General features: G+C 38.4%; 1 protein-coding gene and 1 long non-coding RNA gene across 6 annotated transcripts in view; both read left to right on the plus strand.

Moving 5' to 3' along the window:
• LOC138696396 (calcium uptake protein 3, mitochondrial-like) overlaps positions 1–4942 on the plus strand; it is a 1041982-nt gene extending 1037040 nt beyond the window's left edge. For all 5 annotated transcript variants that reach the window (XM_069821301.1, XM_069821303.1, XM_069821305.1 and 2 more), the window contains one exon: positions 1742–4942. In XM_069821301.1, coding sequence (XP_069677402.1) covers positions 1742–1813 — 72 coding nt within the window. In that variant the 3' untranslated portion in view covers positions 1814–4942. The remainder of the gene's footprint in view (positions 1–1741) is intronic.
• Positions 4943–29998: 25056 nt separating this feature from the next.
• LOC138696400 (uncharacterized) lies at positions 29999–45869 on the plus strand. The gene is made up of 3 exons (XR_011331372.1): positions 29999–30099; positions 45408–45513; positions 45622–45869. It is a non-coding gene; the product is annotated as an uncharacterized lncRNA (long non-coding RNA).
• Positions 45870–72089: the final 26220 nt, after the last annotated feature.

Genomic DNA, 72089 nt, shown 5'->3' on the forward strand with positions numbered 1-72089 from the left:
TATACTCTTTATGAATAAAGAATATAACCAGTATTGCTCATGCTGCTACTGCTGCTGTTGCCATCACCACCGCCACTGCTTTCTAATGACAATACTTGAGACCAATCCATTAGTCTTCTGGGATCCCATTATTGAAACGAACAAGAAATTTAAAGCATGAGATTAATGGCAGTTTAAGAAGTTTTGGCTTTTCTCCTGATGAGCAACCTAACTTACAGAGTACGGTATTTGAAGAAAGTTGCAGAACCAGCAGTTTGAGATATGGGAAAACTTACCAAATCGCTATAGAGAGATATCACAATTTTCCGAATGGTTAAAATCAAGCTCCTGGATTTTCACCGAAAAAGGCCTTTCACGGACGAATGCCATAAAAATGAATTGTAATGTTATCCCTGTCCGCAGCATCCCAGGTAGTAGCCAAGATCTCAATCGCCACCACTGCAACGAAAATGAAACTCTCCCTACTGCTCTTAGTTTCTGTCCCAAAGGGGAGCTATTAAGATATAATAGACGTCACATGATCAGGAGCAACATTTCCAAATACCTTAGGAAATCCGAAAATTTTGAAATCTATGAAGAAATACCATGTATCTGGGCCGAAGGTTCCAATAAACATACTGACATATTCGCAATCGACAGGAAGAAGAACATTGGCTTTGTTATTGACTCAACAGTACTTTTTTAAATAAGTGATACGCAAAGCAAAGAAATAGATCGTGAAAAAATGAAACATTATGAACCTTGCTTCAAATACTTGGAACAAAAATACCATACACCTGAAATCGCTGGAAGCTGATTGGATTATTGTTTGGAGCACGTGGAACTATTTCAAAATTTTTTGTAAACGATTTCAGTAGATTATTATTGATACATCATATTTCCAGGATATATCTACATAAATTTCAATTTCTTCTTTGTTAATTGTAAATCACCATTTGTACAATTATCCCTTGTTATAGGGCAGCTACTCCTTTCCAGATTATCTCTCTCTTTGGAAGTTTTTCAATTTCTGGGATCTGGAAGTTGTGGTCCAGTTTTCGGCAAACAACATCCCAGAGACATAATCAAGTATTTTTAAAAAAGGAAGTCTGATTAAATTGTTGGAGCAATTTTGGCGTATTGGACCCAACAGAATAGGCTATTGCTTTCTCCTCAATGCCTACAAACGATTATAATACATGTGATATACGTACTTCCGTTACTTTAGTACCTAAAGATACTTACTTACAAATGGATTTTAAGGAACCCGGCTGGAGGTTCATTGCTGTCCTCACATAAGCCCACCTGAGCAAGATTAATCCAGTCTCTACCATCATATTCCAACTCCCTCGAATCCATTTTAATATTATCCTTCCATGTACCTAAAGATGGAGCTCGTAAATATTTCTTAATTGTCAGAAACTTTCATTTCATCATGCAAGTGAATTGCTCTTTCAGAGTCTTAAATCTTCATTCTTCTATACCATATACTCTTTTAACACTTATATAATCACTGATTAACTGTTAAGTTATTTAAATTAATAAATAACGACTTTACTGTGTTAACATTTTAAATAATGTAGTAGTGGTAGTATCTATTGCCCAGGCACTTGAAAGTTCTCCATTTGCCTTTTTTAAATAATGTTATTGTAGCTGATTGATTAGTTTCGTTGTGTTTTACATTATCTGCTGAATTCTATTAACTTAACAGTTGATCAGTCTTAAATCCTTCTCCAATATGTTATGTTCTGTCTCTTTTCAGTCGTATGCCAAGAATGAAGGCTGGGATGCTTTCAAGTCATGCGTGAAACAAGAGATGAAGACACCTGTTTAAGCAACAAATTAGAACTCCTTCTTGTGTCGATTAAGGATCTCGGATATAAAATCTGTCCAGTGTCAGCTAAACATTTTCTGTAAGATCTTTTATAATTTTGGTATTTATTTATACATTGTTGTGTTTGATTTTCGACTCTCTATGCAAATAACTTAGAAAATATGGTACTTTGTTGTAGCACAATTCTTACAGTAAAAAAATTCAAAATACTGGTACCAGTATGTAAAATCTAAGCCATAATTGTGGTGATGTTTAAATGGATTCAGTTCGCTGCAGTTATTATTTTGGTACCTAATCTAATTGAGCATATACGGTGTCCTACATAGGACTGCTCATAGTGGGGATGATACCACTTGAGTGAGGGAACCCAGCCTGGTTTTTAGATATTTTTTAGGGAGAAGAAGGCACAAAATACCACAAAACGTTCTTTATATGAAAGAAGAATGCTGTTAAATCACTTGAAATAATAATTATGTTTTCGACAAGTTTTAAGAAATAGGCTACGTACTATTGAAAGGTTATTTCATTTTTTATGGAAACATTGCTATGAAATTTCGTTAGCTTGTTGTTATAGTACTGTGTTTAAATTATAGAATATCTGGAGAGGGGGAAGGGCCTCTGACAATTATTTGTGAGGGGAGGGTGATCATAACTCCTATGGGCTGCCCTGATCCTACACAATTAATAAAATGAACTGCCGTGAAACATATGTATACCCTTTGACACGAAAAATGGTTGCTTTTCTATAGCATGAATTTATTTTGTCACTCAGCTTAATGTGCAATTCACACAGGGAAATATTAAGCATCGAGGTCCAAGGATAAAGTCAAGTCATAGCAGCGACATATCTGTACCGTATGTCATTACTACATATTCCCTACGAAGCCTTTATGGCTTAGTAATGCAGCTCTTTCTTCTCGTTTCAAAGACCAGGCTTCGAATCTATCTATGTAAAATGCACATTTGTAAATATGTGCACAATGATTCCCGAACTATTTCGAGGTCCAATTTACGAGTCAAAAGGTATATAAACAAGGTCTATACATTCGGCAGGGGTAAGTGTTTTATTTTCCTTTTTGATTTTTAATTAATTTGAAAGAGAAAACCTACAATCTTTCAATGTTTTAAATTTTATTATCTAATAAATATATAGTATACTAAATAAGATTTAAGTGTAAACATATTAGGCAGTGCTATGGCCTATTGTTATTATTATTATTATTATTATTATTATTATTATTATTATTATTATTATTATTATTACCCTACTACTACTACTACTACTACTACTACTACTACTACTACTACTACTACTACTACTACTACTACTGGTGCTACTACTACTACATTATCACTGTTATTATTATTATTATTATTATTATTATTATTATTATTATTATTATTACCCTACTACTACTACTACTACTACTACTACTACTACTACTACTACTACTACCGGTACTACTACTACTACATTATCACTGTTATTATTATTATTATTATTATTATTATTATTATTATTATTATGCGCGACCACAGAATAAAAAGGTTTTATCTACATTGAAATCAGTTTCACAGGACAGGTTATAAATTTGGTCTTCCATATAGTACTACCGATATAAATATTTTATATGTCATATAGTTCTAGAACGAATCTCTAGTAAATCGTAAAACTTAGGCCTACAGTGTAAGTGGATTTATTGTCAACTAGTGTAGACAGAACCATTTTAATCTAAGGTCATGAATTTATGGTCCGTAGTTCTGAATTGTGACTTGAAAAAGTAAATATTTTTGTGTTTCGCAAAGAGATCTCGTTATTGTTATTGTCATCACTGAATATAAGACACAAGAAAATTTAATATCCACAGAGAATTATTGTTACACATATTCGATTGAAAATTAAGTAATACAGTCTAAGAATAAACTTGTAAAAGAGAATGTGTTAATGAAGACCGTTCTTAAGGTGTATCTATTTAATGTACTCAATAACTTTTTCTCCCCCTCTTAGTATTTTCCGTTTATTATTTATGTAGTGTCCAACCATTAAACACAAGACGTTACCAAGTTCTGTAAAGAGGAAATAGATTTATTTTTTTTATCTCCCAACATAATATTGTTAGTTTTTCTTCTGCACAAGTTTGTTAACACGTATCTAACAAAAGTAAGTACGTAAAAAAGATAACACTGTTAATTTTTCCATTACATTTCTTCCTCATTTCTGCTGCATCTTTTATTTCTTTCTCTATTTATTCTATTTCCTTTTTGTTTACCCCCATTCTACATTTGCATTATTGCTTTTTCTCATTCTCCTTCTTCTCCTCTTCCTTATCATCTTCATCATCGTCATCTTCTTCTTCTTCTTACTCTTTCTCTTCCTCCACTTATCTCCTTTTACAAGAAAAATATTTCCATAACCAATTGTTTATTTGTTTTTACTGCTTGCACAACAGAGAAGCTTTGTACAGGTATAAATACCAGTATAAATTAGAACTTGGGTGGATAGCATTGCCAGTGCAGCTGTCTTCAACAGTATCAGAATGTATTATGTCCCAAGTTGGCTGTATCTGACCGATTTAACATTACCAATATAAAATTATCCGAAGTATACGTTATTAGCCAATGATTTGAAAATGTGGAAGGGATGTTGTAAATTTGGGAGTCGAAAATGATTCTAAAATATGGCTTATTCTGCAGCAATTAGTATACGTGACATTTCATCCTAGTCCAAAGGTCATTGTAAGTTTCTGTTCATAAATTAGCATATGTGTTGACGATAGATGTACTGGCATCCTGATGCGTAAAGATCCTATTTATCACTAAGATTAATGTCATAAGTGATCAGTGCTACCACGCAATGTATGTACTTCAAATTTTACTTATGATATGATTGTAAAACATGAACATTCAGTAAACTAAAAAAATTTGAAGAGAAAATACTTACTTTGATCAGTGCTTCAGGATTATCACGTAATGTTTTATAATTATTTCAGTTCCATCTTATGTTTCAAGTTTTTGATCTCTCTCTAAAATTATTTTATTACATATAAGTTAATTTCATTGTATATATTAAGATTTTTGTTTTCCTTGTGTGTTTACAGTGTAAATAAATTCTTATCATTGGCCGATTTATTACAGTTGATTATTTAAAATGGCTTCTTGTTTCTGTTTTTTATTTCAGCTTAAAATAAATCGCATCCATTGAGTATTTTCATATTATCACAAAATCACAAGTGTGCCATTTAAAGGTACCATAGTCTTGTTAGTGTTTTCAATGTTACCTTGTACAGTAATTAAAAAATTTCGTAACAATTCATACACTAATCTTCACATGTTTTAAGGTAAATGAAGTATTTTATAATTGCCTAAAGTTAATAGTCTACAGAAACTTTCCTTTTTTGACAGGTTCTTTATACTATTATCATTGACCAAAGAGTCTCCTAGGTAGCTATAATACGTCAAAGCTGTAGATCTTATTACCATTTTAAATGTTACCAGCACCCATTTTATTCCATGTGAAGGTTTATCCATGTTGCAGCAAGAATTATGAAGTTTGTTATTCATGGAAAATTGGTAGAATTGCGATAAGGAAAACGGAAGGACTCCCAAAAAAATAACCTACCCCAACACTGTCTATTCATCATAAATGCTACTTTGACTTATCAGGATTTGATCCTTGATTCTTGGCGTCAAAGATTAACATTCAAAATTTTCGGCTAATGTGCGACCCTACTGAAACTCTTATGTTACAAAATTAAATTATCCGAAGGTATGACACTTCCTCTCGTACTCTGATGGAACAGAAGAATTTGTAGGTATGAATTACATTTAATCAAATTGATCAAAGGAAGCTTAAAATACTATCTTTGAACACGTTAAATAGGTATACATTCATAGTAGGCTATTCACGTCGTAGATTTAGTTTTCAGCACTTTACAATCTGTAGGCATATTTTGCTAGAAGACTTTTGCATTGATACTTTCTATTATTTACATTTGTTAGACATGTAAGCCTACATAATTGTGATTCTTCTGTACTTAAACGTATGTCTACTTGGTTCATCTCCTGTGCAACGTTTTTTAAACTATATAACTGTAAAGAAGATGATGTGTTATATGAATGCCCTATAACTGACAGAGTATTTCTGATCCTGCTCGAAACCGTGAATCCTTTACAGAACATAAGTTGGCTGATATTTCAAGACATAATTTGAGAATTATTAACTGAGAAACACAATGAGGCTAATGCAAGAAACATATCAAAACAAGCACAATAACAAGGTTTTGATTGGAAATTTCTTGCACATTCATAATAGTTCGTCATTGTATTTACAGAAATACTGTACTGTACTGTTTCGTTAGCCTACCAGTACCTAGTTTGTTTTCAAGCTACAAATACTGGCATCAATACATACCTTACCGATACTTTATATTCTTATTGCTTACATGTACTGGTACGGTACAGTATACAATTTTCATGTCTTTACATCATTACCCAATTTTTTCTCCTAATGTGGAATAATTTATGACCCATGCTGGACAAGCGCGTAATGTAAATAGAATTTTTATTTTAATTACAAATAGTGTACCGTAATGTAATAGTTAGTCAAATTATTATTCATCCAGACAGCGGATTTTCAGTCCCTACACAGCGACAAGACGTCACATCCCACGGCATATTGAGGGAGCCTAGCAGTGAGTTCAATGACCTCCCTAAAACTGACATACACCTAAATGTTCGGGACCGAAAATCTACTGTCTGTTTATGATTGAAATAAGCTCTTTGCCTTTGTTAGCATTTATTGATCTGTGTTTAAATTTGAAATAAGTATCAACTTTTAAATAGTTTTATTTTTATTGTAAGATTTCATAACAGCTTCTTCTCATCATCAGAATGTACCAGAAATTATCTGTATTAATATGTCAGAGTTTGAAATATAACAAAAACTTGCTTCTCTGTTTTATGTTTTGTTTTTAGGGGAGTTAACAAGACGAGTGTGAGTGATTTGTTCTCAGATTTATGTAAATAGAATGATAGTCTCAATCACCACTTTCAAATTTCAGATTTTTATAGACAGATCTTATATAATCATAGTGTATGATAGAAATTAAGATACGGTACAATCTACATGTCAAAATTTGAACTTTGCATTTTTATAAAGTGTATTTGAAAATGTATCATATTATAGAATCTCAAAGAATTAAATACTAGTTCTGTAGCGTTCTTAACAACATAGTTTCTTTGATAAACTTGCTGCAAAAGTACTTATTGAACTTGTTGTAAAGTTACTTCTACATGATAGATATGTCCAATAAGAGGAAGTTACTTTTCTGTTTCTTATTTCTATGAATCATAATATTCTCAATGATATACAGTGTATTTGAATGTCATTTAGGTCGTTCTTATGATCGTATTTCAATGTGTTTGAAAGAAATCTATATATTGTTACGGTATTAAATCAACTATAGAAAAAATATGACAGTAGTTCGGAGTTGTGAGAAACTAAATAGATACACGTTCTTTTTGTTTATCTTTGGTTCGTAAAAGTTAAGATTTTATTTCCTCGTCCTTAACCAACCACGGTTTGCAAACGAAGGCCCTGAGGTAGAGTTAGAAAATATTTTTCTTCATTATCATGGATCTCAGAATTTGTATTTAACAATAAAAATTTCTAAATATTGCTGTGCACAATAGATAATAGTGATAAATGTGCTTCGAATTGTTAATAAGTCTGCAGAAAGTAGTTTTTCAGAATTGTAGTACTGTAGTATAGGCGAGCCTTGCAGTGTAAGTATTAAGAATGAGCAGTTGAAGTGTCTAGTGGGTAGGAGAGGTTGCATTTTAAGAAGATTTACATGTAAGGCTCCTTGACTGTCGCTTTTGAATACATTCTTCTCAGTTGCTTTAGCCTCAGCACTACCTCTCCTACTTAAGTCTGGCAAGTTATGCACTGGAGTGCAGTGTTACTCCATTCTTTGTTGTGATTTATGAATTTCTGCATTGAAATGTTATGTTGTAGTGTTGTGTTATGTCTAAATGTCACTGGAATAAAAAAGAACAACTATAAATTTCCAAATAAAACTGAAATCGAAAAATCTAGTGCCAACATTAGATCTCAAAATCACGTAAGTGCAAAAAGAATGTAGCTTAAATACAAAACTAGTTTTACTATTTCTGTAGCACCATGTACACGTAGGCGAGTCAGTAAGTTACAAATCGAAGTACATTAGAACCCCGTTTACCCGAAATAAAAGAGGCAGAGCCTTTTTTGGATAATCGATGAGAAAATTTTCGGTAAAAGTGGGAAAGAAAAGAGATCGTCAAGCATGTAAATTATAAACAAAACTTCAATGAATTTATTACATGTTGTAATTGCACATAAATTTTACATCCAAAAATTATTTTACTCGACATCGCACTCGTGTAACTAAAAAATAAGATATACCAATAACACAATAACTGCAACACAACTAAAATGATTGAGAAATTGGAAACTTACCTCGAATGCATACACCATAATCCTGTAATTTCCGGATAGGTGGGAGAAAGGGGGCCGAAAAGAAAATCTCACTTAACGGGACTAGCCACACTCAGTTACTATACAAAATAAGTGTTTGCGGGATGGAGGAAAACAGATGTAGCATTACTGTGAGGACATTGATACTGAAATTTGTACCTATGCTATAGGGGATGAACAATCTGAAACTATCATCGCTAGATGACAGTATTATCCAGGTTTCAAGATTATCAATGTGCGCACAAGTGGCACAAGCGAAAGAAAGAAACAGTAGTGCAAGATGGCGGCACTTCTGCACAATTGTACTATTGTCGAGCAGTGCACCATAGTGCGATGTTTTGGGCAAATTATCTGGCATCAAAGGTTATTGATAAAGAATTGCTGCCCGTGTATGGTGAGCACTGCCCATTACATCAGACTGTCTATGATCAGGTACAGAAGTTCTCTGAAGAGTGGACAAGTTTCGAACACAGAGTTGCTCAGCCAGTGGAGATTGTCACGGAGGCAAGTGTGCAATAGGTTACTTGATCCAAGCAGGGAGTATGAATGGGATGATATGGTATCCCAGATAGTTACAGGTGATGAGTCGTGGGTGCATCATTACCAGCCCAAGACAAGCGTGCATTAATACTCGGATAAAGTCACCAGTGATACACTCGTGCAGAGGTGCTGCCATATTGCAATTTCTTCTTCATTGTTTTTTTTATGCACACATCAATAATACTGCCATCTAATTGTAACAGCTTCAGGTATTTTAATCAAAAATGTAAGCCTACAGGTAGGTCACTACTTCAATTTGTGACCCACTTTTTGACTCTCGCTCACATAACTTGACTACAAGTGGGAAATTAAAAACATATTTTTTCTCTTTTTCACGTGTCTGATTATGAAAGCAAATGATATTGCAAGAGCTGTGAAAGACTTAAAAAATTCCAATGTAATAATGCCAATTAAGAGCAGATATTAGGTGCCATTTATACACTGCTTACTGGTTAAAAATAAAACAATTAAATTAGGATGTTTCTAGAAAACAGCACATACCAGTACTCAGCAAACTCATAGATTGTATGAAGTTCTGTTGAAAGTTTGAGATCGAGTTAAAAAGACATGATAAACCATAGAACTCCAACAATCCTGGAATTTTTCGCATCCTAGTAATTCTAATGTGTGAACTTGATGGTTTCTTGAAACAGAATATAAATATATGAAAAACAGAAAACGAGTTTTCTCAAGTCTCTGCAAAATAATTCAAAATTAATTCCTCTGCTCAAGTTTTAGGTGTGCCTTTATTTGACTCAAGGATACGTGGTGTCATCTTGTTTGAATTCTCATTATTACAGATTATGAAATGCATCAGCTTCAACATTGCCCAACTCTATTATGAAAACAATTTAGTGGGTCTTTTACTCAAAAGTGTCAAACTCTTGTAAGTCACAGTTACTATTTCACTGACCACTGAAGAAGCATATTGGCACTTGCTTACTTTGAAAAGAGTGATTGCATTTACACGGAATACAATGGAAAAGGGCCGACTTTGTCATTATACAGAGTGAGTCAGGGGGAAAAGTACATAGTTTTTAGGAATGATAATATTGGTGACTCTGAACAAAAAAGTTTATATAAACATTATGTCCTGTTCTTAACGGTTTCGGAGAAAACTAATGGAAACAATGAGGAACGGGAAAAGTGTAGGTGATAGTAAATTAAAACATTGTTACCTTATGTTGTGTTTAATTGTGTACTTTTCTTTAACAGAACATGTTCAAAAAGTACACAGTCAACTTCAATGCACTTTGCAGCTCTTGTAGACAGCTGCTATGTTGCTGATCTGAGCTGTTTCGGAATTCCTTTACTTGAGCAGAAGCATGTAATATGCGAGCGAGAAATTCCTCTCTTGCTTTCACTTTGCGCTTGTAGACTTTGCTCTTAAATCAACCCCACACACAGTAACCCAATGGAATAAGGTCAGGTAACCTCGGTGGCCAAGAAATGACTTCAACTCCCAGGATACATTTCATTGATCCTACTACAACCTAATGTCGTTTTGGTTGCGTCCGCATGTGAGTGCCGATGAAGGACATGAGACTGACGCCCATGATTTTGAAACAGCTGTATGTCAGATACTGTTAAGAACAGGGCATATGTTCATATAAACTTTTTTTGTTTAGAATCACCAATATTATTACCCCTCACACCATGTACCTTTCCTTCTGACTCACCCTGTATAATGTATTTAACTCAAGCACCTGTCAGCAACACCAGACTTCAATGAACTTGTTTGTCATGGACCACTTTACAGTGCATAGGAGAGGAAAGCTGATTTCATTTGCAAAGAGTGATAAGATAGACTTCCTCGTGTACAGTGATCATATTACAAAAGAATAAATTATGTAATTACTCTAGTTATCTAGTTGTCATCCCCCTCACTGCTAAGAGCTCCCCACTTTCGTAGGCCTATATCAGAGCTTTCCCAAACTTGAAATTCACAAGCCGTGGTTGTTCGTAACATACCATAAATATAGTACCTTATGAAAGACGTTACCCTAATTCACATTTTCTTTAGTAAATTGCTTACTTGTCATAAATACCGGTATTAAATTTGTAATAGCTACCTATTGTCTTTGTTCAATATTTCATTTGTATTTCTTGAAGACTACATACATCGTGAGACTTGCTTTCTTTATGTTTCTGGATCATGTACTGGTATATGTTGTTATTAAGCTAGAAAGGGACAATATATATGTTCCATGCCCAAGATTTGTAATTTACGGAGGAGTTACGTGAGACTCTCAAAATGTGTTGTAGGCCCTACTCTATTGTTTGTATTGTACCTATATAAAAAAAACTGTAAAGGAACTGTTAACAATATGGATTTGCAACGAAATATATATTTATGAATATGCCTTTGTAAATTGTGCATTGAATGTTTTGTGAAATACATAGGCTACAGTTCATAAAGTGAATCAATAAGAATGTATCAGCCTTGTCAAAAAGTGTATCCTTATTTCTGTTCATGAAAGCCTTTATCCTCACTACATTGAAAAACACTTAAATATGGTTAAAATTGTTGTTGTCTGTAGTTGAGTGATTACTAAATTGGCTCTTAGTTCCGAGATCGCGGACAATAACAGTTTTTGGCATGGTTTATTTCAAAGGCAAGTAAATTAGGAATTTCGTAGCTGGCAATTTCTCGCTCAGGTTTGCTGCTTCGCAGGTGGTATACTATAACTGCAACACGAATAATAGAGCCCATATTTTGTGAAAATATTAGAAGTGGGGAAAAAATAACGTAACAGTTATTTTGGAACCGTTCCTTGTTTGGAACTGTTCCAAAAAGTAACAGCACCTTGGAACACTATGTTCCAAAATAACAGTGTTGCTCTGAGCTAGTACCCTTGATCTAGGCTAGTACGAAATACTTGCGGTTACAAATACTCGTTTCACTTTGGAACTACATTATGACAACGCCTGTTCCACAGAACGGAACATGTTTGGTACTATTGAAAGCAGTGACGCCAACTTTTGAAAAATAGTGGGTGGGTTCAAACATTTGACGAGCCTTAAATCCTAGATCATATATACTATCTAGGCTTAAATTAAATAAATCTCAAACCACGATAAATTATTGGGTGGGCTCGGATTCCACGAGCCCATATTAGTTGACGCCACTGTTTGAAAGCAGAATTGGGAATCCTTTCGTCGTACTGAAAAAAATGTTGGAAACTAAAGTAAAAGATAAATAGTAAAGATACGAAGATAGTCTTTAAATAATGTACACATTATCTTGGAACTGATGTCAATTAAGTATAGGATTCTATCAAATAATATAATGCCTGTATTATAGTAACTACATTGTGAATTTTATCAAGGGAGATGAAAATATATAGGTTATGTTTTATTTCCAAAGTTTTAGTTTCATCACCATTCTTGAAATTAAACTAAAATCTGTTGAAACATGACTGTATTATTGAAGTTCTTTTGTTAAAAAAAATACAACGGTAAATTTTCATATTTCATTACAATGAGATTATTATTCTTCATGACGGTACATTATTAATATGAATTTTAGCATGGCCGAAGTGATTATAGCTTTTATTTACGCTTTTTTTAGAAATTGAACACTACTGTGACCTTCAGCTGAGCAGAAGAGGAAGAATAGGTTAGGTTTTATTTACCACTGGGATCCATTTCGATTTCGTGACCAATTTACAAATAATTAAAAATTACATTACACTTCCTGCTTCGAACAAACCTGATCTACGAATTCAATTTAGCATTAGAAAAGATTTCATTTCCAGGAATTCACATCTCGACTCATTATGACATCGTACTGCATCACATGGCATACAGGGAAGTATGTGATCATTTAGCGTCCGTACATGTTCCTAAATACCACTGTTACATTACGTACTAGTAGTACGTGGCTCTTCCACTGTTACATTAAATACTCCTGTTACAAAAAAATACTTGCTGTTACAAAAAATACTCGATGTTATGGAACTACATTATGAGTCATGACTATAAAATAACGTAACGGCATGTTCCAGAGCCTTCTTTAGTTACAAGCCGGGGCATGGGTAGGTTTGGCAACGCTGAGTGGAGGCGGGAGATTTTAGAGTGATATTGTGTTTGCTCATTGCTTTCGTTATACGTAAAGCGTATTTTTTCAATATTACTTCATGCACAAAGGTAAGATCAAGATTCAGAGTAGTGATGTAAATTATTACGGGTTCGAAAATAGTGTTTTATTGCAATCAATTAGCTATACTTCAGAATACGGCGTAAGTAGGCTACTTATATACAAATCCTGCCACTTAAAATAATTACAAAAAAAAAAAACATGTTTTTATTGATAGTACGAAGGTAAATAAATAAATAAATAAAAAAGATATTCCTTGCAATAAATCAATTATGCAATAAAGACGTAAGTTCCTACGCAGTATTCTTAAGTTCCATTCAGTTAACAAATTTGTGGCTAGCAAATTGACAAGGTTTTGCGACTTAATTGTGTTTCATCTGTGAAAGGTTTAGGATATATTTTAATATTATCTTATGCGATTATCTATCGTGTTTTTCTACAAATATTTCAGATGCCTAGAAAGTGCTGTGTGCCTATGTGTCGTAGCAACTACACTTATAATAAAAATAAAAAATAAAAACATACTTGTTTTTTTATTGATGGTACAAGGGAAAATAAATAAATACTTAAAGAAATGTTACTTGTACCAAAAATAAATAAAATAATGACGTACTTTCGCAATACCCTATTCCAATCAATTAACCATTATGTGGCTAGTAAATTGACAATGTTTTGCCGCTTAATGTTGTTTCACCTCTGACATGAAAGGTGTAGGATATCATAGGCATTTTAATTTCATGTGATTATGTCGTGCTTTTCTATAAATATTTCAGATGTCCAGGAAGCCAGTTTTAGTTTGAACCTGGCCAGTCACCATAACAATACTGTTATCCTAAATTATTTGTTATAAACTTTTTAAAATATAATTTTAAATAAATATAACTACAGAAAAGAAGCTAAGAATGTGAATTATGCAAATAGGCCTAAAATAAAATGTAAACAGAAGAAACTATTGAGATTCCTATTATAATAAAAGTATGAGGATGTAAATACAGTTAAGCCAAGTAAAACAATCTATGAAAAAATGAAAATACATCCCTTCAACATAATACGTAACAAAACGCAACATTATCTATTAAGTACATGTATGTATCAATTAGCGTAAACTCAGTGGACTTTAAATCCTGTAAATACCAAGTGGGTGAATGTAGAGTATCCAACGCCCACTGAACGAATATTTCACTTTTATCACTGCCAATGTTGCGCTATAATCGTATATGCAAGGTAGGCTATAACAAAAACCTAAACTAACCAAACCTAACCTGTCAAAGAAACAACAAGTTATACTAAATATGTGTAAAATTGGCCTATGTCTCTATAATGGGCGGGACATAAGTGACATTGACCAAACCAACAAAGTGATTATATGCATCTACAAATTATAGATAGTTCTGACGTATAGCAGGCATTCCGAATCTTCAACAAAACTGCAACATTTATGGGATCACAAAACAGCTGTTTACAATGACTGAAAACCAACGGCGTAACTTTATTGATATAGCAGGCGAGACCCAACAATTTGACTAGAATTCTGATACACACAAATCACAAATAAGAATATAAAAATGTGGTTATACAATATTTAATAGAATAGTCAATTACTTTGTCATCCATAACCGTAAAAATTCCCAAAGACTGCAACCATTTTATTTTCATTTATTGTCTTTTTTTTATCACCAACACGCATTTAGTTTATAATACATCAACAATTAACGTTTGGTACGACCGAAAACATAATTCCATCGACACACACTTATATTGTAACATTAATTTACATTGGAAATCGGCATTAGCACAAACACGTGTACTGTACGGTCAGCCTCCGGATGACAGATAATTACAGTGTTGCCGACGTATGGCCCCGGCTTGTAACTAAAGAAGGCTCTGCCTGTTCCAAACCATTACTGTTACATTGCATACTAGTAGTACTGTACCTGTTATAAATACTTGCTGTTACACGTTATAATATACTCGATGTTATAGAACACGGCCGACTTGATGATACCTTTGCTTTCAAAGATGAAGCGAAGCTAGCATCAAGTCGGCCGTGTATGGAACTACATTATGACAACCGTTGCTGCAGTGTTATCAATTTAGCGACTTTGTCACTATATCTGGCTACTTTTAACAATTTTCAGGAACAAAATCAATACCAACTTTTAATCCTGAACTGGCGTCTTGCATAAATATAACGTAACTGGTTTCGTGGTGTCAATACTGTCAGTATGACTTCTGGACTTTCTCATGGCCCTCGACTTATACTTTTGCCTTTTTTTACCCAAATGTTTGCATAAACTACTTTGACTAAAGGGTTTTAACAAAAATAAATTGTGTCACACGCTTCACAGAATGACAGAACTGAATTTAGGGACTTGACTCTGGAGGAGTTTCGTTCATTCCTGGTGTGTTTTATTTTGGTACAGTTTCCACATTAAATATATAATATAAAAATTAATTTCTAACCCTACAGAATGATCCTATGGTAACAACATGGAGTCAGGCCACAAAGGGAAAAACACTGGAGGAGGGATTCGATCCGGTGCTGTGGAGCGAACTTCGGCGTAGGCTATATAATATATGATGGTACTGTTATTTTGGAACTGTTATTTGGAACCTAGTATTTTCATGGAACTGGAACAGTTGGAACTGTTACGAGAAAATAACAACTTTTCCCATCTCTAGAAAATATAGTAATTGAACAGATGTACCGCACAGAAATACTCACACCATTTTTTCAGTTGTTGATAAGTATTGTAACGAAAAACAATATGGACATTTTCGAGTCTGTCACATCCTACATTACCAGTGAATCTTTGGCCAGTATAAGGAGGAAAAATTTTATGTGTGAATGCTAATGTAATCAGATTTCACCAATGCCTAGATGCAGATGGAGACCACCTTGAATGGTCCTATAATATAGATCATTAATCATTACAGCATAAAAAAAGTAAAATGAAATTATGTGTATGCTTTTATTGATTTGGTCAGCAGCTGTTGCCACTTGCACGCATGGGCTCAGCCGATACCTGATTGGGATTCCTTGTATGTATTAATTACTAAAACTTATTTTATTTAAAGGCTGAGGACTGACAAAGTGTACCAGAGATTCATGAAAATATATAATATTGTGACTTTTAATTCAAAAGAATAATGTTGCTTTTATTCACAATAATGACTTTCTAAAACTGAATTTAAACACTCCCGTCAACAATGGGTATTTCACTCCACACAGCAACACAGTATTCGTTATTGCACTCCACAGACGACAATGACAATTCACTTGGATTATTGAGAACAATGTACTGCTAATCTCAACTAATGTTCACAAAGCACTATTTACGAAACAAAACTATCAGTTGCCTTGGCTAGTTCTTCTACCTCATTCACTCAAGTTCACAGTATATCGAACCCAAGACTTCCAGAGACAGTTCACTGCACTCGAACTCAAGACTTCCGGATATGCCGCACTCACCTGGTCGCTGCCACAGTTGCAGTCCTCCTCAAGTCGAACCCAAGTCTCGAAGGCTGGCTTCCTTGCTCGTCCACTGCTGCTTCACAAGACTGACTCGCTGTTCTAAACTGAACTGGCTGTCCTGCTCCGCTCTTCTATTTATTGCAAAATCACACTTTCTCGTTCCTTCGATGCTCGAAATTTCTACAGATGCCGAGAGGATGGCGCTTCTCGAGACTTCTCCGGATTTCTCCGCTCAGTCGCAGTTGCTCTTCTTCCCCCTCTCTGCTGCGGCCCAGCTTGTCGTCGTCTCCCCTCTCCTCTCTACGTCGCGCTCAGTGCACACCGAAGCTGGCTTTGTCTCTCGCGCCTCCTGCGCGCCCTCCCTTCTGCCGGACGCGTGCTCGAATCCCGAGGCAACGAGAAGTTTCTAGCAGGGTTGGCACAATATGATATGCGTAAGTAATCACTTAGTGATTCAAGATGGCGCTTATCCCTTCGAATCCCGGCCTCAGGTACAGGTTGAACGGTATACCCACAGTCTACTATATACAGTTACGAAGCTTGGGGTGATTTTTTGCAAATCTCGCGGTAGTTGCTAGCCGCTTGGACCGCTGTGAGTACTAGGAACAATAGACTGTGCCACAGCCATCGTGATCTAATACAGGCCGTAAGGCAGACCATGTAACTCGCTTAACCCGATCACGAAGGGCGGCGTTCCAACCATATAAATTAGTTAGAATGCATAAACAGTAACATATGTTTCTCTAAAATGTAGTGTAATTCCAATAATAAAATTTAAAACGATTACGAGACACTTCAGATATAATTCACTTGCGAGTTAAGATTTAATATTATTTATGGTGTGAAAATTACGTTGTTCGTATGTGTAATACCTGCCTTTATTTCGATTAAATATTGCGAAATTCTTGTACATTCATTTATGCACGATTCAATAATTTTCAATTGCACCGCACGGGTATTTAGATATGTTGAAATTATAGATTATGTTTACTGTACCAGTTGCCCCTTTCTGTCTAAATTTAGTGATCTCCAATGCCTTGCCATTCATATGAAAATTACAGGTTATGTTTACTATATTTAACTTATATTCCTAAATTCGCAATCATACATTATAATTAAGCACAATGTCATGTATGATACCCCGGAAATTCAATTTGTCTGTATTTTAATAGTACAATTGAGTACTGAATTATTGTATTTATCTACTACTTTAGAGACGAAGTAACACAATTGTACGTACACTAATTTCATAGGAGTGGTATGGCAAATATTTTGTCTAAAATTAAGGACGGTAGAGGTGCTAAATTGAAATCACAATATAAATTCTTTTTTATTAAACCTCAAAATAGCTTCCATTCTAAACTTGAAATGTTGACGTGATTAGATTATGTTAACATGTAAAATTCTCTTCACATTAAAATAACACAGTTTTGTAATTATTTCTGCAACATATTATGCAACAAGAAGTAAACGGAACTTATGGACACATTACACTAAATAAAGCTTAGCAATGATAAGCAATAAAGTTATAATATAATATTTCACTGAGCTCCATAGACTGAAACAGAAATCCCGAACAAACATTACGGCCTGGTCTAGATCGAAAAAGCATCGACTGTGCCGTATTTCGCATTTTTGTGAAAAGCTATATAAACTGTGAAATGTTCGTTATCGGTTGTAATAAATGTAAATGGCTAAAATACAATAATTTGAATAATAATATGGGACAAGGAGAAGTATGTAGTACTATCAGGGGCGGCTTTCGAAGGGGGGCTGCGGAGCTGCAGCACCCCCAGACATTTGTGGCTCTTGTCTCGTTTTATGTTGTGAAATGCATTTATTATACAGTCTCATTTAGCGGCTCGAATTATTTAAAATTTTCGCTCTCATTGACATGCAGGCAATCGTTAGTGAAGTCACTTCCTCCCCTGATGCTGCCAGAGCGAAAGGAGAGACAAGGACGGATTGGTGAAGCCACTTCCTCCCCTGGAGCTGCCAGTCTCGTCTCGGATGCTTTGCGCGTAGTTTTACCCCTCCCCCTGTTGTCCCTCGCCATGAAACCAGAGTTTCCAGGCGCTGCAAAATTTGCAGCAGTTTGTCAGTAGCGCGCAGTTTTAAATACATTTTCTTCAATGTTGTGAGTATAACAAGTGCAACAATGTTTAATTCTGTACAATATTTACAGTCTATTCAGTTCAGTACCTTAACAATTCAGGAGAAATGTGAAATTAAGTGCCCATCAGTTGAATCTCATAATGGAAAGAGCCGCTAAACAAAATAACCTACAAAGCCCGCATATTTTTTTGCTGATTTATCCAGTATCCCTGCTTTCTTCTCTCGATCTCCACGCAGTCTGCATTAGATTAATGTGTTTCAAAGACAATTCCATCAGCTGGGGCAACAAGATGGAGTTTTAAAATAAGGACAGTAAATGTTGTTCATGAGAAGAAGGAGCCATTGCTAGAATGTTTTCAAACCATAACGGAATCTGAAACATCTAACAACATCACTATAAATGAGGCAAGCGCCCTGGTGCGTACTCTTGAAGATCCTGAATTCAATTTCTGGCTCAGTTTTTTTCATTTATTGATGTATCATGTAGATATATTATACAACCAACTACAACATCGCCAGTTAGATATTTCTAAGGCTCAAATCTACATAAAAAATTAAGTTATGGTTTATTTCACGACATCGCAACTGCAGGGGTTATATCAGCGTCGCCCGTGTGCCAGAATTTTGTCCCGCAGGATTTTTTTTAAATGCCAGTAAATCTACTGACATGAGTCCGTCTCATTTAAACACACTTAAATGCCATCGACCTGGGCCGGGATCGAACTCGCAACCGACTATGCTACCGAGCCCGACTCTGCATATCAAGCTTTGTTAATACCATACAGACAATACGGAACAGTGCACAGTTGAGCAGCGAGATCTGTGAAAATGAAAACCCTAAACAGCGTCGTAAGATCGAAGGGATTAAGACAAGGGTTGCGGCAGCCAAGGAAGTGTGTGACCTCATTATCACACAAGCTAACACCCGATTCCAGTTCATAGATCATCTGATATTATCTTCTATTCTGTGTCAAGAAAAATTTGAATGCTATAAAAGCTCATTTCCTGAAAATGACCTGAAGGTATGTGTGAAGCTTTTTCCAATGTTCGATAAAGACAAACTAAAAACGGAACTCACTGTGTTGTATCAGAGACAAGAATTCAGAAATATCAGTGACGCAGTCATACTTTTGCAGTTTCTTCTATCTGAGAACTTGCAGACCTCATTTTCAGAAGTTGTGGCTCTACTACGCATAGCTATCACCATCACCATACCAATGACAGCTTCCGAACCAGAACGTTGCTTTTTATGTTTGAAGAGAATAAAATCCTATCTCAGAAATACGATGAGAGAAGAGAGACTGACCGCATTAGCTATGTTTTCCATTGTAAAAACTATGTTAAACGACATATCGGATTTTAATAAGAAGATGATTCTAAAGTTTGCAACCTACAAGATAAGGCGCATGGAACTAATCTTTAAATAATGTAAGTTGCATTTTTTTTGTATGCAGCCCCCCTGAATTTAATGCCCACGAGCCGCCACTGATCAAGTGCAACAGACATATACATTAATACTTCCTAAATATGCAAACAGACAGTTGAAATATGCATCCATAGATAGTTGCTCACCAGTTCACCACCAGGATCGCTACTATCGCCTCATCACAGACTCTTTCCCTAGCAGACCATTAATGGCGAAGTGCATCAACATTGATTAAAAACGCAATAATCATAGATTACGAAACGATGGTTAAATAGTAGCCGTGGTTAAAATGTAATTTATGTGCATCATTCATAATCACCGATTACTAAAACATGGCTAGCTGACACCTCATTTAACCAGAGTAAAGTCTATGATGGTACATTGTTTCTACAAAATGACTAAAGGAAAGCATCCATACCGCTGCAAAGATAATAGTCAACGTCTAAAAACGACTGCGCTCACTATGTTCTACATCGAAATGAACGTATCCTACATTTTCACGTTGCAATTGTTTGCCTTTGGGCGCTGTTATATTTGTGAGTTCCATTTCTTTGTTTTTCAGTACTTTTAGGTTAAAATCGTACAAAATGGAAAATTGAATCCAAAAATGATTATATCCCAATGTTAGGTTGAAGTATCGATAGACTTAATTACTAGATTTAAATGTAGGCCTGTTATATAAAAAAGATGGAATATCCATAAAGGAAAAGGATACAGAAAATTGGTAGGAATGTGTGTACGATTTTGGGCTACACCAGGGAATTGTGCATTATCCTAAGATCCATCCATAACCTCTCTTTGTTCAGCCAGTGACATAGAGAAAGAGATACTGGTATTCGAGTATTCCCTCTTAAAATACAGAAAATAATAGTTACATAGAATCGTAATATAAGCAGCCGATCCGTAGGAGAAATATGATTGTTCTTGTGTTATTTCAATTGATCCATTTGTAGATTTTGATAAACGAAATCCCTCCTGAAATTTTCTGTCACCTAATTCCTCGCAAGAATTCTCTCTTTCCACTAAAGAACCTTCACGCTCACGCTCTATCCAAGTAATTCAAGTACTGCACAATAATAATCGTCTTCGAAATAATCACCTGTGGTTCTGGCCGCCATTTTGCTTTACTTGCTCTATTAATCGCTGGTTATCTCCTTTAACCGCTCATATTTGGCCGGTTAGAGATTACTGTGGTTAACTTCCTATTTAAGTTGTAACCGAGGTCGATCCACCGTAAAAATGCTTAATCGGGGATTAGGTCACAATTTTAACCGATGGTTACACTAACCGACGTTGATGCACGTGGGCATAAATGTATCAATGACGTTATAGTTACCTACCTAGACGCACAGCGAGCGCTGCTGTGCTGTACAAAATGAAACCCTTCGCGCATCGACATTATTGTGGCAAGTGTGGCATTTAACAGGTAGTTGTGATAGTGACTGGGAGTATATCCAGTGTGCATTTGATGAATCTATTATAATCATGCATTTTTGTAAGGCTTATAACTGCACAAATCGCTTCAGGAAATGCTACAGCATCACTCTTCTTGCGTAGCACTTTTATGTAGATTTAATTATTCTGTTAGCTTACACTAAAACTATTTCGGCAAACATATTGCTGCTGTTTTTTATATGATAGAAACATTATTATAAAATTTGTTATTTCTAGCTTTCCCCCTAAAAAAATAGCAGAACTACTGTTGCGATTGGTTATCTGCCATTAGAAGAGATCTGCCATTTATTCGAACAAATTATCACAACATAAATTGTATTCTGAACATTTCACAGAAGATTGCTTCCGGAAATCACATGAAAAAAGGAAAGTCACGCAGTTTCATTCCTCTTTAATTTTTCAGAACATATTATGCTGATAGGTTCATTGTTGAAACAAGTTAAGTTCACATAGACCTAATTTCCATTGGCTTGAACTTCATCATTTAAAAGTATAGGCTATTTAGTAGAATTTCTTTTTTTCGTGATGTAATATTATTTTTAGATAGCAAACATCCTATGAGGATTCTCAAAAGTACTGGAGTCTAAGAACCAGACAATGTAACTGCTATTGCGAATTGTTCACACGTCCCTGATACTATTAGTGCGGAACGCAATTATATGCTCAATCTCAAAAAAAAAAAATTAGATTAATGGAAAAGGTGAGTTATAGAACAAGAATGAACAGATTAGGAGTTTGAAAATGAAAATCTGGCTTGTAAAAGAAAATGTGACAGATTGTTGTTTAGTCAACTGTCCGAAGACAGGTCTGAACATCACAAGTGATACCAAGACGGCAGTTAGGTCAGAAGATAATGGGGTAGGGTGGCCAGTTCATTTTCCCTTCCATTGCATACATCGCCGACTACCTACATATTACACTAGTCAGACTTCAGATGCATACAAACAATTTTTCTTCCTCTGACACATATCGTCAAGTGAGATGTAATGCCTGATAATAGATGTAGGCCTACATATCAGCCAGAACCTCAATCAGAGAATGTGACAGAAATGCAACTATAATATCAAACTTAAGAAGTTTGACTAAAAAACTGAAGGAAAAACAACCTGATTAAAGAAAATTTGCATGACATTGTAAACAGCAAATTTTTCAGATCTGACGCTTGATTTAATAAAGAGAGCTACAATATCCCATAATAATAATAATAATAATAATAATAATAATAATAATAATAATAATAATAATAATGATAAATATACCCCTATATTATTATTATTATTATTATTATTATTATTATTATTATTATTACTATTGAGCTTCCAATTTAATGCATTTTGAAGTGAGATTTAGTGGATTGATTAATAGCACTCAAAATAATAAAGTCTCTTTACTTTTTTTATGATAAACAGTAGGTCTACATTTTCTTCATTCCTGTCCGTTTTTATTGTGACCTTGTTCGTCACAATAACACTTGTATGGTATTTAATATGAATATAAAGAGGATTGTTAGTTTTGAAAATATATATATATATATATATATATATATATAATTATAGAGCATATAGGACTGTAGGTACTTTATTTCTTCAAGTGCAGTAGGCAGGCCTTCGTAAGAAACTTTATTGACGGAATATAATCCAGTTATATTGGTTTTATAAATCGTATTGTGTACTTATTATTTTATTATAGTAAGGATAAACAATAATTTCACAGTTTATCATATTTTGATGTATTATTAAGAGTCCGGAAACGTATATTTGTTATATTTGTAGCTAGAAACTTAATAGCCTGCTAGCTTGAGCTGCCACAGTAATGGCGTCGTGCGCAACGTTCTATTTGACCTGTCCCGTATGGTCTGCGCAGCCACTGGTGTAGGGCCTTGAAATGTATTGTACTTTCGATATCGTGTTCTTTTGAACTTCCTTCCACTATTGAAATATGAAATACATAAGGTTTATATATTATTTTCATAAAATATATATTATATTCTATAAACTCACCTTCCTGGATCTTTCGGAAGAAGGATAACTCTAACCTATTTTTCTTACAATTTATAGTACTCAGTGGCGGCTCGTGGGCATTGAATTCAGGGAGGCTGCATACAAAAAAAAATGCAACTTACATTATTTAAAGATTAGTTCCATGCGCCTTGTCTTGTAGGTTGCAAACTTTAGAATCATCTTCTTATTAAAATCCGATATGTCGTTTAACATAGTTTTTACAATGGAAAACATAGCTAATGCGGTCAGTCTCTCTTCTCTCATCGTATTTCTGAGATAGGATTTTATTCTCTTCAAACATAAAAAGCAACGTTCTGGTTCGGAAGCTGTCATTGGTATGGTGATGGTGATAGCTATGCGTAGTAGAGCCACAACTTCTGAAAATGAGGTCTGCAAGTTCTCAGATAGAAGAAACTGCAAAAGTATGACTGCGTCACTGATATTTCTGAATTCTTGTCTCTGATACAACACAGTGAGTTCCGTTTTTAGTTTGTCTTTATCGAACATTGGAAAAAGCTTCACACATACCTTCAGGTCATTTTCAGGAAATGAGCTTTTATAGCATTCAAATTTTTCTTGACACAGAATAGAAGATAATATCAGATGATCTATGAACTGGAATCGGGTGTTAGCTTGTGTGATAATGAGGTCACACACTTCCTTGGCTGCCGCAACCCTTGTCTTAATCCCTTCGATCTTACGACGCTGTTTAGGGTTTTCATTTTCACAGATCTCGCTGCTCAACTGTGCACTGTTCCGTATTGTCTGTATGGTATTAACAAAGCTTGATATGCAGAGTCGGGCTCGGTAGCATAGTCGGTTGCGAGTTCGATCCCGGCCCAGGTCGATGGCATTTAAGTGTGTTTAAATGAGACGGACTCATGTCAGTAGATTTACTGGCATTTAAAAAAAATCCTGCGGGACAAAATTCTGGCACACGGGCGACGCTGATATAACCCCTGCAGTTGCGATGTCGTGAAATAAACCATAACTTAATTTTTTATGTAGATTTGAGCCTTAGAAATATCTAACTGGCGATGTTGTAGTTGGTTGTATAATATATCTACATGATACATCAATAAATGAAAAAAACTGAGCCAGAAATTGAATTCAGGATCTTCAAGAGTACGCACCAGGGCGCTTGCCTCATTTATAGTGATGTTGTTAGATGTTTCAGATTCCGTTATGGTTTGAAAACATTCTAGCAATGGCTCCTTCTTCTCATGAACAACATTTACTGTCCTTATTTTAAAACTCCATCTTGTTGCCCCAGCTGATGGAATTGTCTTTGAAACACATTAATCTAATGCAGACTGCGTGGAGATCGAGAGAAGAAAGCAGGGATACTGGATAAATCAGCAAAAAAATATGCGGGCTTTGTAGGTTATTTTGTTTAGCGGCTCTTTCCATTATGAGATTCAACTGATGGGCACTTAATTTCACATTTCTCCTGAATTGTTAAGGTACTGAACTGAATAGACTGTAAATATTGTACAGAATTAAACATTGTTGCACTTGTTATACTCACAACATTGAAGAAAATGTATTTAAAACTGCGCGCTACTGACAAACTGCTGCAAATTTTGCAGCGCCTGGAAACTCTGGTTTCATGGCGAGGGACAACAGGGGGAGGGGTAAAACTACGCGCAAAGCATCCGAGACGAGACTGGCAACACCAGGGGAGGAAGTGACTTCACTAACGATTGCCTGCATGTCAATGAGAGCGAAATTTTTAAATAATTCGAGCCGCTAAATGAGAATGTATAATAAATGTATTTCACAACATAAAACGAGACAAGAGCCACAAATGTCTGGGGGTGCTGCAGCTCCGCAGCCCCCCTTCGAAAGCCGCCCTGCCTTGATTAAAAAAATACTTGAAATCTCACTTGCATACATATGTCTTAATATTTTGTGTCTCACTGTACCCACTACTCCCCTATTTTGTCTGGTTATACGAAATTTATTGGTTTGACTTAACAGTTGACTCACGAGACCTAACCTAAAAATGTATTTCGTTTGACAACATGAAATTATTAGTAATAACTCCGAAAACTTACCTCAATATAGTCTTGAATTATAACCACAACGCAACACATAACATAACTATTATGTATTAATACAGTAGTTTATTAATCCCAATATTAATTAATTATTAGTATGCTCAAATTTCACTAGCTTCCAGTAACCGGCTCTGAAATGTAGTACAATTTTAATTTCATGCAACTCCAGTACCGACAAATATTGTCGATATTTGTCTCGGCTGCCAACATACCAGTTACAAAATCACTACCATTTGTAGTATTTATCAGTGTCGAAATTCGAAACGAAGTTGGCAAAAGAAAATTCAACCTGCAAACTAGAAAATCACCACAATATATTACCATGTGTAGTAATGGGGGAAAATGGTAAGGTTTTACCTTTAGGGTATGAAGTAAGCCAACCCGGACTATAGATGTTTATCATGGAACCAAAAAATATTTTTAGTAGATTATTTTACGACTCTTTATCAACGTCTTAGGTTATTTAGCGTCTGAATGAGATGAAGGTGATAATGCTGGTGAAATGAGCCCGGGATCCAGCACCGAAAGTAGCTTCTTTATACGATAATGAATAAATGTCATAATTAATATCTCAAAAACTAATTGAGATAACCTAATGAAATTTGGTACAGGTGTTTCACTTACAATATGAATTATGCAGTAAAAATTTCAAACCATTTGGTTAAAAACTACGGAAAATACAAATTTCAGTGCTCCCTTGCCTTAAGAATATACGAGATATTGTCATTTATTTTTACAGCTTCAGTCATTGCCAACTGCGAAAATTCTAAAATGGCAATAGTTTCAGAAATAACTGAAAAATTATTGTTAACCATATTATTAGTTACGGGAAATTCCTATGAGATTCACCGAGTTGCCTGGAGATTGGCAGATCCTACTGCATGACTGTTGTGAGTTGTCTGTACGTACGAGTATAACAGGGCTGGGCAGCAAGAGCGGATTCTACTCTCTCACGGGGAGACATATGATTTCTCTTCATCCCCTTTCTTCCCCGCCGAACTCCGCTGAGCGTTGATTCAGTGATGGATGAATATAAAGCGTCCCCGTTTAGAGTCTAGTTCCGCTCCCAATGCCCAGCCCTGGAGTATAGTGAGGATCGCGTAAGAGTAATTCCTATAAGACTAATTTGGCCGTCTCTTCAGTGTTGCCAACTAATACCAGATATCACCAAGGAGGGTAAAATCACAATGCTTTCTTTGGCATAACAGCGCAAGAAATGAGCTGTGGGGCAGAATACAAATTCTCCATGTTTCCCACTCATTACGTTAGCCCCGCCATTAACCAGAACAATTAATTTATGTGGTTCAATTATGACTGAATTTCCGTTAAGCTATATTCCATTAAGATAGTTTGCACCAAACTTTCAGCATCATGTTTTGGTGGCAGTGAAGAGAAATGTCCAATAATTGTATTGCTATCCAGCAATTCATTTTGAATTATTTTCGTAGTTCCTTTGAATTGTGACGAGCCCTATAAATGATCATTGAAAGTTTAATCTAAACGTGGAGTAAAATCAGTCAAACTTCGAAATCTTCTGATTCGGCAAGTCCTCGCATCGCTAATTCAAATGCGGCACAGAATTTCACAGAGTTAATTATTTTAGATAGACCATATCTAATTTTAGAAACATCTTCATCTTGTTTCTGAATGTTAATCCAATACGCAGAATCAAACTGTTAGAATTTTTTTTATTTGAGTAGGTTATTTTACAACGCTTTGTCAACAGCTTAGGTTATTTAGCGTCTGAATGAGATGAAGGTGATAATGCCGGTGAAATGAGTCCGGGGTTCAGCACCGAAAGTTACCCAGCATTTGCTGATACTGGGTTGAGGGAAAACCCCAGAAAAAACCTCAACCAGGTAACTTGCCCCAACCGGGAATCGAATCCGGGCCACCTGGTTTCGCGGCCAGACGCGCTAACCGTTACTCCACAGGTGTGGACAGCTGTTAGGATATTTTAATATCTCTAGCAGTGACAAATCTGTTTGACTTGAAATGTGTTTTCGAATTTTCATGCTTTTCTAGTTTTATAAGCCAAATTAACTAAATCCTTCACTCCGGTCTTTGTCCATGTATTATCTCCTCTAAACAGAAGACACTGGTGGGGGAGACAGCGTTTTCATGAGCGCAGCGAAAAGCCAATCGTTTCCATTACACATTTCGGCATTAAAATGACTAGTAAGCTACATGATTTCCTCGACTTTTTCCAGAAATTACAATATTTAAATTTGGTGTAGGACGTCCTAATTTCTTAAGTTAACGTCCAATTTCTCTTTTAATTTCGAAAAGGGTTGGTCGATTAGGTTTTCATTTCATTCATTTTTAATATAAAATATTTCCTTAGACACACTGACTAATTACATCACACCACCCACAGTACTATAGCACACTGGAACTGTAATGATATGCAGTAGTCCAGGAGCCTATGTGTTCTAACGCAGGTCATAAAGAGATGATGATGTTGACGGTTTTTTTGTGTATTCGGAGAGAGCTGCTTCGGTTGCAGCTCTAATGCAGTCTTATGGGACGGTGAAGAAAACCAGTTTTCTGATGCCGACTACCCTACGTTGAGCTCCAGGAATTGCTGATCACAGATCTGAAAAGTACACTACAGCTAAAATTCTCGAGCAGCTCAAGGCTCCTACAGACAGTAAAATCTCAAATCGAAGGAGAATGAATTGGAAAAATAAATGAAACAATGAACTAGATTACATAAAGCACGTTTTACATTTTTAATTTTACAGGTCCATTTAAATGGCGGTTCTGCAGCTCTGCAGTTATTATTGTAGAGCCACCCCTGAAATTCATAGGCATTATCAACTTTATTTCATTCAGATCAGTGGCGGCTCCTGCGTATTTCTTAAGAGGAGGAAAGAAGGTAACAGGACGAAATGACACCTTCTTGGATGAAACATGCTACAAATTAGCCAACATGCACACATGTGTTGAGATTGGCCTTCCCTTCTGTATAGCAATAATCTGTTCTTGTAAAGTGAGTTTCCCAAATTTTCCATAATATATAATGTTTTAACTTCCATTCATTGTTGAATAATTGCACAAATTAACAATTACAAGGAAATTCACCTCGCAGCATTTTTCGAGCACACTACAGCATCACACGTATTAGAAGAGTCTAGCTACTAACACGTAATCGGAACCGCGGAAATGGGAATGGGAAATAATCTGATGACAGCGAGAACACTGCACCCACCCACGTGGTCTGTGTTGCCACATGTACATTTTACAAGTTCAGTATCACATGCTTTTGAAGATATCAGTTCTTGTAAAGTTATACTACCATTATTGTTCAAAGTTGCCGGTGGCCAATTTTTTATGTTAAAAATAATGTAGTTTGGAGTACCTACTTTCAATTTCAAATGTATTTGTACAAAACCGACAACTTGGCTGTTGCCCTGTCTAGTACACAATGAATGGAAGTGAATTTCAGGGACCAAAAAGATCTGCGATACTAACGTAGAACTGCTTCCTCTTTGTTTTATATAAACCCGACTTTAACTTTCAAATATCCTTGAAAGTTTCAAACCATGAATAGTAGCCTATATAAAGTGCAATGAATAATATTTTTTATTTCTAATTTAAAAAAAAAAAGTTTGTATGGTGTCTTTCATAGCGTTGCGTTAAAACTATTTTATTGTGCCTCCTCCTAGATGTGTTATAGTCTGGTTGAATGCAAGATCGTTAGATGGCAGCGGTAGCGAGCTTGCTGCACGACCAGTCGGTTTCTATTTCCCGCCCATGCGCTGATTCAGAGGAGGATCTCCTCCCTCTCCGTTCATTTACACGCTTTAAAACTCTGCTTCTTTCTCTGGCCGCTAGTGCGCTGTTGTCTATGTGTGCTAACTGCAGTAAAGGAGGAATGGATTGACTTTCCTCCACACAAACAATCATGCATCTTTCTCACAGTTTTCTAGCAACACATGAGCGCGCATCGTTTAAAGCTCGATCAACCGAGGTTTTCTTATAGCTGTGAATTTAAAAATTATCGAATCTTCCTTGAATTTCAAGGCACACATTTTATTTGGTATTTACTTTCAAAAGAAGAAAAATGTGAGGAGGACGTTCCTCCCTTCCCTCCCCCGAGGAAACGCCACTGATTCAGATGCTAAATAATCTGATATGTTCATACAGCTTCGTAAAATAACCCACTAAAAATGACTGCATACAAGTCGGGTAATGAAGGAGAATCATCTCGTGAGTTGCAGGGCTGTACATCATCCCTCCTGTACGAGGGTGAAGACGATTTTGCATAGAACATAGAGTCTACAAAATGATACAGACTTTCCATAACTTATTCTACATTTATATAAAATTCTCTAGTTTCTAAAACTGCATAATTTGTATTTCAAATTTGGAGTGATGTGTTAAGAAAAATATTCTGGAGTCTTTTGACTACAGTTTAGCGGTTTTTTTAAGCTTGTGCAGCGGTAACTGGAGTTCTGAGTTGGCAACACTGGCCACAGGCATAGCTACTCAGTCGAACGAAAGGCGCGGAAGTGAAAGCAAGAGGGCTAGATTTGGAATCTCTATCCACTACTGTTGCGCGGAAGTGTATTGTGTATTTTACGAAGAATATTAAGATACGTAAGTAAAAGACTATCAAATATATTTTTAATGATTAAGAATATTCGTTTGAAAGATAATACATAGCATAGATCTTCCTAAAGTTCGGCCAAACTGTTTCTCTCATGTAATACCGGTACCGTATCCAATATTTTTTCGGTGGTACCTGACCAATTGATCAAGCATACGTGTGGAGATCTTTCCATTTATTTGATTTTACTTCCTTCGTCAAATTGGAAGAAAACTGTCCAAATAATGTGTCCTTCCCCTATTTTATTGATTTCCATTTATTTGATTTTACTTCCTTCGTCAAATTGGAAGAAAATTGACCATATTTGTAATTTGAAATCTTAGAAGTAATTACAGTGTATGTAAGTAATTGTTTATTAATTATGGGTAATTCCATGATAAAATGGACAAAAATGTTGATTTTCTGATTTTATTGAATATTTAATTTTTATAGATGAAATGAAAGAGAATTTAATATACTTTTATTTCCAGAATGAATTTTTGTATTATCAAGTTATGTCACTTACTTTTAGCACCAGTTTAAAGAATGAGTCTTGAAAGGTATTTTGCTCATTTCAAAATGCCCCATTTGCAACACTGCTTTTAAGTTGATAAACCTGTTAGGTAATGACTGCACTGTTGTAGATACCTGCTGTTATTTGCTTTTGAGCTTCTAACACTACTTTTGAGGTAAAATATGCTATTATTATATATCATAAATTACAATTATTTAAGCATACCTATGGCTTGCGTTAGTCTGTAACCAAAATTTATTTACTTTTTATCTGGTGAAGTAGCCTAAATAATTATCAACTTGAACTTATTTACATTTTGACTGTAATGTGGGATCTAACCTACACAGCAATAGCAGTAAAAATTTTCAAATCCAAAAATCGTCCAATCTGTTATGGTTACAGACTTACAGAGGCTAAACATCCAAAATGAACTTTGCCATGGGTAAAAGACAGTAGTAAAGGCAAAATGAAACAATTCAATTTTTATGTTCCTTTTTAGGTCATGTAACATGGCTAAGACATCGAAAGAGAAAGTACAAGCATTTAGGGCAAAATTAAGTGATGTTAAAAAGAAAGAAATTCGTGAGAAGGATAGATTGCATAAAGCATCAGAAAGGTCGAAGAGAAGTAAAAAACAAATAGCTATTGATCGTGAGAAAGCACGCATTAGTATGCGAAAATTGCGTGCATTAAGAAAAAGCCAAGTCAAACAAAGTGAAGTGCCTAATAATGGAGATTCAGAAGAAATTTCATCTCCAAGCAAAACAGCATATGGTTCTAACCTGTCACTGTACAAGGCTGTCAGTCGTGCTAAACTGGCATTGCCAAAGAGTCCTCGAAAGAAAAAAGCTGTGGTTAGGAAGTTAGCAAAGTCATTTGGAATTGCAGAAGACAAAAATAAAGTCATCAGAGGAACTCCAGCATTGATAAACGAAGCAAAAGAAAGTGTAATAGAATTTTATCAACGTGATGATATTTCATGTATGACACCTGGACGAAAAGACTTTATAAATGTCACCAATGATGATGGTATTAAAAGCAAAGTTCAACGCCGCTACCTCCTCTACAGCATAAGAGAGTGTTTTGAGCTCTTCCAAGCAGATAATGTAGGTGAGAATGCTGTAAAAGTCGGCAAGTCCAAGTTTTTTGAATTACAGCCAAAGTTTTGTTTACCTATAGGCAAGACCCCTACAAATGCATGTCTCTGCATGTATCACGAGAACATGGCATTGCTTGTAAATGCTTTAAAAAAATTCTATCCAGATCTTTTACCTATTACGGATTTCATGGTCTGTGATATTGGAAATTCTGAGTGTGTCAATAGGAAATGCAGCATATGTACACACAAAGTCGAAACACTTTTAGCTACCATAGATGAAGACACACTTTCTGAACCACTACTGTACCACCAATGGATAAGAGATAGTGAAAGCAAAATGATAAAACGCTGTATTGAAGATTCTACTGTCAACGATGCACTTAAAGCATTAACTGTTATGTCACCAAAGTACCTCTTCCATTGTTATGTGAAGAAAAAGCAGTCTACTTATTTTAGAATGCTTCTTTACAATGCTTCTGATACTGAAGTTCTCCTCCAGGTAGACTTCAGCGAAAACTACAGCATCATCCATCAAAATGAGGTGCAAAGTGCACATTGGTCGCATGATCAAGTAACTTTGTTCACAGCATGCTTTTGGTACAGAGATAAGGTGAAAAGTTATGTGATTGTATCTGACTATATGACACATGACAAGTATGCTGTTGCACAATTTGTTAATGTACTTGTTGATGAACTTAAAAGTTTTGCTCCAAATGTCAGAATCCTTAATATTTTTTCTGACGGAGCTGCTCACATTTTAAACAGCGGTTCACTTTATCTTTGGCGACTACTGCTCCAGTTCCCATTAACTGGCACTTCTTTGCCACTTCTCATGACAAAGGGGCAGTTGATGGAATTGGTGGTACAGTGAAACGGAATGTATTTGATGGTGTGCGAGCAGGTTGTTTTGATCCCATTGATGCCAGATCTTTTTCTGAATGCGCAAGAGCTGTATCAGGAAAGACAACCATCTTGTTTATTTCCAGAAATGACATTGAAAACAAGAAAAAAGACCTCGATATTTTGTGGAATGGAATTGAGAAACTCCCTGACATACATAAGCTTCACTGCATCCGGGCACAACAACCCTTCATTGCAAAAATATCAGTAATTTCCGAAGAAGAGGGGTCATTGTTTGCTTTTAAAACTGAAGCATTCCATGATGTAAATCCAACAGTGACACCAACTGAGAACTCCAAAGAACCAGTGTGTCATATCAAATGTGAAAACTGGTATGCAGTGGATTGGCCACGATTTCAGTACTGGTTTATTGGCCGAACCATATCTGTTGAAGAAGACAAAATTAAGTTCCAATTTCTTCATCAGAAGAATCCTGAGTTAAATCAATTTGAGGAAGTTAATGACATTGCTTACGCTGATCCTGACAACATATTCTACTGTCTATCAGAACCTCCATATCCAATGTCATCTACAAGGTCTCGATATCTCAAGATCAGTAACTATGACTTCAAGAACAATAAAACCCTCTTTGTAAAGAGGAATAAAGTATAATCTGTGTTTTGTTCAAGAACATTAATGTAATTTTAGTGGTTTATTTATTTAATATATTAATGTATGGTACTATACTCTACATATTGTTTAGTTAGTTTTGATAGCATTATTTAATACATTTAATGAACAACTTGTAAATATTCACTTAAGTTCTTTTATACAACTGTTTTCCTCTTTAACCTTCAAACTTAGGTCGTTATTTGAATAAAAATGTTGTACTTATTTGAGGTGAATACAATGTGGACAAAAAATGTTAGTCTGTAACCATGATCTGTTAGTCTGTAACAAATATAACAGTAAATATATTATGTTGGCAAATCACGTGCTTAAGATGCAAAGCACGAATATAGAAGTTTATTAATGTTGTACAAATGTTAGTCTGTAACCATGGAATTGCCCTTATGTGTTTTTTTATATATTGGAAGTAAGAAATACTCTAGATAAAATAAGGGATGCCCAAAATAAGTTTAATTTAATGCTGTTTTCTAAACAAGATTTTTTCCTAAACATAACAGTATTAATTATAATATGGTGTGAGCTTTTTTTATTAAAATCTTAAGCTAATTTCTTGTCATTTTAAGAGTAATTTATCTGTCATTCGTGGTATTACAGCAACATGAAGCGGAAAGGATCAGGACACTATATCTAGTAAAACACATTGAATTATAACTTAATATTTCCAAAGGTGGACTAGTGTCCGTATAACATTTCCATGGATTGGAAGAAACTGCTGTTTTACAAGTAGGGAGTTACCACCATATTGTCGTTATTCGAACCGTGATTTCCAATAATCTCTTAGCTCTGATGTACAGGAAGCATATTATATTTCTTCGTAAATATGTTTAAACTTGTTTAAATATTTTATATGTTTCAGACATTATTTTTATTATGTTAATTGATTTTAATAATAATTTCAGTAAACGCCTAAATCAAACATAGGTAGAGTCCATAAGCCCAGTTTCTCTCCGAAGCATTTCCAGTTCACTGCGGGCTAAAGCAAGGAGATGCACTATCACCTTTACTATTTAATTTTGTACTAGAATATGTCAGAAAAGTCCAGGATAACAGACGGGTCCACACCTGTGGAGTAACAGCACGTCTGGCCGCGAAACCAGGTGGCCTGGGTTCGATTCACAGTCGGGGCAAGTTACCTGGTTGAGGTTTTTTTCCGGGGTTTACCTTCAACCCATTATGAGCAAATGCTGGGTAACTATCGGTGCTGGACCCCGGACTCATTTTACTGGTATTATCACCTTCATCTAATTCAGACGCTAAATAGCCTAAGATGTTGATAAAGCGTCGTAAAATAACCTAAAATAAAAAATAAAATTACAGACGGGGTTTAGAATTGAATGGGTTATATCAACCGCTTGTTTAGCCTATGTGGATGACGTGAAGAAAATCCACAAACTATTAGGAAAAAGATGCAAATTTTTCTTGAAGCACATAAGGAGATAGGTTTGGAAGTAAATCCCGAAAAGGAAAAGTATATGATTATGTCTCGTGACCGGAACATAGTATGAAATGCAAATATAAAAATTGGAAATTTATGCTTCGAAGAGATGGAAAATTCAAATACCTTGGAGCAACAGTAACAAATATAAATGAATAGGCCTAGCTCAGTTGGCTAAGGTGCTTGCCTGCCGATCTGAAGTTCTGCTCCACTGCGGGTTCAATTTCCGCTTGGGCTGATTACCTGATTGGGTTTTCTCCGAGATTTTCCCAAATCGTAAGGCAAATGTCAGGTATCTATGGCGAATCTTCAGCCTCATCTCACCAATACCATCGACGCTAAATAATGTCGCAGTTGAGACAGAGTCGTTAAATAACCAAGTAAAATGACTCGAGAGGAAATCAAACGCAGATTAAATATGGGAAATGCCTGCTATTATTCGGTTAGGAAGCTTTTGTCATCAAGTCTGCTTTCTAAAAAAACTGAAAGAATTCATAAAACGGTTATATTACCAGTTGTTCTGTATAGATGTGAAACTTGGACTCTCAGTTTGAGATAGGAACAAAGGTTAAGGATGTTTGAGAATATCTGGGGCTAAGAGGTATGAAGTTACTAGAGAATGGGGAAAGTTACACAATGCAGAAATGAACAGTTATTCTTCACCTAACATAGTTAGGAACATTAAATCAAGATGTTTGAGATGGGCAGGGCATGTAGCACATATGGTTGAATCCGGAAATGCATGTAGAATGTTAGTTGGGGACCGGAGGGAAAAAGACCTTTGGGGAGGCCGAGACCTAGATGGGAGAGTAATATTAAAATTGGTGTGAGGGAGTTTGTATATGATGGTAGGAATGGGATGAGGCGAATTCCATGTGTGACTTACATGATAATGGGTGCATATTTTAAGGAACAAAATATGATTTCTTGCTTCTTGCGTGTTGATGTGATTCAATCTTAGCACCGCAGTAGGCCTATTCCTGAATAGTTCCTCTTAATAATCATAAGAGAAAAGAGTGAGAATATATATACATTAAAATTGTTGGGCTTCTTGTTTATTAAATGTGACTTACATGACATGGATGAGGTAGAGCAAAATTGCAAACGATAAAAATTCTGCTCGTCTATGAGCAACAAAATATTGAACTGTTCTTATTTATTACAACACAAAACAGGCTTTATTATTCCATACAAATTTTATTTGACTCTTACTTGCTGGAAATTGTACAATACTAAATGGAATGTGACTTGCACAACAGCATCTTGTGACTTTCACTACCAAGTCCAGAAAATACAGAATGTATCAAAACAAAACAAGTTAGCTTATTCTGTGTAACAATTTAGACAATGTTGATTATTTTCTTGAGAATACAGAATAAAAATTGAACATTTAAGCAACATTATTTCAAATTTGGCAGAAGGCTTCTTAAGTCTACAGGAAATGAATAATGTACTGGTAACATAATCTTTCTTCAATTGTTGATTCAGGAATCTTGAACTTAACTTGATCATTGTCTACATTGTTTATATCTGTATTGGCATCTACCTGGATATGCCAATTAAATATTTTAATAACAGCATTGTTGCGCAGAAACTGAAGTCTTAAGATTTCTATTCTTCACAGACAATCTGGCCAACAAAATGGTGTGCTCTCGTATGGTGCAACAGCTTCTAAATAGTGATTGCTTAACTGCCCATCAGGAGACCGTAATATATTGTCTAGAACTTTTAATTTCTGCTCCATATTTTCATCTGAAACATAAATAGTATGTATGTGGAACACATTATTTGACAGGCTATATAAAAATTCTGTGCACATTTTGGGTCAAGAATTGTGCTTTGGTAGCCTCATGTATGCATCTCTTCCACCAAGACAATCTGTTGGTCCGTTCCCATGAGCAGTTGCTGAGCAAGTCCAAGTAGCTGGCATGTTATAATGTTTGAGTGCACATAGAGAAAATGTTTGCTTAAAATGTTGGGCACTTCTGTCAGACGGGAAATGTAAATTTTTTAATTTAAATTCAGTATGCCCATTCCGGAAAAGTTTGAATACTGCTACAGCATACTTATCATGTTGCATATAATTAGAGAATATAACATAGGAAATGGATTGTATGGAATTCTTTCTATCTCTACGGTCCACAGACCCAGAAACAAAATTTGAGCCACCTGAATTTTCTAAGTTCCAGTTATAACATACTGTGCGTTCTCAGATGGTCCAAATTAAGTTTCTGGGTCTATACAAAGAACACAACGAGATGAGCAAATTGTACTTCATCCTGATATTGAAATGAGTAATTTTCACTAAAATCCATGTGTGTTTTAAGCTTTCCTTCAGAAATATTTTCTTTTTATGATTGAAAATTATCAGCTTGTTTCCTTTTGGCAAAGATATGTCTAAACAAATTAGTAGTTTTTCCTGCAACATACCTAACACAGCCCTGGGCACAAAGGGGAAGGGAAAAGAAAAGGAGATACCCTCGCCCATGTCTTTTCCGCTTCACTGCTTTAGAAATGAACACTTAGTAAAGCACTGTGCATCAGTGATGGATATTTTAAGTGACGAGCTAGAGCCGAAAACTATGATGTATGCCTTTACTCAGCAATGCTTGCCTTCATATTGGTCCGGTACGTAACTGACTGCCAGGGAATGTGGAGTGAGGAGCTATGAGTAGTCTGCAGTACCTCAATTTCTCTTCACTGTCACAACTGCCTTGCCTAAAGATGCAGGACTCCTATATGCTTTTCTTGGAGATGATAAGGTATTATGTTGATTTTGCATTCTCTTAACTTTTTCACGGTACTTCCTGTGTTCTTCACGTCTTTTTTTCCTGTATTCTTCTGCCTTTGATTGTCCAGTTTCAACATTTGTTTCTTTGTCTGTCGTCTTTTCTTTCGGTTCTTTGTTTAATTTGCCTTGAATTCTTCAAGCTTATTCAAAATCTTCAGCTTTTCTCTTTCTTTTGGCTGCTGATTTAGCCATAATTCCTATAAGTCTCATTTATAAATAATTGAACCAATTTCAGGACAGATTTTCACGTACATAATTGTGACTTACACAATGTGTTTGAAAATCATGCAAGTGTAATATAAACAAAATTTTGCCTACCTATTAGTTATTTTTTTATGAAGATGATACGGATTTTTGCTACCACAACACCACCAGGCAAAACAACTAGAAGAAAAAAAAGAAGAAAATTGTTACTTCCACTACAGCTTAACATAACGTATGATAAATTATATTTGTAATGATTTGTTGCTTCTATATTAACTGCAATTTGTTTAAAATGATATTGACACACCATGATAAAAGATGAACTACCAGTACCAGTACCGACCTGTTTTAGAACTCTTCAAAAACTCTTCAAACTTTCAACATAAGTGAATGACCAACATTTTCCATTTTGAATGCTGCAGTGCTGCCAAATATAATGCCAGGTTGACATTGAAATGATCATTTCCTGAAAATATCATTTTTGGTCTATTTGAAAATTTATGTGAAATAGATATATTTAAAAATTAAATTTGTACTCTGATGGGTGTATTAAGATGGAAATAGATATTAATCTTGCTCAGGATAGGGACTGATGGCAGGCTTCTGTGAGGGCGACAATGAACCTCTGGGTTCTCTAAAAGCCATTTGTACGTAAATAAGTCTAAAGTAATAAGTAAGTAAGTAATACCTAAAGGAGGCAAGTAGTCGGATATTGATCTGTGTGCAGAACATATTGCATGTGCAAGTTACTGTCACAATGCTTATCAAGAGATGTTAGGCTTAAATTTGTTTTGTCTTCTTTAAAGATTTCTGTAATTGGACATTATATGCATTGCATCCCACACCACGCTGAAGTATCTGATATAAGATGCATATGGGGGTGTGATTAAATATAGGCTAGGCCTATATGAAGTAGCAGCTATAAATCTGGGCTCTAATCATGCAGGTTTCTTCTCAGTTGGCAGAAAAAAGATATATTGAAATTTATCTGAAAATAATATATATTACAGTAGGCCTAAATATAGGAAAACTTTTAGTAACAGTGATTTAGGGTTTTTTAGGTCTAAAGTCCAATATTAAAGTTTCATTTAGGTTCAACGGAATTCACATTTATGACTCCTATGACCATGTATCGAAAAATTATTGAAGAAACTCTGAATTTATAAGCAAGGGAAGAAATTGTTATAAACATCCCTGATTTCATAAAAAGAGAAATATGAATGAAAGGAAACTTATAACTTAACTGTAAGTATGGTGTAAGAAGTTACATTATTGAAAATTGGTAAGACTCAGCCTATTTTAATTTTATAAGTTTTTATTTTTTATAGAGCTTCATTTTGTATTATGTAGTGTAACAGAAAGTGCTGTAATAAGCCAGTCTTTGAAAGTGAAATATGTTAGTTCCTTCAAATGTTAATATCTTGAGAAAGATATTTATAATGGGCTGCTGAACAACTTAAGTAGTTCTGTTTATCTGGTCTTCCATGAAGAGAACGAAAGTCCTCTTTGAAAGGATCTTAAATTCATTAAAACTTTGACTGTATTTAAGCATTTGATTATTCAAAATCCCTTATATCCACTTTCATGAATTGAAGAATTTTGACAGTAACGGGTAGCAAATCTAGGGAATTTTCAACTTAACACTAACTTTTAACAAACGTTTTGTTTTAAATTTAGTGGCTTTTTTAATTAAAACCACATAAATCATTTGAATTCATTCTTAGCAAGCAATATGTGGGCATGACTCAATTATGATTATGGCTTGCTTGTAGTAAAGTCAGTATTAGAGTATTATTGAATTGTATCCTGTTCCTCCATACAGACTATTAGTGGTGCATTTTTTGAAAATAATATCTTCAACTAACACTGCACACGTTGGCGTGTAACTATTGTGCCTCTGCCTATTTTTTTGGCGATTATGATGGTGAACCCTGTTCTGAGGCTGGACACCCATAGTTCGGATTCTGTTGCCCTGTATGGTAGGTTAATGTGAATGTGGAAGTAGCAAGATGAATGAAGATGAAGGTGACAAGGACAGGAAAATGAATCTAGCATCTGGTGCCGAAAGTTACTCAGCATTTGCTCTTAATTGGTGGAGGAAAAGCCTTTGAAAAAACCCTAACCAGGCAACTTGTCCCAATTAGGATTCGATCTTGGGCCATCTAGTTTTCCAGTCAAGTGCTGACCAGTACTGTTCAAAGTGATAGACTGAGAACATTTTTGTTCGTGGTTTTTTTTTTTTTTTAACTGGTTGCTCTCTATGGTTGTGAAACTTGGACTCAACTTTGAGAGAGGAATAGAGATTAAGAGTATTTGAGAATAAGGTGCTTAGGAAAATATTTTGGACTAAGAGGGATGAAGTTACAGGAGAATGGAGAAAGTTACACAACGCAGAACTGCATGCATTGTATTCTTCATCTGACATAATTAGGAACATTAAATCCAGACGTTTGAGATGGGCAGGGCATGTAGCACGTATGGGAGAATCAGAAATGCATATAGAGTGTTAGTTGGGAGGCCGGAGGGAGAAAGACTTTTGGGGATGTCGAGACGTAGATGGGAAGATAATATTAAAATGGATTTGAGGCAGGTGTAATATGATGAGAGTGGATTAATCTTGCTCAGGATAGGGACCGATGCAATGAACCTCAGGATTGTCTAAAAGCTGTAAATGAGTGAGCTACTACGGACTTGATTGCTATGTAGTATGCAGCTTCGGATTATGACTTCTGATGTCATATCCGGCTATTTACTCATATCTAGTTAATTTCAGCTATAAATGTAGCTTTGGGACACGGCCATCGTCTGTTCAGCATTCTTAGATTCTGAAGCAAAATATTGTATTGATCATCAGCAAAGCATAAAATATTATCATGTTGCGAGTTACATTTTAATTGATGTTGGATGTGTAAATATTAAATAAAATAGGACTGAATAATGACGCTTGCAGTAGTCCCAATAATGTTTTTTGGTCATTACCAAATTTCTGACGTAGTTTAATAATATTATTTGTTATTAAAACAATGATATTTTGGATGATCAAATTTGGAATATTAATCTGTAATAACTTTTGTTGTAGGATATGAAGGTATATGTTATCATATGCAACCTCCATAGTGATTCTTATAAGCTAGAGGCCTGGATTCAAATCCCAGTCGATCCACCCTTACAAGTTCTCCAGGTGCTCTGGTTCCTCTGTGATATCCCAACAATTCTCAATCATAATTATCATTGAGATTGTGGCTGATATGTACACTGCCGCTCAAAAAGAATGAGCGTTTGTTCAAGGTCCCAAATATTCTGCACTGTGCATGCGACGCTTTGTTCACAAGACAACGCATATTTAAGTAGCTTAAATTCGCTTATTTGGTTGAGTAGTCTGACATATGTTACAGATCAGACCGGATAGTGTATGCTGGATCTTCTGAAGAATGTAATATGAATCGAATAGAGATATGTAATGTCAGCCGTGTAATTTGTATATGGATAAGTACACACTGAGTTATCAAAGCTCTCATAGCGTAGATGGGCAAGACAAAAACCACTATAGAAACTGGACTACATTGGCTTTCAGTCCGAATCCCGTGCAGTACCTTTTGTTTTAAAAACAGATTTCTCATAATTCTCACAAAGTTCTAGAATATTATAATAACTTTTTTTCTGCAAAAGGCTATCTGTCTACACATTATATTTAGGATAAGTAATATGAATTTAATGACAGTAAACATGAAACAGGAAAAGTTCACTAGCAGACAATGGTCGATTTGTTACCTGTAAAGAAAAGGTAGGACTATGGTCTATAATAGAGACCTGCAAAACAGCCCTTACAACCGGTTTAGATTGACCGGTCGGAGCTACAACCGGCTAGGATGAACATCGGACCGGTTACTCAGTTGTCGAGCGGTTATGCCTGATGTATTGCAGAGTAAACAGAACATCAGGCGCATTTACATGAAACTAACGTTTTTCGAGTACACAACCGGAGTAACAAGGAAATTTACGTTGTCTTGTTGAAAAAAAAGTGTTTGCAAGTACTCTTACAGTTCATTCGACATTATAACACATATATTTTCTTCATTATTCTGAACTTGCAGTAACTTTATAAGTATCGTATATATTTTAAACTTTTAGAGTTTTACTAATGAAAGTTGCTTATAGATATGTTAAACAATGTTATAGTTTTTCACAGAACCAGACGTGCACAAGCCATGTATATTTTTCTTACCAATAAACGCTATATAGCTGGCGTTTTTCTATACCAGTGTTAAACAGTATACGTCATAACTTCATCATTTGATTACGTCGTAACTCTTTCTCGTCACATATTGACTGAATCTTGTTCGATTTGTATAACCCAATAATCGATATTACATAAGTTCATGTAAGATCGCAAATTATTTAGAACACAAATCTCACATAGAAAGAAATGGTAAGGAGGAAGAAAATACGATCTCCAAATAATACCAGGTACATTTCATCATACAATAACTCTTTAACATTTTCTCAGTATACAAACAGAGTAATAATATTGAAATATATTTATTTTGTTTAATTACAAAAATATGTTTGCTTCAAATAGGAATACAAATAATTTGACACTTTAATACATTTATTTTTGTATTTCGAACTTGCAGTAATTTGACTAGTAACAAATAAATGAACAATGGACACAGTGACATCGAAGGAAATAGACGTAATGTATAATTTGAAATGTCATAATGTAAACATATTCAAAAATATAATTACAATTCATTATAAAACAAAATAGGAAATAAGTACATACAGTCCATTATGACGTTTGTACTTTAAACTAAAAAAAATATATAGGCCTACCTCTAAAACAACAGTTGCATGCTTTTTAATTATTCTAAGCAGTTGCAATATTATTTATTAAGAAATTAATTTAAAAAGATAAACAGTAATGTTATTTTCAACAATACAATTACTTTGGCTCCCAATGGTTGTTGTTCTGTACAAAATAAGTATAATTTACACATCTCTAAACTACGAATAACAAAAGAATAGCAAGTTTTAGAAACAAATAATTCTGTATAGAAAAGATCTACTTCAGAGAAAACAAGTGTCATTCAAAGAACTATTTTATTACACACGTGCTAATATTAACTATTTGATGTTCACAATTATTATTAGGGCCTGTTATCATAGACTACAAGTCAGAATTGACTTCTTGTGTTTATGTATTAATAAATCTGTTTTACTAGTCTAAAGTTACGCTCGGTGGAAACACTTATTCATGGAATGGCCAATATTAGTTTCACAAGTGTTGCTAGAGAGGCTAGAGTTATTTGGTGATCTTTCCACCAATTTAGTATTAGAAAATGAAATGAGCATAATATATAATGTGAGATATAATAAGTAAATAAGTCCAAAATAGAATTACAATTAATCACAAAACTTAAAATTAAATAGTTATTAACTCTAAATGCATTCCTCCAAAACAGTAGCTATTCATATACAGGGTAGAAGTGAAATAACCCTGCAGATTGTACCGGGCGATAAGGTTCACTATATTATGATTGTGATTGTGATATTAGAAAATTGAGTTGGATGTTTCAGCAGTCTGGCAACATCGCTGCTAGTTGCACACTGCTTTTTCTTCTTGTAATACAGATGTAAGACATCAACGAACTCAGGTCTGTCTCCCTAGGTCAAGCATGTCAAAGTGGGCCATAGATAGTATTTGTCATAGCTGTGGTTCGACTTTTCTACAGTGGCCAGATGATTGACAACTCAGCTGAGAGTTCGATTGCTCGAAAATTAGTTGCTACACTCTAGTCATAGTAAACATACTAAAAGCATTGGTTGTATTAGGTTTCAGAAGATATAAAGTTATTTTTGTTTTACTATTGATCAAGTTTACTGTTTTTTAAGTGTGTCATTATTGTAATATTATAATTCAGTTTTCTAGTGTAAGCAAAAATTACAACCTTGGTAATTTGTGGATACCGAAAGTTTTTTTCTGCAATTTACGCTTTACAACATCTGTAGTTTCACGCTGCAGGCTGTTTGTTCCTCTTGACGATCCTCAGCTATAATATCTGGATGGTTCACTGTGATCTTCATTTTATATGCCAGAGCCGTCCACCCACAAAGAGATCGAATCAACTCGAATACTCGTTAAACCGAATACTGAAGCAGTACGCAAGCAGATGTACTTCACATACTGCCTATAACGCCAGGCATTCAGTAGCGCTATGTAAGTTTCTTCGGTTTTCAACCGGTTTTGCAGGACTAGTCTATAATGCCATCCCTGTAGCTATGCCTATGTAATGAGTAGAGACGAGAATTTCGTGCACTATAAAATCCAAAATATGCATGCATTCATGCGCTATCAAACTATGAAACATGTACGACGATTAAGCGTACATATATTAAAATATATTAAAATATCCACTTTCATTTTTATTCCAAATATCTTATTTCACTCCACTTTTTGCACAGTTAACAACCTAACAACATTTCTAAATTGAGGTTCCTACCCTTGTCAGTCAATATGTTTTTGTAGGCAGAGAATGTCTTTCTACACCGCAAGAAGTTAGGGTGCAAACTTGAATGAACATATTTGTGACAGTGTCAGGTCAAATTCTTCATTCAAGTTTTCGCCACAAATAACCTTCTTCACTGAACAAAAGAATCCGTTGTCCGGGTTCGCATTTATGACCCTGTCCAGTTTGTTTTCTGTCGCTACATCCACTTCCCCAAAGGTATAACTGCTTGAAATTATGTAGTACATTTTATCTGAAATTATAACGGACCTTGTGGTCACTAGATACGATTTTAAAACGGACATCGTAATTTAATTAATGAATTTAAAGAAGTTTTGTAATTTTTTACAAAGAACAACTGCCATAGAAAATATTATGAAACAGAATAGCTGTGCTTACCTCTTTACTGCAACAATAGCAGAATATGACAACCCCATCTAATCTAATAAAATCTTTTCCTTTAATCCACTGTGCAAAGAGTACACTTTTGGAACCTTTAATTGAAGGCATATTATAACCACATTAACACAAACAAACAATAAACACATTAACCATTTACGAGGTTCACACACTGCAAACACAGTTTAGCAAATGATTCCAATTTTAGAAGAATCTAAATTGCTACTAGTATTGGAAAAGGTGCTTTTGATCTAAATTATTTGTCGACAGTTTCCTTAAACCCCCTATATTTTTTCTCTACTATTCTCAAAATATGCAACTTCATAAATCCATTTATGACGCGCAGTCTGTAGAGGGTCGTCGGTAAAATGTTGTAAAAGTGAACTTTCGTCCAGAGAAATGTCCTCTAACATCTTATTGTGAAAACGTAACGTTTTATTTCATTTTTCTGTGATTTAGTTATTTTCTTTTCCTTCGCCAGTCCTGATTCTGAAGCTAAAATAAGGCACATAAAAATCAAGAATCTGTGGGGTCCACTCAAAACCATTAAAACTGAATATAATTTATATTATATGCATTATTCAGCTAAAATTGCTTAAATGTGCATTATGTATGTTTTTATTCTCAAAAAGGCCAAAACATGCAAATATGCACAGAAAAAGTAGGGGAGACTGTTGTACCTTTAAACACTTTTCACATTTTATTTATTATTATTTATTTATTTATTTATTTATTTTTTTTTTTTAGTTTTGGGAAATTACGTTTTTTAAATGAAAAAATGCTTGAAATAATTATTAAAGATTCCTTTACAACTTCCTGTATGTATTTTCTTGTTTTACAGATCTATTAAGGATGGAAAAAATAAAATGAAGGAATATGTAATGTGTTCAAAGGTACAACAGGTTCATGTACCTTGTAACAGGTACCTTGGGACACATGGCGTATAGGTGAGAATATAGCTTTAAAAATTGACAATCATAATTATTTAAAATGTATTTGCCATCATAAACCAGAGCAGGCTTCTCTGATTGAGATTTTATTTCCTGCTTCAACAGCTTTCTCCAAGGCATCCGGATCAACTGGGGGCCTCTTAACTCCAGACTTACTTCGTGACATGATCTTAAAATAAAAGAAGAACAAAAACCGACAGCATCGTATATCTTAGAACATGTTCCATGATACAAGGTGTTTCGTGTTCAAAAAACTAGAGATTCGAATAAATGATGAAAATTAAAATATGTTATTACTCACCAGATGATAGGAAACACACTGTACTTGATTGATAGTAACAAATATAATCTGGTTTTGTGTTAGGAAACATATCAGTAAACTAAATGTTTACTTTTGGTACTAAAAAAATTTTGGCATAGAACTCACACTTTGCAATAAATCAAACCGAAACTATGACCAGAGCTACTTAGCGGCTTTCTCTACAATCTACTTAAGTTTGAGTCCTCTAGGTAGCAGCAAAAATTAAAAAACAAAAACAAAAAATGTTCAAAGGTACACTATGCTAAAGGTACAACAGTCTCCCCTACACATATTTAGAACCAGGAAGTAATGAAATGGATAACTACCAAGTTTGAGCTGTCCTATGTTCCTATAAAAACGTGCATTTGCATGGGATTCTCGTCTCTAGTAATGAGTAGGTCTGTGACAAGTTAGGCAAATTAACATGTACAATGGTTTGCATTATAATTTAATACTAGGTCACAGGTACGATTCAGCATGTTATATTCTGTTTGCGTTTTAAATATAAGATTGCATCATAAAAATGCACAATAATGTTCCATATGCCATTTTCATCACCATAGTGATCTCTTAGAATGTTCATAAACGGTAACAGACTTCCTCCCCTGCCTGTATTTAAGAGTAGCCTACTTTCTTCGTAACCTCTGAGAATGGCGGACAGGCGAGATCTACGTTTGCAATTCATAGGACTCATTCGCACCGCAGCAGGAAGAGAGCTTGGAGTTCCAGCGTCTGCGGCTTGAAGGTGGATCAGTCAGTTTCGCCTAGGCGGAGAATTTCTTTCCGGAAAGAGGACACGAGTTTAATTAGGGAAGCTAGACGTCACCCATATCTAACCTCCCCTGAATTAATAATCAGTCCAACATTCCGGGCTCTGCAGCAGCTGCTAACAGACGCTTCCTTAGCCTGGTGTAAGGTCTTGTCAGGAAGGATAGGTTGGATGATGAGCAGATCGTGGATCGTCTAGCTTTCGCTTCTACTCGTGAGGACTTACCGCAGAAATATAATCTTCTCCACAAAGTAACCCCCTCAGTATCAGCGACGGTCCTGTTCGTGTATGGCTGGATGACTGCCGACATGATGCTCGCCTTGTGTACCCGGCTGCAGGTCGGGTCGCATGTTGGGGTGGCCGGGGCAGAATTCTAGCACGTGTCCAGGGAGGTTCACGGCAACCTAGCTCTCCATATTTTGTACCGTACTAGTTCCTCCGCTCGGAGCGTTATCCTGAAGGAATACTTGTGTTCCAACAGGATAACCATCCGGTGCATCACAGCCTTCGGGTTCAAAGATGGTTTTTGGGGGAGGCGCGATACCCATCTCTTGGATCACCCTCCAATGTCACCTGATATGAACCCCACGTGTGGGCGAGAGTGAAGGCAACTACGCTCCAAATGGCCGGACCTTATCGTGGCACAGAGCTGTTGATGCATGGAAGAGGTGGCACTGCATCAAGAACTTCTCCACAATCTCGTGAACTCCATGGTGCGGCGAGTGAGAGCTGTTGTTATATGTTACTTTCCTATGCCCGTGCGTCCTGCATAAACCATTCAAACCTGTCGCGCCAAGCAACAGCCACTTGTTCTTTCTCTCTCTCTGAGCTGGTTGTCTCGCTTTTTTAGTTCTTTCTCGCCTTGGTGCGGGTGGAAACGAGTAAAGCGTGGCTTCACCCCAGCTCCGCGCCCCGAGGCGGTGAAATTTTCTACAGCGTGGGAGTGACGCCACGCTTTGCCTCAGAAGCCCTATATAAGGAGACCGAGTCTCGACAGCCAGCGGGGGTCGATCATGAGAAGACTTCTTTCTTGGACGTGAAAGGAGCAAGACGTGTCCTGACGTTCTGATTGGCGCACCGGCGAAAGCAGCTTCCGCGGACAACCAACCAGATTCCTCAGTCCTACAGCAGCAAGCGAGCGCAGCAGCCAAGCAGCTCTCGGCCAGGGAGGCTCGAGGCGCCGAGCATCGTACTTCTGTCGGCCAGGCGGCGGACACCTACGTGATCGGCACTTCTTAAAGAGCAGCCTATTGGTTCCCTTGCCGCACCGGCGCTCAGCGCGAAGAAAGCCGCGCAGCCTACGGAGGGCTGTGCGCACTAACTTCCCTAGGCCAGGCGGATCCCGGTCGGGGATTGGGTCCTCTCTCGAGGAGACCCCTAGCCGTCCTCGGCCCCTAGGCAGGCTTCCTGCTAGGGAGAGACTCTGTGCCTTCGTGCCGGAGTGACTGCCCAAAGGCAGGGCCTTCGGGCTAATTTGCTTTCCGCCCTCCACTCTACTACTATTGCCCGGCCCTTCTGAGGGCTACGCAAATTTTCGTCCGGCCCTTATCAGGGCCAGCGAAATTAGCGAACCAAACCGACGGTCCCCGGCGGGCTCCGCAACGCTTGTTGCGATCGGCTAACCGGGCTAGGCTTCGGCGACCGGTCGGGCGTAACTGCTGGGCTTCCACCCTTAGTGGGAAAGGGGCCTAGCAGGTTCTTGCACTGCGGACAGAGTGCCGCTTAGGTCTCCCCCCCCTGACAGGATCGAATCTCTAATTCGAATGGCTCCAGTTAAGAGCAACAAGGCCACGAGCCAACCTACTGCAGGTGGCGTAAAGCGGTTGCTAGTTTGCACTAGCCAGACAGGGCCCACCACCTCCTACTTGCGCGTGTCGTGTCCCGCGCAGATTACTCCTCCGCCCAGGCGTCGGAACCTGCGATCGGCTGGTCCTATACGGACGCCGCCTGTCCCGGTCCCCGTTGCGGAGATCCTTGAGCTTAGACCCCCTACCACCATCCCAGTCCCTTCAGGACTCCCGAGAAAGCCCACCCCTCCCAAGGTAGCTCCCAAGGTCACTGAGGTGACACGTATTGACTTGCCCGGTCCTAGCGGACTGAATAGCCGTGGTGTTACGGTCTTGGCTGATGAAGTGCCACCGATTCCATCTGGGTCCGGCGCACTCCAGGTCATTAAGGCCAAAAAGAAGAAGAAGAAGAAGGGCTCAGCTAAGACTGAGCAGGGCGGCATTTCTACCGCTAGTGAGCTCACCAAGGAAGAGAGATCGGCTCTCTCTACCTTGGAGCAATTAGAGGCGGCGACTCTTCGAGTCGTGACCGAGGAGGCAGCACCCCCCGCCGAACCTGAGGCCCCACAGGAGACGGCTGCTGCCCCTGAGGTAGATCAGGCAGTTCCTCGCCCCCCCCTTCCCCAGCTCGTACTCACGTGTCGGAGAGTGAGGACGAGGAAGATGATGTTGAGACTGCCCTCACTAGGCGACGTGGTGATATCCCACTCGTTATTATTACGGCAGCCTTCACTGGCTCGCTGGGCCGACTGAACTTAGAGTTCAAGGCCGAATACGAACCGTTGGGCTTATGCTTGTACAGGGCGCGCGGCGGGACGGCCGTGAAAACTGTTTGCGAAAGGGACTACGCAAATCTTTGCAGGTTCCTGACCGAACGGGGAGTAGCGTACAACTTGCTGCGCCCCAAGAACGACAAGCCTCTGCGATTCGTTTTAAGAGGAATAGATATTCACACAGATGAGGAGGACATCCAGGGCGACCTGGAATTCCAAAGCATAATCGTCCGGCGAGTGACGAGGATGCACTCATCAAGGACAAAGGCCAAACTCCCAATGGTCATTGTCGATGTGGAGAATTCCCCCGAAACCCGGGATAGAATGAGAGCCTTGCGTCAGTGCTGCCTGATGAGGGTAACAGTTGAGGACTACGTCCCCAGCAAGCGCCCGCCTCAGTGCAGCAACTGCCAGTGGTACTACCACACGCAGGCTAGCTGCAAAGCGCAGCCTATGTGTCGAGCTTGTGCACGCCCCCATAAGACTAAAGATTGTCGCAAGCCGCACGATGTCCCCGCTACATGCGCACTCTGTACTGGCGCTCACACCGCCAATTACGGAGGGTGTCCCGTAGCACTACAGGTTAGAGATGCCACGGAAGGAACGAGCAGGGCTGCCCGACGGAGGAGGGCAGAGCTCTAGGAACAGCGGACGCTCCAATACGAGTGGCTCCGGCAGCAGCGGGTGGAGCGAGCTGCGAGGCAGCAGCAGCTGTTCCGAGAACAGCAGCCGCAGCCACAGGCTCGCGCCCCTGTGCAGCGGCCCCGTGCGGAGCGACGCACGGAACTCGGGCCGGTCCGCCAACAGCAGCAGCAAACGCAGCAGCAGCAGGCGGACATCCCTTCGCTTTTGGAGGTGCCCGTTCCCGCGCCTCTGTGGTCCACCGTGGCAGCGACAGCCCCCCAAACTGCTGCCAATAATGTAGGAGCCCTTTCTCAGCGCCCTAAGCGCAACAGGGGCAGCAGAAAAGCCACCATGGCTACCACGGTAGAGTCCATCTCCACCCCTGTCCCACCGGCCCAGCAGGAAGCTATTGCAAGCACCTCGAAAGGCCCGACCGGTCAAGGCGCGACCTTGGACCAAGTTCAACACTTTGCCGAGGCGTTGCAATTAGCAAACCCTAACCTCCCGCTCGCCCCAATCCTAGAAGGATTAACCAGAGTGATAGTTCTCCTTATGGAGAATCCTATGTCTGCTCTCCCGGAGATATTTAAGCTTCTAACCTCCCTCGTTTCTCTCAATGGCCAGACGAAGTGACGGAGTTGCTAGGATGTGTATATGGAACGCCAGGGGCCTTAGACATGATAGACATGAGTTCAGGGCTTTCCTAGACGCTAATATTATAGACGTAGCATTTATAACAGAAACGTTCCTGACACCCCAAGTAAATTTAAGATGCGCGGGGTTTAAAGTCTATAGACAAGATAGAGCGGGTAGAAGAGGTGGAGGTGTAGCGGTGTTCGTTCGTTCTACGATCGCGCACTGTGAGTATCTCCTTCCCCAGCTAGCGGCATTAGAGGCAGTGGCTATTAGAGCCTACATAGGCAGACTCCCCTTTCTGCTTATGGCTGCCTACAGTCCTCCGGGCATACTAAATGAACGCGATTTAGATATAGTGACAAGTCTATCCGATAGATTCGTAGTCGCCGGCGACCTCAACGCGAAGCACGCTAGCTGGAACTGTCAACGCCCCAATCGGCAGGGCGATAGGCTTTTTCTTAATTCTACAGGAAACGGATACGTCGTGATGGCCCCTAGGGAACCCACACACGTACCGGATGCTGCAAATCAACTGCCTGACATATTAGACATCGCTCTGGTGAAAGGTCTCACAACTAGAGCGAGACTAACAAGCCTGGATGATCTTCCGTCCGACCACCTACCGGTGATAATGGAGATCATGCACCCAGTCGAACTCTCCCCAACCGCTGAGAAATTCAACTACAAGGCGGCAGATTGGGTGTTCTTCCAAGACCAGGTAGCCGTTACACTTCCACCACTCCCCCCTGAAGTCACTCCGGCAGGGATAGATAGGTCAGTTAGCGACCTGACGGAGTGCATAAAGAAGGCAATGGTTGCTGCAATACGGTCTTCACAACCGGGACGGATGCAGCTCCCAGCCTATATTAGAGACCTAAAGATCGCCCGCAATAGAGCAAGAACATTGTGGAAGCGTACTAGGTTAGATCAACATAGAATAGAAATGAACCGCTTGCGCAGGCGGATCAGTGAGGCGGTCCACGAAACGGTCGTGGATGCTTGGAAATCCAAGGTTGAAACGATGGACAGCAGAAACATGTCAGATGTCTGGCGTGTATCTCGAGCTCTGTCCAATCCGTCTCAATCTATTCACCCATTAGTAGTCGGTCCAGATGTCACGGCCTTTACTCCTGAGGAGAAGGCTACCGCACTGGCATACGTTCTAGACACCACTTTTCAACCCGTGGAACAAAATTTAAACTTGCCCCATATCAGAGCTGTTGAGGAATCGGTTCGAGACCTCCTTAGCAGGGAGCCGGAAAATGGGATACGACCTACGAACACTCACGAGGTCGCCCATTTCATTCGTCGCCTCGGCCCTCATAAGGCCGCAGGAGCCGACGGTATCCAGGGAATTATATTGCAGCATCTCCCAAGGTCAGCTATGAAGCGTATAGCAGAGATAATTAATATCTTGGCTTCCGGTCACTATCCCATTCCCTGGAAAGAAGCTCACGTAGTTCTCTTTCCAAAGCCCGGAAAGGATAAGACGAATCCAAGCAACTATAGGCCTATTAGTCTCCTCAGTTGTCTCAGCAAACTGGCGGAGCGGGTCATACATAGACGCCTCACTGAAGTAGTGTTGCCCCAAATCAGGAACGAGCAGTTCGGTTTCCACCCTGGTCGTTCCACTACACTCCAGGCACTCCGCATGACGGAGGACATTACCTGGGCTATGAGCACGAAGCGTGTAGTAGCTGCAGCTTATCTGGACATCGAGCGAGCATTCGACAAGTTTTGGCATGAGGGACTCCTCGTTAAGTTACTGGGCATGGGAGTCCCAGCTGGAATGATACGCCTCATTTCTAACTACCTCCGAGGCCATACATTCAAAACCCGTGTAGGCACTAGTTTCTGCACCCCCCGTGAAATTCACGCAGGAGTCCCACAGGGTTCCATTATCGGGCCCATACTTTTCAATATATTCATTAATGACCTCCCGTTTCGCTATATCCACGGCAGAAGTAGTCATCTGTATATCTATGCAGACGACACTGCCCTCTTGGCGATGGGCAAAACCTATAGATTAGCGTCCCGTAGATTGCAGTCGATCTTAGATCACCTCCAGCCGTGGTTCCACGACTGGAGAATCAAGGTCAATGTAGATAAATGTCAGGCCATACTCTTTTCACTAAGAGCGAGGCTCGAAGACATACCACCACCACCCACACTTTTCGGACGAGAAATGCCGTGGATGAACCAAATTAAATATTTAGGTACCATTATGGACTCTCATCTCACCTTCCGAGATCACATCCAATCCCTTCTTTGTAAGGCTAACGGGCTGATAGTTACACACTATCCCATTCTGGCGGCCTTAACTCCTGACAACCTGAGGGTAGGACTTACCATGTATAAGGCCCTCATTCGCTCTGTCATTACCTATGCCGCAACCGCATGGGGGTTTGCGGCAGTGTCCCATCTCCGTAAACTCCAAGTTGTCCAAAACCAGGTGATTCGACTCATTACCCATCTCCCCCGAGTCGCCTCGAGAAGAAAGTTCCATGATGAACTAGAGTTGCCAACCATAGACGAGTTCATTGCTCGACTGGCTAGGAACCTGTACGCGGAAGCTCGTGCTAACCCCAACCCGCTCATATCTGGCCTCGGCCAGTATGATCCTAGGTTACGGCGTAGACACCAGACAGGTCCATTAGCTATACTATTGAAACAGGAGGACAGGGAGGCTGGCGTTACTCCCAGGTTTTGGTAGCCACGACTCAACTCCATGAGACTCTTTGGATAGTGCAACCGCTTTAAAATGACCTTGTCTTAACTGGGCTAAACAAAATCCCTCCCCAACAATATCTACTTTTGTTGATCGATGGAACTATCATAGAGCCAATTGGCTAGTATAGATCCATCGATTCATAGAGTCATTCAAACTAAGAGCCAACTGGCTAGTCTCTGATATTGAGACAACTCATCCTGCCTAAGGTTTTTCCGTGGTTTTCCTGAAGGCGCTAAGACAAATGTCGGGATGAGCCCTAAAAGAAATGGGCCACGGACCTGCACTCATATCCCCATGATTCTCCCTAATTAACTCTAAATTAATTAACAATTGCATCTCTCCCCCCTCTTCGCAATTGAGCCATCATATAGCCAAATGGCTGGTCTCGGAACTGAGACAAATCAACAAGGCTCATGACAACAATCACCTCCCACATAATAGCCAATTTGGCTAGTCTCTTATATGAGACAACTCATCCTGCCTAAGGTATCCCGTGGTTTTCCTCAGGCGTAAGACAAATGTCGGGATGAGCCCTATAAGAAATGGGCCACGGACCTATATGCCCTTCCCCATATATATTCCACCCTTATTATAAACGATGTATGCCCTAGTTCAGATAATATAACTAGTCTATTAAATATACGAGGTCACTCAATAAGTCGCAAATTGAAAGGACAGGGACCTCTCAAATTGCAGATTAGATTTCACGGCGCTTCTTCCGACGGCCTTCACATGCTTTGTCATCGAACAACAGATGACGGCGTCTTGCCATCCTAACGACAAACACCTCGCCCCGTTCCGTGATCACTTGATCAATCTCAGCCCCCCTCGCGTATGTGGTACCTAAGAGGTTACGTCCAATTTCGGCTTCCCCTTCAAAATTTTCTAGAGCTCCTTCACAGGAGCAGCGTAACCCGGAGTGAGACTAGTGGCCAACAGGCTTGGAGCTCACATAGTTAGTTTTGTACAGCCCCCAACCCCTTGCAAGGACGCGTTTTGCGTACCTTTTAAATTTTCCTCCCAATTCTTCGATTTTTCGACAGCCAGCAAGAACTGCCTTAGACGCGGAGTTAGCAGCCACGCTTTCTCCCGCTCAGTACTCCACACTCCTCGCTTCAGCGCATGCGACGTTTTTGCTTGGTCGTGTTGAACACACGACCCCCCCCCCCCCGGGAACAGAGCCAAGTTGCATCCCTGTCTCTCGTATTCTATCTTCTTCTTTCTACCCATCGAAACTCTGCCTACTTATTCGCAAATAATTTTCTCTTAATCGCTTTGTTCCCCCCTTTTTTTCTTCCTTAAAAACCGTCTCTCTCTCTCTCTTATCTCCGCTGCTCCCACCCAGTTCTCGACATTTTCTACACAATCACGTTCCCGGCTTCGAGTCTCCAACCCGATCCCGGCTTGTTTTAATCACCGTCCTCTCCTGAAATCCCCCCCTCTAGTGTCGGTAAGTCGCATAGTACACTGTGTTGATCCTCCGAACGCTAGAAGTCACCATACCCCCCCCCCCAGTGTCGGTAAGTCGCATAGTACGCTGTGTTGATCCTCCGAACGGTAGGGGCCACCATTCCTCCCCCTCTTGGAGTCGGTAAGTCGCATAATACGCTGTGTTGATCCTCCGAATCCAAAGGGATGTGTTCTCGAACGTCGATAAGTCGCATAGCACGCTGTGTTAGATCCTTCGACCTAGAGAATCAACCCACAGCCGGATTCCATCACTCTCGTCATCCTGCCCCCCCGACGTCCGACAAAGACAGGCCGAGGCTTTTCCCAGGCACTCCCCTTACCTCACCTGTCTCCCCCTACCCTCCACCGGTACTCTAGCTCGTCTCCCCACTCCCTATCAGTTTCCTCGTCCAATACTTACTGTACAAATACTGTTGATAAAATAAACTAGAAGCTACTTCTCTTTTCAATCTTTGTTTCCTTTCATGACCCCCCCTCCCACTCCACCAAAACGCCGGAGAGGAAAGAAGAAGAAGCACCAGCGGCGAGCAGCCAGGAGGACGAAGCCGCGGCTTCCGCAGTGTTTAGCGGCTTGGCAAGGAGGACGCACACCAGCGACTCCCGCCTCCTACCACTTCCCTGAATATTTGGCCCCTCTGGTGGAGCACTCCCCAGAAACGCCTCCAGGACTATCCTCCACGCCTCGACCCGTATCGCCACTGCCCCCGACACCAAGGAAGAGGAGTCCACACCTGTGGAGTAACGGTCAGCGCGTCTGGCTGCGAAACCAGGTGGCCCGGGTTCGAATCCCGGTCGGGGCAAGTTACCTGGTTGAGGTTTTTTCCGGGGTTTTCCTTCAACCCAATACCAGCAAATGCTGGGTAACTTTCGGTGCTGGACCCCGGGCTCATTCCACCGGCATTATCACCTTCATATCATTCTGACGCTAAATAACCTAGATGTTGATACAGCGTCGTAAAATAACCCAATAAAATAAAATAAACCAAGGAAGAGGAGGGCCTGCCAACGGCGACTGAGCTGGGGACTAGTCCCTATTGAACTCGGGACCCGGCCACCCGTCGCCCAGCCACCACCGACTCCAGACCATCCGCTTTTTGAGGTAGCGGCTCTGCCGCCCTACCAACACCCGGACCCCCGCCGCCGCAAGGAAGACGCCGAAAGCTATTTAAAAAAAACAAAAACAAACAAGCACCCGGCAACAACTCTTCACGCCTCATCGGGGCTCTCGAGGGTGGTAGTTCCGGAGATCAACACTCAACGGCCCACAAGCGTCGGCCATCTTGTCACGTCACTCCCGTATCTCCTCTCCACCTCGACAACACGTCGGAGAGGAACTACCAACGGAGCCCGGCGTACGACAATTGGCGCCCAACGTGGGGCCATTTTCTCAGTTGGCACTGAGACGAATCCACACTCAACCCACTGCTCTTCACACTCTTCCGAGAGGAGTCATTTTTCTCGGTGGCGCCCAACCATAAAAGAAAAAGGAAGAGGGACATATCTATATATACGTATATAGAATTAGAAAAGGTACTCGGAGCATCATGAAGACTCGAACCCGGGACCAGTGCTGTCTCGAGGGGTGTCCCGGAACGGGCACCCATATCACCTATTGTGGAACCTGTTCACACCTTTTCCACTATGCCTGCCTTGGATGGGAAGACGTCGTAAGGGACATCCCAGGAGTGGCCTACAGCTGTCCCGATTGTCTCCAGCGTCAAGCGGCGGAGAAAGAGGAACTACAGCGACTACTCTGCAAATGGAGCAGTTCTCCCTGAACTTTGCCAATCTCTGCCCGACCCGTCCCATCGTCCTCCCGGAGTACAGCGGGCTTGACCACGAAGATGCCGTTGCCTTCCTTCGCATTTGCCGAAACAGTCTAGACGAGGCGAAAGTACCCTCCTCGCAGTGGGTCTCATTAATCTAACAGTAGTTGAAAGCAGCGAAGGGTATGGTGAACTGCCTCTCTCCTGGGAGGACTTCAAGGATAGGTTGCTGCTAAAATTCGATGGACCTGCAGTCCACGCCTCTCTCCAAGCATCTTTCTATGGGCAGTCACAACGGGAGACGGATAATGTGGAGATCTTTCTCACACAAAAGGTACAGATGTACCGACGCTTGTGTCCCGACTCCGAGCCGTCGAACATCCCGTTGCTGATCGAGCTCCTGAAGCCCACACTAAGGCCGTTTCTCCGCTGTCCTCCCAGCAGCATCAACGACCTAATACCACAGTCTACTATATACAGTCGCGAAGCTTGAGATGTTTTTTTGCAAATCTCGTGATAAAGCGCTCCAAGCTGTTAGCAACTAGAAACAATAGACTGTCCATGGTCGACTTTGGACTGTATCGTATTTCTATCGAGTGCTAGTTAGTTGCGTATTTCACATTGATGCTTGTGAAATGTTCGTTATTGGTTATAATGAAAATGTTAATGGCTAAAATATAATAATTGGAATAATAATATGGGACAAGGAGGAGACGTTTGTAGTGCTATAAATTGCAGCAACAGTAAGAGAAAGAGTCCAGAGTTATCCTTTTTCCGATTTCCGAAAGATTCAGAAAGGTTCCTGTGTTTCCACAAGAATGCTGTGCAGAAACAAAACTGTTAATTTGAAGTTCTTTGTGGCTGTTAGAATACATTATATCCTTAAATTTCACAATGAAATGTTTCAGTCCAACCGAAAGGACATTAGATACCGGTCAAAGTTTTGTCACTTGGGCTGCTATAAATTTCCAGAGAAATAAAGGTTAGGTCTACTTTTTTTTCAGAGGATATATTTTTAATTGTAGCTATTAATTTTGTTATTTTTATGTTATTTTACTAAAGACGTAGAAAAATTAAGTTTGTTTTAATGAACTTTACTGATCACGTTTTATTTTCAATTCTGGTGGGATTATTATTGCTTAGGCCTAATTTTTTCTTCGAAGGATATGTTTTTAATTATAGCTGTTAATTTTGTTGTTATTTTTATTTGTTGCTTTAACTAGAGACGTAGAAAAAGTCGGTTACAATAAAATGTATTGATCACGTTTTATTTCCAATTCTGGTGTGATTATTATTGCTTAACCTCATCCCATTTTATTAACTACGTAAGCCTACACTACAAGTACCGGTACACGTAAGTTACTCCATTAATTCATATTTCCATTATTATTGTTGTAAAGAGAAGTGCAAATTAATATTTATTGGTTTCAATTCATAGTTAATTATCGCTATAATCTTGAATGAGTGTAGCTATTATAGTAAATTTCAGTTCGTTTTGCACAAACAAAAATTATATTAACTTATTTCTTGCAGGTATCTTCGAGTTTATGGTGGCATTTAATATACTTCATTAAAATAATAAATTAACTTTATGCATTTAATATTTCAATAATGGAAGGAAGGTGTTAATTTTTCCAAAAGAACACGACAACGAAAGTGTAACATATTTTGTCGGCTGCTAGGAGAGAGATCTGCGATGATGAGGCGATAGTAGCGATCCTAGTGGTGGGCAACTATCCCTGTTTGCATTTTTACTACATATTGATCTTCGCGACTGTATATAGTAGATTGTGCTAATACTCCGAGCGACCGCCGTCGAGACGGACCTCCGAGCGGCGAAGCCTTCCAACGCCTTCCGACCGAGACCGACGCCTTCTCCTCAACTTCCGAAGTGCCGGCACTGCCCAGGGTTTCACTATCATAGAGATTGCCCCGTTCTACAGCAGGAGAATGTGAGGTCAATAGGGCAGGGAAACTGGAGAACCGCCGGGACTTCGGCCTTCCATCGTCCGGCGGAAACCAGCGCGCAGCAGGAGGCCTAATTCTTCAGTTGAACAGCGATCGAGGAACCATCCCCCGCATCCCGATAGATATCTTCGGGAAATTCACCCACGCTATAATCGATACGGCCGCTTCAGCGAACTTTCTCCGGGCCGACTTAGTACCGACAGACGTCGGACGAGGGACTCAAAGAGAAAGGGTTCTCTTGGCCACGCGGGAAGGAACAATGGACGTCCAGGGAACCGTCCAGGCGGAGATAGTGCTCGGGGACACGTCAACGGTGACTACATTCCTCATCGCTACCGACCTCAGAGAAGCTGTCATCTTAGGGGCGCCTTGGCTCCTTGAGAACGAGGTGCTGCTCGACTACCAACGGTGACAAGTCCACCTGGGAAAAGACACCCGTTCGTCGATAGCCTGGACAAAGGAAAAAGAGGTGCCCACTTCTCCTGAGCAGGTCGACCTCGCCTCCATCAATCATCAGTTCCCGGAAAAATGGTCAGGACCATTTGTACAACTGATCCAAAGACACGCCTCGGTCTTCAGCGAGTCGGGTAGGCTAAAACAGACAAAAAGTGCCACCCACGTAATCGAGGTCAACAGCAATCAACCTATCTGGGGGCCTCACTATCGATATTCCGACGGCAAGAAGGCGATCATCCGAAAACAGGTGATCACGATGCTCGCCGACGGGATAATAGAGCCGAGCCGGTCACGATACAGTTCACCTATCGTGATCGTGGAGAAAAAGGACAAATCTCCTCGGTTCTGTGTGGATTATCGTAAATTAAACCAGGTGACCACAGACGTTGTGCAGTCCATCCCCATCATTCATGAAGCTCTCAAGGACCTGGGTCAAGCCACCATATTCACTACTTTGGATTTGAAATCGGGATACTGGCAGATCCCCATGGATCCCGCATCCCGGCAGTTCACTACTTTTTCTACACCCGACGGGGATTGCTACCAATTCAGAGTCATGCCGTTCGGCCTCAAGAACGCCCCTAGCACATTTCAGAGTCTAATGTCCCATGTTCTCGCCGGGCTAGATGGCGAGTTCACTAGGGCATACCTTGATGACATTGTAGTGTATTCTACGTCATGGAGTCAGCACCTGGAGCACCTGGGCAAAGTGCTGGAACGGCTGGAGCTGCACGGACTAACGTGCTCCATATCCAAGTGTCATTTCGGTCAGAGGGAAATATCGTACCTCGGACATGTAATTAGTGATAGGGGAAACTCGCCGCAGCAGGAGCGTGTGAAGGGAATCCTCGACGCCTCACTCCCCACCAGCCGAAAGTAGCTTCGGCAGTTCTTGGGACTGTGTAATTGGCTCCGGGAATTCGTGCCTCGTTTCTCGGAGATGGTGTCTCCACTCACTGATCTGCTATAGACTAATAGAAAGTGGAGTTGGACACTTCAAGCTGAAGAGGCCTTCCGGCGGATCAAGGAAGCATTCCGCACTCCTCCTACCCTCAAACGGCCGGATCCAAGTAGATTTTTCGTCTTGCAGACTGATGCCAGTGGCCGAGGGTTGGGAGCTGTGCTGTATCAAGAACGTGACGACGGGGAGTGGTATGTGATATCCTACGCCAGCCCGAAAATGTCCGCCACGGAACAGCGGTACCATTCCAACGAACAGGAATGCCTTGCTGTTGTATGGGCAATAAAGCGGTACCGGCCATATCTCGAAGATAGAAGCTTCAAGCTCCGCACCGACATTTACTGAATGGAGGGGACCAAGATCTGTTTATTTATTAGAAGTACAAAAGAACATGCCAAAAGGCATAAGAAACCGAAAATAGGTTATAAACTCATAAAATGCATTAGCTTTTGTTTTGGTTTACAACTCCCAACCCTCGCCAGACGTTTCCTGGAGGAGGGCTTATCGAAGAGTGAAATCATAGTTTATCTTGAAAACCTTACGTGATACGAAGAAAAGAGATGCATTTACGGATTCAGCGCACACCAAACCTTAAGGGACAGATTGTTTTAAGTCGGAGTAAAATTCTTGTTCAGTGATATTATTCTGTGTAACTGCTTTTTGCTTCCTCTATGCTCATGCACTTACAGGAACATCAACTGAGAGCCATGAAAAGTCGAATAATCTTATAATTGATATTTTATTGTAAAATTGATACAACAATGTCATGTTAAACTATTAAATGCCAGAGTGCCAAATCCAGTGGCGTAGCGTCAATGTAAGCTAAAAAGCTCAGCTTCCCCAGTTAATAATAATTTCATAATAAACCTGCAGTTTATGGACAAAATTATTTATTAATTTTAATAGAATTTATATTTACGCGTTAAATATTGTCATGCGGCAGCTCAGGATGATTTGTGATGCAGCAGTAAACAAGAAGCCTGCACACACCAGCTTCCAAGCAAACTGGTTTCTTACACTCATTCTTCTGTGTAACCCACCCCGCAGATTTTCCATCCCTTTCTAATTAAACTACACTGGTCGCAAGGCTCGCAAGAAGCTAGCTTTGACATTGAAAATTAGTAGTTTCCGAGTTATCCCTTTTCGTCAGTTGTGTTCAGTTGAAGTGTTAGTATGCATTGTGGCTGATATAATAAATAATGAGTGAAATAACAGTTCCTGACACCAATTTACTTGAATTTTTAGGACAATTCTATTATCAAGACTGACTTACGAACAAAAGTGTGATCTAAAAACCAAATGACCGACTCCCTTGCTGTTAATGAAGGACACACACAAAATACAGACGCATACTTACGTAATGATACTAATATTGTATCTATTGACCGTTAATATTGTGATTTATCTAAGTATGACAGGGAGTGAGCGAATGTTATACGTATACGTGTCTATTTGTTAGAGATATGTGTAAACCGTGAAGTCATATTTTACTATGTACCACTTGAGGTCATGCCTTATTGGTGTTACGAGGTTCCAACCAATCTTTGACTGCTGACTGGACATTGACTACCTACTACTCGTATTTACTTTAAGACTATATTTTTGTAATACGTTTTCTCATATTGCATTAAAGACAACTTGAGTTAGCTTCCCCTGCTCAAAATTTCATGCTACGCCACTGGCCAAATCTACGTTAGGAATTTTACTATAGTGACTACGGTCGTGTTCGAATCTCCGAGCGCCAGTAACATGCAAGCGCGACGATGTCACACTCTCTGTCTCTGTCTCTCAGCGGCAGTAGTTTTAAAACTGGAGCGCAACCCTTTACCTGAGATTGGTTTGATAGAAAGATTTAGAAGGTTTCTTAATAATAATAATAATAATAATAATAATAATAATAATAATAATAATAATAATAAATATTATCATCAGATTGCATCGAATGAAATTAAAAGTCACAAAATATAGAAAATTTAGTTGCGTCAGACGTAAATAATCATACTCGCTGAGTTAAATTAGTTTTTGTAACACCGTAGTTTTACTTTTATTAGGATGTATGAAGTTGTCGAATAATACAAAGGGCAGTGTGATAAAATAAATTGGATAGGCTTAATTTTAAATAGTAATTTTCTGTACAAATAAATTGACATGGCCCTAAATAGCATTATGTCCATGCTGTCAAAGCATATTCTTGCAAAAATAGCGGTTATTAATAAGGCCCGGAGGTTTAGCTACAAAAACATTACAACAGGTTAATGGTGACGGAGTTACATGCCCCTGTATCTCGTAAACATGAGGGAGGGGGTTGACTCGTAGATTCGCTTTCAGTCGCTCACGTATACGTACAGCCAAGGTCAAGGGCAGCCTAACTAACGTTAGGCATAGAATAAATTGCACATTTAATCGTAAATTATACAAACAAATATCTTTTCCAGTAATATGAACATAATTATACACAACATAATGCATTAATATTAACAGTGTGCACAGTAAATGAAAGTGTAATTGATGTGACTACTGCATATTAGGCCTATACATTATGTGCGTATCCTTTGTTACAATGAATTAAAATACATTTTGAAGTTTTCAAATGAAAAGATCTTCTGTTCTCCTCCAAACATGATTTGTTTTGGGAAAAACTTCTCTCTACTTCGCATGACGTAACGGGGGCAAATTTAAACCAAGAGGAGGTATTAGTGTTTTCTTTATGTGGGTTAGTATTTTGGTCTCCTCTAGAACCTTCTTGTTCATCTCGAATGATACAAAGAGTAGAAAATCCTACATTGTTCTGGATAAAAGGTATTGTGTCTGTCTGAGCTAAAGTTAAACATTCAAGGCATATTTTCCTCCCTCTTTTTGTTTACATAATGCAACATTTTTTATGATTCTTAGTAACGCTATATTGTATATATAGCCACCTCTAATTTTTGTTCCACACAACTTGCACACAATATTTCGACCATCAGAGGAAAAACACTCACTGCCATAATCTGCCAAAATTGTATCTGTTAGCTGTTTTCGGACGTCCTCGTTATGATTGATTTGATTTCACTCACAGCGCATTGCCTGCCTGCTTACCGTCTCAATGCCGCGTGACCTGCAAGACAGCATTCCATGCCTTGTGTACCACTAACTTGACGAATTTTTGGCTAACCCCCCGGGCCTTAGTTATTATATGGCTGCACATTTCATATAGGCTAACGCCTTTATAAAATACCCCGTTTGTTGCGCTCAAATCCCGCATATTTTTGTGGAATGTTTTCGATGTAATTTTCAGCAATGTTCTGTAACAGCAATGAAACATTTTGGCCATTGTATGGAAATTTTTGCTGGTTAGTTTGTTGTCTTTTAGTGTATTGAAGTGTCTGTGAGTGTGATTACAATGAGTGTTGTATGAAAAGCGCTTTCTGTGTCGGAAAATTGAAAATCTTACGAAAGTACGCTGAAAACAGTATTCGTGTGAGAATCCCACCATCGACATTGAGAACGATAATAAAAAATGGCGACTCGATCACTAAAGTGCGACATCGAGAGGATGTAAGCGCAGGAAAGTGAAGTGTGGTGAACATCAGGGAACACGCACACGGCAAACAACTATAAATTACTTTTTTCGAAAGAATTAAGTACAGTACATATTGTAAATGTCTTTGACGTACAGTAGGCTACAGTAATTACATAATGGAGTAATACTGTATTACCTTTCATGAATCATGTATTTCAGTATAGAAAAATGCTAATAGTTACTGTATATAAGTCAAAATTAGCACACTCGCCTAAAACGCGGTCCCGGTTAGGTTAATACGCGGTTTACACGCGGTCCCTGGAACAGCGTCTTATCGGGGTTTTACTGTATTAACCCATAAAATTGGAACCACGGGGAATAGAAATGTGATTTTCGTTTCTATGTGTTCGGAAAACATTAAACATTCATCATATATACATGCAAGGTCCCTACAACATACCAATTTTCCGAGCGCACTTGTTATTTGATCTTGAGACTTTCGCTATCGCCGATAAGCGGACACACCTGCAAACGTGAGGAGCGCGGCTGCAATTTTGTAATTGGATTTGGCCGACTTCATGAAATGTGAGGAATATTGTTACGCGAGATATGTCCTTATTACGTCCATTTATAAATGTATAGTTTGAACAGTTCGTGCTAATTGTCAACAATAATAAAATTATAATAAAATCATTATAATTTTTGCTTGCTGTGTTAAAAACCTTGGAGTTTACTTCGATATGCATTTAAACTGGAATAACCAAGCAACTCATATTCTCAAAAAAGTGCTTTCCATACTACATTCCTTAAACAGCATTCGAAAATTCCTTCCGCAATCACTGAAGAAAATACTAGTGGAAACACTAATAATGCCCCACGTTGATTATTGTGATTTTCTACTGACTGACCTCAATGTCAACCAGTCGCAAAGATTACAACGTGTTTATAATTCTTGTGTTCGCTTCGTCTGCGATGTCCGTCGCGCTGACCACATTACCCCATCCTTCTAAACTCTAAACTGGCTACGGCTTAACGAACGTAGAAATTTTCATTCCCTTGTTCTTCTTTTCCAAGCCCTTCATACCTCTACACCTACCTACCTTGCCTCCTTGTTTCAGTTACCTGTCATTATATCATAATCTATTTACCCGCACGCAAAATAGCCGCATACTAGCCATACCAACACGTAAGACATCTTCGTATTCGTCATCATACACAATCTCGCTCTCGCGCTTGTGGAATACCCTACCCATTGACATCAGAGACTGTCGGAATTTAGCAGTGTTCAAAAACAAACTTATTAAGCATTTTCTTACTGCGTAGACTAGGTTTAATTTTTACATAATTAATAAAAAACATATTTCTTCTTCTACAATAAGCTGCCTAGCGTTTATTAATCGGTTAATCTTTTAGTACTTTGATTTTTATTGTATTTGTAAATTTAATATTAATTGTACTTGGGCTATAATTGTAATTGTATTCTTAATATTGTAGTTGTAATCCCCTGGTAGAAGGGAAAAGAAGGCCTGATGGCCTTATCCCTATCAGATTATAAAATAAATAAATATATAGTGCAATGCGACAATGCTCAATAGTAATTCTGCACTATATTATTGAAGCTGATAGAAAATAATTAATAGGCCTTTACATTCAAAGCCATTGTAATACTGTAACACATCAAATAATATAGAATACAATATTTAACTAATAGGCATAGTGTTAGAATACGGACATAACATGCATAGACAGTCATACTACAGCAGTACAATCTTCGGTAACTACTACGGTTCACTACACACAGATTGTACAGTGTGTTACAATTACAAAGAGTTGCCCCACTGAATCGGAGTTGCGTTTGGGCGTGGGTTCGATTCTCGCTTGGGCTGATCACCTGGTTGCATTTTTTCTGAGGTTTTCCCCAACCGTAAGGCGAATTTCAGGTAACTTATGGCGAATTCTCAGCCTCGTGTCGCCAAAATACCATCTCGCTATCACTAATCCCATCGACGCTAAATAACCTAGTAGATGATACAGCGTCGTTAACAACTTAAAAGAAAAAGGACCCAAGCGCACAACACGAAATGGTACCTACGTCATCAAGACGTGAGTTCCCCTCCCCCTACCGTTAACGTCCTAACTCTACCAATACTCTCATAACCAGGGCGCGGATTTTGATGACCCGAAAATGTTAGAAAATTATCTAAAATGCTGAAAGGAGTGACCTAAAAATAAACAATCCTATACATAAGTAGTAAAAATCTTGCCTCAAATTAAAAGCTCTCCTCTCCCCTGCAATAGATGGCAGTGTACATCCGAAGATTCTGGAATGTGAACGACCGACGCACAGTGGTCCGCATCGCTTAAAACACGGACAAAAGTAGGAACTCCTTTTGTAGTGGCCATATTAGCGTGAAATCTGGAACACTTATTACTAATAACATGTATCTAACATGTGCAAATTTTAATGGCATTTGGAAATGAATAACTATCCCTCTTGAGGGTTGAGATAATTATGCGTCCAGTAATAAGGGCCAAATTAGATATTTTTATCACACTCCTGTTATTTTATTGCAAAACTCGATAAATGCAATAATTATAGTAATTTTATATACACGATTTCATCAGCAATATAAGGATTGAAAAGTTTACGATATTATTAAAATTATTTGTAGCCTAACCAGTATATATTCCAAATTCAATTAAGAATTGTATTTTTCTGGGTGAATACATTCTTTCATTTAATAACGTAAATAATGCGTTATATTTTCGTAGTTTTGTAGGGGTATCCAAAATATTACGTGTCATTTAATACTAGTGGTAATGTAACTTGAATGAACTTGCACACTTCTAAATGCCATACAATTTTGTGCCAAATTATATCACAATACCTACATTTTTATACATTTTGCTATGAAGTTTATGGCTAAGAAGGAATAAAGTATGCATTTTCCTACTTACGAAGGTGTTACGCATTTGCATCTACGAAATGTGCCTTGGATGTACTGAGTAGTTTCATTGTTGTAAATACAGGCAAGTTGAAATATAGAACTGTTTGAAGGTTGCAATTCAAACATCAAGAGCGATTCGGATTTACAAAAGGAAGACAAAATATTCTTAAATGAAAAAGTAAAGTATTTCGAGAGGGACTTTGATCTCCAGCCTGTCATTCCTCCTCGCAAGCTTATGTCCTCCTCCTCCTCTTCAGATATTACCAAAAGACCAAGCACTTCCCAAGATGTATTTCATTTTTATTTTCTTTTGGTAGTTCTATCAAACTGGAAATTAATGGGTCAGAAGTCAACATTAACCTGCTAAAGCGATCCAAATTGTCGTCTGGTTTTGAAATATTTGAATAAAACTTTCTCGACATTTTGTCACATCTTAATTTCTAGACTCAATGGCTTCTTCTAATAATTCTTCAACCGGTAAAATAACTGAGCTGCCCGCACAATTTACAGATCCATGAACAAGAATTTTATGTCCTGTGGGTGGCATACAGTATACATATTTTCTATGTACTGTACTTACAATCATTGATAACACGTTTCAGAAGAATAAGTAGAAGAAATGTCTGTAAATGTAACTAAATTTCTTGTTGTAATCAGTCTGAATATTTACGAAGATACGTGGTTTTGCTGCGGTGACTAAGTTTATTCTAACGCCCATAGTATTTAAGATAAAACCATATTCTTATTACACTGTCTAGTAATTTTGTGCTATGGCTGTCCAAATTTAATTCACATTTGTTCTTTACACATTGCACATCATAATCTTCATGTTGCACAGGAGTCTTATTACTCTTTTCTTTAATTTTCTGATAATTTTCTTCGCAACTAACACGTAAATTCAATTTTACACACTATGTTATGCACACATTATACAATGACCTGAAATCAAAAAATGTTCTCTCCATGCGGAAAGAATCAAGAGCCTTTGTTGTTTGCTTCAAAAAATTCACTCCTCAGTCTTTAAGTAATCAAACATAACTTTCAGTAAGTGCGTATGGGGCGGCACGTGTAGACGGACCAGGCGCATGTATAAAATGATTTGAAGGTCATAATTCCCAGTGTTGCGAGGTGTTGCAGATGAAACCTTCAGTGACAAACTTATAAATATCTACCAATATACATATGTAAGTTTCACGGTTAAATTTCTGCGCATTTTTTAAAACTCTAAAACAATGTTGTTCTTTTTTGCCCAAAACACGAGCAATAAAAACTGGATTTATTATCAGTATTTACAAACAAAAAACACTGAAAACTATTCCTAATGCATAAGACCATAACACATTCACAAAAAATATATTTAGCATTTTACTTTGCATGATTAAGTCAGACATAATGTTCAGAAATCACAAAAATGCAGATTAGTCAGGAATGATTTGTGTCACTTTTACCCGCAAGTATTGACCAGCACCATCGAGTGTATTATTCGATACACTTGGTCTTATCAGAATGACTGTTGAGGATTATTATTGATGTAACTTTGTGTTTTAATATGAAGTTCGAAAAACGACTTTTGTCCGGGTTTTTAGCGATTCGGGCCACTGTGCGGCGGTTGTCTGTTATACGTTGATAAGCTTCTTCCCACATCCGCGATGACCGCAGGAAGAGTGACAGATCACTGGGTGTTCATTGTTCTTGTGTCTGCGCTGTTTTAAAGCTTTCTCCTGAGAGTACTTTAACGATTGTGTGCAAAGTTTTTATCCTGGATTTTTTCTAGCACAATTCCTTTCTTTGGAAGGCAGAGCGTACAACAAAAACTCGTCCTGGCCTTCATCTCCTATTCTCTTTCTCTTCTTCCTTTTGACATCACTTACTATCGAGAACATTCTTCCAGATTCCTCATTTGAATGGGGAGTGTCAGTAATAATTTTACTTTAGTTCATCATTGAAGTACAGTGAAACCTCTCATTTACGGACACCGAAGGGACGTAACAATCTGTCCGCATGTGAGAGGTGTCCTTTATAGGGAGGGAGACTCCCAATCTAACAGTAAATTTATAATATGCATTATGTATCCCTTCACGCTTCAAATGAAATGTATTACTTTAGTTTAATATTAAATACAGTCTACTGTACTACAGCAAATTCTTTGCAACTTTGAAGTACAGTAGATAAGACCGAAAAAGAAAAATACAGTACTTTGTCCCTAATCCAGCCATAAACATTGTTAAACCAGAAATAAGTAAAATAAACACATTTAATCAATCACTAAAGACAACTCTAAACCGAATTAATAAAAAAAAAAAACTCCTGCAGTAACTAAAGTTGATGAGTGAACTAAAGCAGATACCGGACTAGGAGCAGCAATTTTATTCTAGGTCTACAGTTATGCAGTACTGTAATTTACAGTTTTCAATTTAACCATTATGTTCAGGTGCCATGTCTCTCTAAACAGTACAACTGATTGAAGTGAAGAGAATAATCCTACTAACCCTGTCATGTGTCTAATACAATTTCACGATCGCGAAAACCTTGGACCCGTCAGACAGGTTAAATTTTATGACTTTATTTATCCACCCGCTTTCAGCTAACAAGGGGTAGCCGGCTGGGCTAGTGGTAGCCTACGAGACCCTTATTGTCGTCTATCATGTTAAGGGATTTCTGTACAGTTCTCAAAACTAAATTTTCCATTTTTGTAACACATTAGGTCTTGAAATTCAAGTTCTGTCCGCAGTCAGGAGGTAAAGCATATTTTAGGACTGTGAAACAGCTGTCCGTGTCTGAGAGTGTCCGTAAACGAGAGTTAAATTTATCATTATTTCTACATTATTTCAGTTGAGACATAAAAATCTGTCCGTATATGAGAAGTGTCCGTATCTTGGAGGTGTCCGTAAGGAGAGGTTTCACTGTATTTATCTTAAAGCAGTGATGTCAAGGAGAGCGCCATGCCCCGGCGCTGCTCAGAGCACGCAGGGCACGCAGTACAAGTCGCTGGGTTGTACATTACACATTGCCGAAGAAGTCATTCAGTAAGTTCCAGGCTAACCGGACTCTTGACTTCTTATGTAAGTAAAAGATGCGGTGATGGCCTTTGTTTGGTATGTGGAAATTATTTAGTTACCAACAGAAGCAGTCTGAAACGCCTGAAATTATTAGTCGATCTACAGAATGACGTTCACATGTTGTTGTCTTTATTGACGTTAAATAGTAGTAAATATACTGTATGTGTAGATGTATGTAGAGCTTCTTTCTCAGTGCATTGCATTTAGTTTACGGAATGAAGTACAAACAAAAGGGTATGTTGCTAATAGCGTAGACTCGTTATATGTCAGTTACGAGTCCAAAATTGATCGAATTCGACTTTTTACCTGACATGTGTTTTGCATAGACTGCCATCCAGTAAAGAAGTGTATCCCAAGCCCGTGTCTAAGCCTGTGTTTTTTAATTATACAAGTATTTTATTTCAATAGGTATTCTTATATTGCAAGCCTATGTAGTTTCTTTGCTGTCCTGAAGAAAATTACTTCAATGGACTTTGGACCTTTGCCAATTCTTGACTTCATTGATGCACCAGCAAAGACACTCTATGACCGCAAAGTTCTTCTCACGTTTTACAAAGTTTTAAAACCTGATATTCTATATTCGCGGGTACGAAGATTTGCGGGGCAATTTATTTCTATATCTGGCAATACGTACGTATGTGAGCAATTCTTCTCACTTGTAAAAAAAAAAAAAAAAAAAAAAACAAGACTAAGATCAGGATTAACAGATGATAATATGCGGGCTATGCTACATCTTGCGTCAGGAAACATTTCACCCGACATAAGAAGGCTGGTGTCGGCAAAAACAAGAAAATATACTTCTGAATTAGGCGAGAATTCAGTAATTTAAATTTGCTTCTAGAAGTGTGATGTTCATATAATAAGTAGGGATTATGTAATAGTTACATAGCAATTAATTAGATAGGGCTCATTATCTAAAACTGCTTAAGTTAGAGAGAACATACGTGTGTTTATTATTTGTTGTAGGCCTATTATTTAATTTTACCATACGCAGAATGTCCTGTGATTTATTTTCCTTTTGTATTAGTTTAAAACAAACGCAGCGTTTATGTGCTAATCGCATTATTGTATAACTAGGCATATAACAATTAATTAGATCCTAGTTATCTGAAACCGTATAAGTTAAGGAGAGTCCATGTTTATTATTAAATTCTACTATTTTATAATTCATTGCATTTGTTAGAGAGGTACATGCTGCAAAACATGCTTTCATTTCTTGTTGTCTTGAATGAATGTAACACATTAAAAACAGTTTAATTCACCTCGCGGTGGTAGGCCAATAGAATTCATTTTGCTCACCCCTTGTTCACCGCTACTCCCTGCAGAAAAGATTCATTGCAACCACTCAGTGCTTTAGAGCACGGAGAATCTAGTATGTGCTTCTGACCTTAATATCCCTGGCTTAAAGGACTAAAAAATCACCTTAAATTTAAAAAAAAAAAAACATGACCAAAAACATCTTTCAAAATTTAAAAAACCCCAAAGATTAAAACACCGAAAAATGACCAAAAATGACGTAAGAAACTCCACATTTCTGTAACCAGCAGCTCGTAGAGCTGAGACGAGATGTTATGGCACCAACCTGCGCGAAGTTTTAAATTGCCGGCCAGCGGGGTAGAGGAGTGGGGGTTGTTTGGGTTACGGTTCTCTAGAGCTCTATGTCTATACAGAGCTCTACGGTTCTCAAGCTCAGAGCGACAGGCATATGCGTTTCATCTCTTTCTAAAAACATTCGTCTTACCTTAGTATCAGCACTTTCCTATTCAAGAGTCCGGAGGTACCTAATGGAATTACGCCCGCTATTCCATCTTTATATTTTTATTCTCCGTCCGAATCAGACGTCTAATCTGTGCTGGAATCAGATGTCCCTAAGTTTATGGAAATGTTCTCCAAAATACTGTCCATCACGTGCTCACTTTCAATGTAATTGTTCTCTACTTTCTTCACATAATCATACACTGATATCCATTTTTGGAAGAAGCGATTGCAGAGTCGGCCTCTGATTATGCGTAGCGTAGAAATTATAGATGAGTATTCGTAGGACTTCCTCATCAAAACTGTCTACAGCTGCAACAATCTTCTTCTTCGGCTGTGATTTTTCCGGACTGGAGAAAGAATCTGCTGTTCCTGCCTCAATATTTTTCCCTTCTTTCCTGATTCTTGCCAAGGTTCGCTTTGAAATACCAGTGGCAGCCAGTACTCTTGTACACACGCTTTTCAATGGAAATGGTATTCCATTTACAGCCTTTCTGACATGAATTTCCATACATTGTATGCTATTTCATGTCCTTGACTATGAACTACTCTATGATTTCACACCTTAGACAATGCCATAATGAGGACGCTCAGAAGAACAATGTTTTCAGTATTAGCAATAGCGGTAGTAGCAGAACGATCTGAACACTCGGAATGCTAGTAACCAACTAACCCAACACCCCTCCAGTTGAGTGTGAGGGCGAGTCCAAGCAAACGAACTTCTCGTCCAGGCTCTATCCAGGATTTATATATTTTTGGGCGTTGCAAAGGATGTAAAGGAAAAAAAGATGACGTCATCAAAATCCGCTTCTTGCTCAAGTCATAACCATTCACTAGTGTTGCCAGTTGAACAGTTGCATTACAATCCAGATCTTTGGTCATATCATTTGGTTGGCTTCGGCACGTCGAAGCCTCCCGGTCGAACAAAGGGACGTGCGTGACTCTGGAACTGGAACTATCTCCGCCAAATCGGGACTTTATTTTATTAGGTTATTTTATGACGCTTTATCAACATCTTAGGTTATTTAGCATCTGAATGAGATGAAGGTGACAATGCCGATGAAATG

Source organism: Periplaneta americana, chromosome 3 (assembly GCF_040183065.1).
Source record: "Periplaneta americana isolate PAMFEO1 chromosome 3, P.americana_PAMFEO1_priV1, whole genome shotgun sequence".
Taxonomy (NCBI): Eukaryota; Metazoa; Arthropoda; class Insecta; order Blattodea; family Blattidae; genus Periplaneta; species Periplaneta americana.